At 41.7% G+C, this 72,089-nt stretch overlaps 2 protein-coding genes across 3 annotated transcripts; one reads left to right on the top strand and one right to left on the bottom strand.

Moving 5' to 3' along the window:
* Positions 1-35,329: 35,329 nt before the first annotated feature.
* Positions 35,330-39,587, bottom strand: SPRING1 (SREBF pathway regulator in golgi 1). The gene is made up of 5 exons (XM_082491667.1): positions 39,432-39,587; positions 38,677-38,833; positions 37,217-37,368; positions 36,589-36,702; positions 35,330-35,555 (listed from the first exon to the last, which is right to left on the bottom strand). Exons 1-5 carry the CDS (start codon positions 39,540-39,542, stop codon positions 35,472-35,474), a joined length of 618 nt encoding a protein of 205 aa, XP_082347793.1. The 5' UTR covers positions 39,543-39,587; the 3' UTR covers positions 35,330-35,471.
* Positions 39,588-43,195: 3,608 nt separating this feature from the next.
* On the top strand, positions 43,196-69,174 carry RNFT2 (ring finger protein, transmembrane 2; the record flags this gene model as incomplete). Of its 2 annotated transcripts, none has more annotated exons than XM_082491560.1 (9): positions 43,196-43,278; positions 45,841-46,319; positions 47,463-47,539; positions 49,082-49,182; positions 51,824-51,977; positions 61,344-61,493; positions 66,036-66,101; positions 67,140-67,241; positions 69,011-69,174. In XM_082491560.1, 9 exons carry the CDS (start codon positions 43,196-43,198, stop codon positions 69,167-69,169), a joined length of 1,371 nt encoding a protein of 456 aa, XP_082347686.1. In that variant the 3' UTR covers positions 69,170-69,174. The 2 variants fall into 2 exon arrangements, with proteins under 2 accessions (XP_082347686.1, XP_082347687.1); XM_082491561.1 differs by having other exon boundaries at positions 68,970-69,174.
* Positions 69,175-72,089: the final 2,915 nt, after the last annotated feature.

Genomic DNA, 72,089 nt, shown 5'->3' with positions numbered 1-72,089 from the left:
CTGTTAGCAAGTCTACTTTCAAGGGGGGTAAAACATAAAAGATGTAAAATAAGTAGGTAGTGGACTACTTCATTACATTTGTTAAACGGTTGCTGCTTCACAATGCATCCTAGTTGGGGGCAGCTAAATAGCAGGCTTTAGACCCAAGAAACTAAAGCATTCATAGAGGAAATTCATATTTCAGTTGAGTTATTGTAATAAATAATGAATGGGAACCTAAGAAGCTGACTGTACTATGGAAGCCCAAGTCAGAGATAAGACAGAAACTACTATGAGTGGATAAAGGTGAAAAAACTCCTTTGTATGTTGATTTAAACTCTACCAACAGCAGGTATATTGACTTTGAAGCTTAAAAACAGAAGTCTGATTGAACTCTATTATGAAGATGCATTTAACTATTTTTTTCCTCTTCTTTGTTACCTGTGATGCCTATTCAATTCAATACCTCTGCTGCTACTTCATAAATTTAATGAAGTGGCAAAAGAACCCCAGCTATCAGCCTAAAAAGATTTGGGTAACCAACAGTATCTTCTGTTAATATAAATAAGGCCTGGATTTGCATAAAATCATGGCCATCAAACATTTTCTCTGGTAAAAGATAAAAATTAAGATAGTCACACTTCCCTCAGGCCCATTTTAATTAAGCAAGAATCGTCAAGGATAAATGAACAAACTTAGCTCAGTTTGGAGTAGCTTTTTAACTACACAGTGAACTTTGTGGATAGGTGGGAAACCTCCTTATATCTAGTGAGACACTTGCAGAGGGGTTCTTGGTGGGATCACAACATTGGTCAGAAGAGGTTCTTGAGATCTTGCAAGAGATTCATAGAGACCTGAAGTATGTCTTCAAGTCAAAACCCGTACTAAAGCATCACAAGATTCACCTGTCAGCACAAACTGTATTCTTAGATGCACTCTTCCTCGCATTTTCTTTTAGTATAGCTTAGAGAAGAGTCCCAAAGATCTGAATGTACAGCTGCATGGCAACTACAGCTTCCTGTTTATACTGAACATAGACAAACTGCGACCTAACATCATCTGTATAAAGCGGTATGTACTTCAGGGAGACTATTAAAATAAACATAAATGCACACAACAATGACATCCTTAATTCCATGGCATTCAAAACTCAACTTCACTTGCACCCCTGTGCTAGTAACTGAGAACTTGCAGATACATTAACCATGAAAAATGTGCCTGATGCCTTTCTTCATGCATTTTGTTGGCACTGTCTTCAAGATAACTGAATGCATTTGGCCTTATTTTCACCCACAGCTGCACTGATTTAAGTAAAGAGTGACTTCAAACTCATTTAGTCAAATGCTGGCAAAAGTCTGTAAGATATGTTTATTTTGGTTTAGCTAACATGGACTGGGAATACACAGTAAACCAAAGCTGAACATGAGTAAGACCCTCTTAAATTGAAATAAAGTTGTCTGCATTGTGAATGCTTAAGTAAAGCTAGTTTAAAATTCTACTCCAATTGCATCAGCTTCACTTTCCCATCTAGATGAGGCCCCTGTTTCAAAGGCAATCTTTTTGCCTGTCAAGTGCAAAGTAGTTTTGTGGCTTGGTAAAAATTCTGTTGAGCAGTTCTGATACAAATGCAGGCCACTAAATACTTTGGGGAAAAGATTTGTTAAGTGACCCAAAAAAGAAACTAACTTTTGTGTTCTCTTTAAAAGAAAAACGGTTTATAAACTGTAGATGAACCTCTTATCTGGTAAATCTCAAAATCCATGAATTGGCTTGGAAAACAGCAGTGCAGGGGAGGAAGGCGTTATAAATCATCCAGAAGAAGAAATATAGACCAGAATCCATCTCATTCTCACTGGGCAGTGCACATACAAGTTTTTCTGGCTATTGAGAAATTACTTTTTTTTTTAACTTTTATATAGGCAATCACTGCTGTATGTACTATATCAATCTAGTATCACCGGAGTGGAGTTGGAAGGGGGGAGGAGGAGGGAGGAAGAAAGAAGCTGCCAGCATTGGGCTGCAGCTCAGCCAATGCTTGATTGCAGGTATAAACATTACACGCTGTATCAGCAAAGCTGTAGAGAGTGAGCCATAAACCTCCCAGGAGGGGCTTTACAGGGAAGGCTGACAATGCAAGTTCAGTCAATGTGTTATTTGGAGACATCCTGAGCAGCTAAAAATACATAGCAGCCTTTAAGAAAGCAAAAGGGAAATATATTCCTCTTTCCAGTACAAAGGTTGGGGGGGGGGAGGGGGGGGGGGCGGAAGGAAGGAAAGAAAGCATTGTCAAAAAACACATGGAATATCTAGCTTGGGGAAATCCTACATGTGGGTATGTAAGCAGGTAAGCCACCTGTGCTGCCAGTTGTAGCAGTAGGATCCTGAGGCTTGAAATTACTTTAAATGTGGGAAAGACTGTAGCCAGGGGCTTGCTCTAATCATCATTGTACTATCACCTTTTATAACGTGTCTCTGCTTGAGCAGATCCAGCACTCACATAGCAGCTATTAAAACTAAATTGCTTTCATTAATAGAATTTCCCACATTCTGTCTGTGTACGTATCCCAATGTCCTCTAAAAACAAACACCAAATTTTACCATAAGAACTGTCAGCAGAAAAATACCCCCATTTTATAAGGTGTGACAGATGCAAGAGACTCGCACTGTTAGGGCTAGAACATGTAATCAGGAGTGCTAGCTCACATTTCATCATACGATGTTCCTCCCGTAAGACGCCAGTATTTTGACGAGACCCACAGTCTGAATATGTAACTGGGCAGAAAAGAGCAAAGCAGTTACGAAGGCAAGAACTTCAAAATAGCTCCTAAAACTGTGGCCACATTTCTAAACAATTCTCCTTTTGGTAAGACCAACTCAGAAAAACTGTTGGCAATGAGCAGTTCTGCATGCAGCCTGTGCAACTTCAAAAACCTGCTCTAAGAGATGGGGTCTATGCCTAATTTGACACAGGACTAGAAATAGTCTATAATAGAAGGAATGACTGGCAGAGTGCTTATTGTTGCTAGTGATGAAGGAGCCAGAGGGAACCCCACTTTGACTTTCAGATTCCATTTTGAATTTGCAAGACTTCACCTAGGGATTTTTTTTTAACCTGTAAATGAAGTGATGCTGATCTACCACACTAAAACAAACCTGGAATCTATAACGCTAACTATCTATCTAGCAAGATATAGCTAATGAAATGCAAAATGCTAATTTTCAAAAGAGAAGCATCCATTAGGACAAATGTTCAATCGTTCACTAAAACAAGAGAAGTAGAAGTGGCATCAGCTGGTATTAGTTATAAAGGGTTAAATTGCCTGTAGTGTCAGATGCCCTTTAGAAAAGCATTTCTAGTTCCATCTGATGCTATGTTTTCTAATATTCTTGCTTTAATGCCGATACAGTATGAAGCTGCCCCAAGGAATCTCTTCTTCTAGAACTGCCCAGTGTAAGACCCCAATCACTCTGGGAACTTGGGTCAGGACTTAGAAACTTTTTTTTTTTCCCCTGTTACCTGAATGAGAGTTACACTGATCAGTAAAGTTGGGGGGAGATGTCACAGGTGCCATTTCATATTCAATGTGTGTGAATATCTCAGAATGATATTGTGAGAATAGACCTTGATTATACCTAACGATCAAGTGAGATTATGTAAATTCAGACTAAATTATCTGCATTACTTTAAAAGGCCCCACGATGTAGGATGAAGGTACTGAATAACTAGGTTACAAACATAAACAAGTAAATGGAGTTAGTAATTCCACTCAGTAGCGATTCTGCAATGCCATAACTACTACAGAGAGACAAACTACAATCTTGATATAAAAGGTAATTTAGAATGTGGCTCATATTGTAACATTGTCCTGGAAATAAGTTTAGAGCAGTTCCTAGTGCCAGGAAGAGCTGCTGTCTCTGCCATAGATGTTATGTGACCCTGAATAAAATACTCAGACTTCCAGTTTATCAGCCTATACCATAAGGATGACATGCATCTCAAAGGTGTTTAAAGAATTAACTCCTTAATGCTTGTAAAATGATTTGAGATCCCTCTCTAGACGGTGCTGTAGAAGGGCAGACTTATTACTGCAGTCGTTATGGCTTTCAATAGATTTTAACTATGATAAGGAAAGCTCCTGCAGGAATACACTGCTAGGAAACTTAATGCCGCTATTAATCCTGGAAGGCTCTGATTTGCAGAACTAAGTCCAGAATGTGCGAAGAGTTGGGCTGTGAATAAAAATGATCTTTTACACACATTCTCAAGCTTTTTACTACTGTAAAACTATGGACTGTCATGAATACTATGGAGTATTTGTGCTCCCAGATGGCCAGAAGGCCACTTCACCAATTTGCCAGGCTTAGAAACCAGGCAATAGCAAAAAGAAGGCTAACTGGCAAGCAGGGCTAAGGAAAGACCCAGAATTTGGAGTAGAGAGGTCTTTGCAGAACAAGACTGGGATAACTTAGCAGAGGAAACGTAATAGCTATCAAAAGGTGAGAGGCCTCAATTTTCAGAAGGAATAAATTTAACGAAGATCCAAACTGACAATGTGAATATGCATCTATCTTCACCTTTTCTCCTTCCTGCCTGTATCATTTCCTTGGGGAAGATTTCAGTTCTTGTTCACCTCTGTTGTGATTCCCTTGAAGTCTCAGTTGTTCCAGGGAAAGTAAATAGGGTTTAAAATTAATTATCAATTAAAATGAGGTTAATCAGCACCAGGCTTGTCATCTATTATCCTTGTAAGTCAATCCTGTCCTGCAAAACCCCTGCAAGGAACAAGGCCAATAAGACTCAGCAACAAAGCCTGTTCCCTTGTGACCTTTGCTATGTTTAGGAAGAACAGCTAAAATAAGCTGTAATCCTCAGCCAGGCCAAACACTGTTGATAACAACTATATTTAACCCCTTTGATGCACTGTGTATGCAAAGTGTCTGGACAGCAGAAGATATTTATTATCCTATACTGCTTGTTGCTATGTTAGTTATAATTTATGCACTGGATATGGCCTTCCACCATCCTAGCATGGAAGCAGTTAAGTTCTACAAAGCCCTTAGCCACTACATTAGAACATGTCATACTCTGGATTTTTTGGTTCTAATGGGATATGCTGGCTTATACAATCATTTACACAAGGCCTTTGTTTCAAACGCCTTCCATATTTACTGCAATCTCCCCATTCACATGAGCAGGACTATGCAGGCAACTTGCTAGAAAGCCAGAGAGTCTGAATAGACTTACATGCAATTTTAAATTGTTAGAGAAGCAAGAAATCTCACCACTGACATATGCAATCTATGAAATATAATGCTTTCCCAGACATATAGCAGATATATAACATGCCTGAGCTCTGGCCTTTGTAAATGACTTATCTGCCTTTATATCCAAGAAATCTTTTAAGGAACCACTGAATTTTTACCTATCAGTTTCCATATCCATAAAGTGAGAAAATATTTAGCAAGGTAAAAAAAAAAAAAAATTAAAGAGAAAATATCTACAAATGCAGGATATACCTACATCTCAGAATCCAGATTTACACATATTTCTATTTACCAGGGGATAGGCACAGACATGTGACAGGATGCCTTGTGTGGTGCCAGTGATGCTTCAGAAGCACCCTTGTCTAATAATCCCAAATCTTTTATTAGAATTGGATTGCTTGCTGCAAACATGGAGAAGGAGACTTTCAGAGATATGAGCTAGAGTTGAAAGAACTCGAATCCTACTGAGTTGAAAAGACAAAATGAGCACTCCGCTCCCCTTTGCAAGTTTAAAATCTCCCAGAATCAGTTCTGGACCTCAGACCTTTAACACTGGATTAGAAAAGAACACTGATCTTTCTGAATCTGGGCATCGCCTGCTCTTCTTTGCATTCAAAACCATCAAACAGAACAGAAAGATATGCATCCCTTCTTTAGTGTCTCTTTGACCTCTATTTTCATCTGTTTTTTTCTGTTCCTATTCTAAAATAATTCAGTAGTTAGTGTGTGTGTGTGCATGCACTAAACTTTACTCTCAAAATACGTATTTTTAAAAAAACAAACAAACCACAAGAACAATTTGTTCCAATCTGCTTCTGCAAGTTGTTAAGGGGGAAGCTCAGCTGTCGCTGCCCTAATAGGCTTTATGCAAAGAGCTTCCTGCCAAGAACTGCCACAGAACTCCAGCCTTTGCATTTACTAAGGCTTGCTGTGGGTCTTGAAATAAATGGGGTTGATCTATATGATCTGGAGAACAGCACACCAGAGGATGCAAAAGCAATAGATTCCAAGACCTGAAAACCTTGATGCTCAGCTATGCAAAGGTGGACCTGGCCCCTATTTGTGACCAGGAGATGCTACAAAGCCCCGAGGAACAGAGTACGAACAGAGCGGGTACACAATGGATAGGGAGTCAATTAAGAGGATGGAAAAGTAGTAAGTTCTCTAGATTCCTTCAGTACAGTCCCTGTACATCATATTCTGATGTAAAAATGACAAAGACAGAAAAGAAAGAAAGCAAATATGGTTGTGGTGAGGTTTCATGTGAGAACCAAACCTGTGTGAAGCCCCACATGAAAACATGTTTGCCTGCTGCAATTTTTTTCTCTAATGGAGACCTTCGATGTGACATAGATACCCATATATGACTACAGGAAAGTGGCCTTGCTGTTTGGCTAAAGTTTGTTAAAACAAAACTTTTAAGTAAAAGAAGCCTTGGCATGATAACATAGGGTTACATGGTAGGAAAGCAAAGAATTAGACTTTGTAGGGATTTACAGCAAAGAAATTCTGGAGAGCCCAGGATATCAGCGTCAATTGTTTCCCACAGGCAGGTTACTCAACTAACAGACTTCAGTCTAACTCATGGATAAGTTTTGCCTGTGCTTCAGTGGGACACATCAAGTGTGGTGTTTCATGACTTTCTGCTGAAGATCCTCTATTCTTACAATTCTTTCACTGAGCAGCCACAGCCAGTGGGCCCCACCTGGCTGCCTCACTGGTGTACACTGCTCCTTTGTAGAGCAGGCCTTAGTAAAACTGCATAATAAAAGTTAATTTAGCATCTCTCTTCTAGGAGAACAGTGAAATATGGAAACAGGTCCACATTGGAGGTTAGTCTGCTCAATATCACCGAACAGACATTATATTTACCATCTTTTGGGCACCCAAAAGTGGACCTCAAAATCTGCCTTCAGAGGCAGACACATATAACCACCTTCTAAAGATCTCAGCAAAGCCCCAATGCTCTGGGAAACACAAGGGCTGGGAGGCAGATGTGCACTCTTGGAACCCCACTGTGACTTGGATTTCTGTATCCAGTTACTGTCTCAACAAAGACATTCGCAAAATGAAGCTGTCTTCACCCTCCCCCTTCTCTCTTGCTGCATTACTGGTATCTATTTTTGGTTTGGTTTTTTTTTTTTAAGTGTTCCACTTAGAACATTTCGCTATGTTCTTTGCCACAGTGCTTGAGACCTCAGGACATCCTGCACTCAGGATGCAGGCAGCATGTACCTAACTTCTTTCACAGAAAGCTGGAATCAGAAAGAGGTTCTCTTTGACTTACAAATTCCAGTCTTTTAAATCTTAGTAAACTGAATAAAAGCAGGGAGAAAACCCCTGCTGATCTGGATGCTTTTATTTTGTGTAGTCCTTTGTACATATGAAATATTATATTGCTTTATTTATTCTAGTCTATTTAAAATGGTAACATTCCCACCTATGCATGTGTACAAGTACACAGATCTATTTCCACCGGTGTAATACCAAAGATTTATACTAACAACTGTTCCTGAACAGATACAGTCTGTAATACTTTGGTACCGGTACAATAGCCTTTACAGTACAGACTGGATGCATGTATTACTAGTTTATAAGGAAAATCACACCCTTAGTCAATCAGTTGTACATACAGAAAACCTCCATGCAGACAGAGCCCAGGGAGCAGAATGGAGTTGAGGGACCCTGCTTGCCTGCCCCTTTGCCACCTTGCTGCTGGCTGGGGCCGTGATGAGGTGTGGGATGCCCTCTAGTGATGCAATGTTCCTATCTTTGGAAACACATTTTTGCTTCCCGTGTGGCTTTTGAGGTGTCTGGACAAAACAGCAGCTTGTGGCCTAAGCAAGGCAAAACAGTTGAAAGCATTAGCAATAACACCACCACATCCTCAGTCTTGGACAAAAAGAGGCACCGTGCACATGTCATTTGGGTGTTGCGAGTCCTGCTTTTCTGACAGGACTGTGTGGACCAGGGTTGACAGGCTGCAGAAGGAGCCTCACACAGAGCACCTCTGTCAGAAGGAATATTTCGGTGACAGCTACTTAGAGCAGGAAGAAGGGAGACTGAGTCCTCTTAACCTCTGGTTAATGACTGTCTCTGGTAAAAAGCCTGGTCTGGGAAGGTGGATTTTAAAGATGGGCATCTAACGGGCAAGAACATAAGAACAGAAGAATTAGGTGCCGGTAAGAAGGTTGTAGACAGTATTACAAGAGAGAGGAAGCAGTGGCCCAGTGCTTGAGTGTTCAGTGGGGCACAGCCTCTAACTTCAAATCAGTCTTTGGGGACTATATGTACACAAGGCTGGAATTTCTATTTGTTTATCATGCCTCTAACTTCCATTAGACAGGTGATATTTACATGCACTGAGACAACTGCCAATTTAAGGACCTGGCTCATGTTGAAACCCATTTTCCTACTTCTCATGAACCCCATGATCAAACCGTCCCCACCTGAGCTTGGCAAAGCAGCAGCAGTTAAGACAAGCCTCTCATCATTCCGCAGGAACAGAATGCAAGTGACGTTGATATATAACGGAAAGCAAGTATGAAGCATACTCCAGAGACTTTTTGCAGCATACTGACATCTGTGAGGATGCTATAATTTCCCAGCAACTAAGCAGGTATTCTTCAGCAAACTCCCCTAAGGACGCTAAGGCATTCCCAAACTGAGCTGTTGCTGTCAGTACCAACTTCAGTAAATCCTAATTTCTTCTAATTGTTAAAGATCACAGGGTACTTGCCACACTAGAAGTGTGGTAAACCTGGCCAAGTTGTGTACGTATCTTCATTTACAGCTGAATATTTTCTTTTCAAGAGGTTTTAGAACAGCGTAGAAGAGCCAGGACCAAGGGGAAGAGGAGTGTGCCCCTGTATGACTGGATCAGCTCCATCGCAATTATTCGATTCCACAAGAGGTCACTAACAATCTGTGCCCTGTGCCTCTGCCAGGACGCAGCAGAGAGCGGCCGCTGCCTCCTCTTTGGCACCAGAAGAAGCATCATGGTGCCAGACACAAAACAGAAGATCACTTCCTGAAAGGCGAGCTATAGCCAAGCGTCCAGCTGCACTGTCTTCAAAATGTATGAAAAACATGTAGCATTAGAAAAGCACTGTGGAAGATAGCAATTAGAGCTCCTCTACACATGAACTAGGATTAAGTCCGTTTTAAGATATTACAGCCAAAGGAGATATGTACGCGCAGACTTGCATTGAAATAATTATCAGAATAAATCAAAACAGATTTTTGTTAATTTAGTTCAAGGTGTAAGTAGACAAGCCCTTGCTTTTGGAACCACAGTAGACGAAACAAATTAAACTTGCCTCAGAGTAAGATAAGTGGTAAATATTTTTATGTGCTCAGGATCCCACTAAACTAAGAGATCTGAAATTCATCAAGCAAACTCTCTTACATCATAAAAATAATGGCAAAAACTTGGTGACATTCATCATTTTCTTTTAAAATGTCAAACAAGAGTACAAGACTGATAGCCCGGCAGTGCTGCTGCTGCTGCTGTCAGCAACTCATTTAATCAATGGAGATGTTAATTCTAATAATGTCCTGGACTCCATTTAATTTTGATTACATCATTGTTTTTTTCTCAAATTGTGCGCTTCTCAGGTTTACAAATAAGTGCTTTGTATTTGATATTGTCTTTCTCCATCTTGAATCTTCTCTGCCACTTACACTTTTGCTTAGTTTATATATTATTTGGCTGAGATCTGAAAAGCTAAAGCCTCGTCTGCTCTGATACTGAAGATCTAACAGTACATTTAATTTTGAGTAGCCAATTGTCCCAGATTCTTAGTTAAGATTCTGCCCATGGATAATATTCACGGCATGCTAGTTCCATTGTCCCCTTCTTTCCCCTAGGCATTGGTACACTTCAGTGACACTATCAAATATGAAATACTGCTATTCTTGACACATCTTCTATTCTTGTTCTTTCAGGTCTTTTGATCCCCTACCATTTACATAGCTTCCTTACTTTAACACTAATAATCCAAGCTGAACTACAGTACAAGCCAATAGGGAAAACAGCTCCAGACCTTGTATAATAAGAAAAAGTAAATTATTTGGTATCCTAGCTGTTGAGCAGCTTATATGAAAGGAAATAAAACAAGGTTCATCGTTATTTGAAGCACAGCAGGCAATTCCTTTCAGGAGACAAGCTGCGAGTTATTGCTAGTAGAATGATAACTCTTCTTTAAGGATCAGCAGCTCTTTTAGGGCCCTTCCCACCCCTCTCCACTCTCCATGAAATGGATTTTAAAACAGAAGATATAAAAATCCCATAATTTTTCTTCCTTGTATGTGTAAAATTATCCTCCAAAATAAACACACAGATACACTAAACACAAGTTGAATGGGGCCAGAAAGGATGAAAACCAAAGAATTAAAATAGAAGCAAAGGGGAAAATGGGAAACTAACAAATATAACTTTTAAAATAGGTCCTGTGGTGACTGCAAGGCTTGAAACCCCCTTGAATACAGCCAGAATGTTTATCACCTCTGAAGAAGCAATCTTATGAAACCCAGGTCTGGTAGTTTTTTGTAATAGCAGATTCCCGAGTTTTTTAAACACCAGTTCAGTAATTAAAAGTCCAGCTGCTTTATATAGGAGCAGATTAAGAGCATTTCCATACTTGCTGCTTTGGTTCCAAAGCCAGAACAATGATAACACTGTCAAAAACAGGTGCTATTTCAACAATCTTCCTAGATTTCACTTGGACTTTAAAATTTATATCTGTTTATATTAATATTATGTTAATAATTTCCCAGTTTTGCTAAAGACACATAAAATTTATACATTATTTCCCTATACACATGAATGTGTGGAAGTGGTCCCAAGGCTGAAATTCCGTATAATTGCCTTTGCAGCAGAGTTCATCCTTCTTACTCAGGTACTATCACTAATTTATTACATGTGCATTATGTCTGAGCTTGTCAGCACTTAATTATATCCTAGAGAACCGGCTTGTCTGTCCTGCCAAACTACTGTTCTCCATGTTGCTCCATGTTCTTATTAGGACATGGAACACTTGTAGCTTAACATTATACAACCAGTAATGCAACAGCAAATAGCTCAGGATAGACTTCAGCCTCCTGCGAGCCAGAGCTGTGCCATCTAAATGGAGCATGAGGTTTGGTCTCTGCAGCCACCTTCAGTGTTCCCAAGTAGCAGTAGCAGCTGGGACCCAAACCTTCAGGTTAGGCAACCATTCAACGAGCCAGGCAAACTCGCTCACCAACAGTCAGGCTGGAAACTGTATTCACACAGGTACTTATATACATAGGCTCTCATGTTTAAAACATTCAGTCTCACCAAAACTCAAGTAGTTTAAGGACTTTAAATAGCTATATCTGATCTTTTAAAATAAGAGTTATGTTTCAGCCACTTACCTTATATATTTGATCCCGGTAACTTGTGTTTGGCTAAAGCACGTCTTTTCAGAAAGACTTGTAATTTAGATTCACAAAATCCCAAAGTGCCAGCTTTGGGACCCTGAGAATCAGTACAAGGCAACTTCATCTGAACATTACATTTTCAGTGGTTGCAACAATACAGTTTAAAATGTATGTGCCACTTTGCAGAGTTATCCTCATTTGTTTTGTTTAAGCTTTTCAACAGTAACTATTTTACTTCACTTCCAGCAGCAGGATTTTGTATTATATGCAAGGATAGGGTCAGTCCGTCCATTACAAAGCCCTCAGAGTCCAGGGCATTTTCTCTGACCTACCCTTTTTTTAAAAAAAAAAAAAAACAAAACAACAAAACATTTAGTGATTCAGTTTTTAACAATATCATGCCACTGCCACCAATGGACACCCCACTTTTCCATTTTCATCAGAAACAGACCCACCCTTTGCTTGAAGAGCTGCTCCCTGTAATGCCACATTTACTGTACTCCCCTCTTCCAAGGAAGCACTGAGGTTGTAGAGAGGATTTATATGTTTGGGTTTGGATGCTGTGACTTACTGGGATAAAAGGAAGTGGACGTTCCTCCTTTGTGTAAAAAGCCCCAGACAGGCCACATACATGCAGGAACAGACACAAGAATATGCTTTGTCACACAAACTTCTATACACACAGCAGCACTGAAACTTTGAATAGTTCACACAGCCTGAAAGTGGCTTAAAGAAAGCATTTCTGGATAGTTCAATGTCTATGCCAATAAATCCATTGGTTGAGCTGGTCTTTTTAATGCTTTGTGTGCCTTGGAACACACTTCTACTACATGCAGTCGTGCATCTTTGAAGGCAGTAAAGCTTTTGGATTGGCACAGTTATAGCGCTGGGTGAATTGTAACATCCTGGAAAATCCCTTTTAAATGCCAGACTAGGACTTGGAACATATCCAAGCATTTGCAGCAGGCACAGCAAAACAGCTTTTGGAATTTAGCCTCCGTACTATGCAAACACTTAAAATGGTATAGACACGTTCAGTAAAGCTAAGAGCTCTTGAAGTCAAGCAGCATAAAATAACCCAGGACACTGGATTAACCGGTGTAAGATTCTGTATGGGGAAATTATGCACTTGCCTGCTGGGTGAACAGGGGAGGGGGAGATTGCTTAGGAAGCTAAGCCTCAAATTCATAATAAACACACCTACAGCAATACCAATTTTTCTGCAGTGGCTGGATAGGGATTTCTGGAGGGATACTTTTTAACTAGAAGTTCCAGCTGTTTGCAAGGACTAATGGTCTGAGTATCCCAAGTGCTAATTGATAACAAGAGCAGATCTCATCCCACAATGTGCTACTTCTCATGCTAGCGAGAGCCCTCCTTTCTGGCTGCAGTCAGCTGGCTGCTCAACAGAAGAACTGTTTCAGCTGCAGGCTGCCAGCTGGGAGGAAACTTTCGGATGATACCCTGCCATCAGCCATGGCCCGAGCAGGAACCCTTACAGCTATGAACTCGTTTGGGATCTTCCCGAAAATCAATAAGCCTGTAGCTAAACCCAGAGCTACAGACCTCCAAATCCCTAAACCAGATCTGGCTGGCTATAAGTAGCTCATTTTCTTTTAGGTGAAGAGCAGCTATAAAACTTCAAGCCAAGGCCCTCAATTACCCTTTACAGAAATTAAAACTAATCATATTTTATATTCTATTTCTGAGTCCTGCAAAAGAATAGCCAAGCTGTGGGCATTGCAAAGCAAGCTCAGTTTTTGTTAAGAATACCTTTAAATCTCTAGGAATACCTCACCCTTGCTGTTATACACTGTGTTATCCCATCATTAGCTAGCTCAGTGCTTTGAAGGCATATTGTCTTGTACACTTGGGCAACACTGGCAGATTTTACCAGTGTCTTGCATGATAGTTTTTATAAGTATTTCTGAATCTCACTGTTCGAAGAATTGTCTTTGTAAGTACTAAGCTATGGGTTTATAACAAATAGTCTGAATTTATAGCACTACTACTGCCATGCTTATTGCAATGTGAGTTTAGCAATAAGAATGGGTGCTCTGGTTTTAGACTCTTCCCTGATCTTCTGATGCCTCCTTTATTTGATGTTATCTTCGCAAGATGAGCCAATATTAAAACATATCCATATCCTTTACTTTTCTTTCCACCATCCACTCCTCAATGGGTATAGCAATAACGTTGGGCACATGCCAATCACTTCTCATGAGTTCCTTTTTGTGACTTAAGGTAGTCATTACAGATCATTTTCCAAGTGACCATAGAAAAACTTGCATTTTTTCTCTTCTTTGATTAGACTAAGAAATCTAGAGAGGCCTGGAAATATTTCAGAGAGTTTGATTCTCTAGACAGCATAGATCAGAGCCGTTTGGCGATTTGAGCCCTTCCCATGCTTACAACTTTAGTGTAGCTCAGTGCCTATTACCCTTGGGCACCGTTATCACTGCTCATCCGAGATACTACCAAAAAAGACAGACTGCTTTGAGACAGGGTGGCACAAACTAACGGAAACAAGGAAGCCACAGACTCTTTTGCAGAGTTTTGAGAGCTTTGCTTAATTGACACAAAGTCCACCATTAGTTATGAAGCCTTAGTGGTTTGTGATATTGGTACACAAATACATTTTTTTTGAAACATATATTTCATCATCCATGACAAAGTAACCTAAGAATAACACCACAGAAAAAAGGAAGTTATTATATAAACAATAGGACACTTCTGTGCTCACTAGAAGTTTTATACAAACTGTCTACGGAACATCTAGTATGATGCAAGCTTGTATTTAATGCAGTGTTAACTGATTTAGGGTTGCATCTTGTGCAAGTCTCATGTCCCTAAAAGGCTAAAATGCCAGGGTCTCAGCAGCATATAAGGGAAAAAGAAAAGCAAGCGTGGATGTCACAGTCTGGATGAGCAACTGATGACAAATGGAGCAATGTAAACCAGCTTTTTACTGTGTTCTAAAAAATCAAAAGTTCAGTCTCATCATCCCACCAGGAACAAATCTGTTTTTCCCCAGCTCCAGGGAAAGCTTGGTTTCCTATATAATTCCATAAGAGTTGTATGCCACTGGGACAGTGACATTCTGTGATCCAATAAAGGTGATGCTCAGTGGCTGAAGCATAACATAAGCCATGCTGAATATGAGAAAGAGACTTTGGTAGTGAACCCGGGAAACCAACATAGCGGGGCAGTGAGATGCTGTATCTGTAGATAAATGGCTGCTTTTTATACACAAGGCAGGAACTGAAGGTCACAAATGCACATGTCAAACCTCCATTTGTTGTGATACATCTTTTTGCAATTTAAATTTTTGTGGCATTTATAGCTACTCAGGTGCCAAAAGCATTTGGGATATAAAAGAAGCGACAGTAGGCAGAGCAATAATATTCTAATACACAGGTTGAGTAGGACAGAGACAAATCCCAGACTTGCGGGAAACTATAGGTCACAGATGATGAAAATGAAAACTTGATGTGGTAATACAGTATCTACTTGTTCTCTTTCCCCCTGTCCCATGTACAATGCTCCTAAGCGTCATAACAGTTTTGCTACAATTTCTGCTCATTGGGTAGACAACTTTTTGAATTGAATATGTACACAGACTGCTCATTATTTCCTTAGAGGATACAGGAAGCTTGAAGTCCGTCAGCATACTACATAGAAAATGCCTAGATTATTTTTGCCTGCATGAAGTACTTGAGGCGTAGCCAAATGAAATTTCATCTACTGTAATAATGATTGTCCCAGTGATTTACTTTGCATGGACATTACAAGCTCCATAGCTTTTATCCACAAATTTTGAAAGCTTACGGTCCATTTTTTTTCCAGATCATTGATAAATTTAAGATGTCAATCTCAACAGCAAACCCTGGAATGCTCAATCATTATTTTTGTTTCACTGCATTCCCAACTATTCTCCATAATACTGCATTTTGTGTTGAAACCACACATGTAGCCTCTTGTTCTAAATGCTATCATATAGGTGTTATCTTTGTGTCAAAACAGTGAAGATTCTAGACAATGTGTTAAATCATATTACAGAGTTGTCCTCAGTATTTGTTGGGGTTCTGGTTACACGAGGTCATCTGAAGATGCATTCACAAAAAAAAAAAATACTGTTGGTCAAAACTGGAAACCATTAAGAAAGCAAGCCCTGATTTATGGGGGGTTTTATCTAGCAAGGGAGGGTTTAGCAGTAAATTTTCTATGGAAAATAATATATTGAGTGGTCGGGTGCAGCATTCTTACATCAGAGTGTTTTCATTGGCCGTGGTTAGAAATTGGATGTTTGCAATTTTTTATGTGACATGAAAACTCTAAATGACTCTCAGTGGCTGCTTAGCATTCCCTCCAAAACTTGTAAGGAAGCTCTGAACAGAATGTCTGCTGGGGTCAGCCCGTGCTTGCAAAGTCAGAATTATGGACCTAGTTGGCCGTGGAAGAGACAACCTTCCAGACTGGCAGTCTCTCTTGGTTTTATGCCACTATGCAGCCAGTTGACAAAGTTACTTTATGGGGGTTTGGGCTTTAAATGGAAGCATTTACTTTTGAAGTAACATAAAAGAAAGCCTCCAGAGTTTTTCCCCTTTCCTTCCAAAAGGATTTTTAGGTCTTGACTAGCATATACAAACAAAAGATGATTGATGAGATTATTCATCCTCTGCTGCTTGTTTCATTTACTAAGCACTTGGGAAGCAGAGAAAAAATGTAAACCAAACCCAATTCCTAATATTTCATGTGTGAGAGAGGAAAATTTTTCTGTAGAATGCTGTGATAGTCCTATAAAAGTGTTATATCTGGAAAATAACAGCAACTCTTTGGGAAAGGTATTTGTTGTAGAGATGACTGACTTCCCAAATCCTTCCTCAGAGTTCATGATTCATATCTGTGAGCCCTCAGTCAGAAACTGAAGATGTTCAGGCAACTCATTACGTTACTAGCACACCACTAGCAGCATATTACCAAGGTGTTTCATGGAGCACTCTTGCTCTGTTGATAGCAGAGGTTAGCACATGCTGACAGACAGTACTTCACTTTTCTTTCTTCATATCACTAAGAGATTCCCACTGGGAAACTCTTGATACCTGATGCCATGAAGACACAAGTAAACGGGCAATTTTTATAGCCAAAAAATCAATTTATTTCTCTTATACTCAATCATCCTAAGCTGCCAATGCTGCCCCATGCACAGGTACTCTACAACCCCCCACTCACACAGAAGAGCAGCATCTAAGATACAGTTTTTGCTGATGGACAGAGTTAACTGTCCAATGGGATGAAATTAAAACTTATTTAAGCCAAATACTATGTCATTCTGAAAGATGCAATCCTGTTTACTCTTACTGCACCGGCAGCCAAGCTCCAACTGCCCCAGATGGAGTAGATTAATTCTGATGCATTCCTCCTCTCTGAATGTCATTCACTGATAGTGACTCTGCAGTCTGAAAATTTCACTCGTAACTCTATCAAGTGTCAGAAATTACCGTATTTATTAAATCTCATTCTACATTTAAGATTGGTGATAGCTTAGAGTAGGGCTATATATGTTACAAGGTCAAAGAGAGTCATAAAACAATACAATAAACGTGGCTGGCTGTGCTCAACTTGAATCATGTGTCACTGGGGAAAAAAGTGTCCCCCAGAAGCGAAGAGCAAACCAAGTGTACGGAAGGCAGAATTGGAAAGACCACTGCTAAACAAGCATATTCCATTTTCCCTTTAGAGGCCTCCCATCTGGAACAGTACGGGGAAGAGGAACAGTTCATATTGTTTGTGGCCCATTGCTAGCAGTAGCCTGCCATCTGCTGATCTATGCAGCTGTGTTTATAGCCTTCAAGGTAAAGCAGTCATCCATCTTTTCTCACAGCCTGCTCTTATTTCAGTGCACGCTGGTACATGAGAATATGAAATGCAGTGTCTATTCATCTATGCTACAATCAACCAGAAGCCAAAGCCAAAACCACAGGATATCAAAGTGCAGCTGACCATTACATTAAGATGCTTGGATCTCTGTCAAAAAGCCGTTCCCAAGACTTACAGCTTTGAACAATGACGGGGGGGGGAAGACAGTTTACCCTAAAGTAGAAGTAGCTTCCTGCAACCAACAAACAAAGACAGTTTACCCTAAAGTAGCTTCCTGCAACCAACAGAAAGTGGTTCTTGACACAGGCCAGCAAATGGCTGTCTTTCCGAGTACTGCTCAAGCTGCCGAGGAGTTCCATAATCTAGCACAGTTAACCCCTTCTTCCTGTGCAGGCAGTCCCTACATTTGTGATGTGCAGTTGTTTACTTCCCTCTGCGGAGAGCTAGCATTCTTCCAGCAATTCTTCCTGTGCACAAGTACTGACAGAGCATGTGGTAACTCCATTCCCTGCATGTGGCCAGCTGTACAATTCCATTATGCAAATGACAATGCTGATAATTAAAAGTGTTTATCAAGTAACCACAGAGGAACAGGGCTCTCCTCCATGACCAAGCCACACTCTTCTTCATTGTGGGACTATATAATGTGCCTATCTGTTATCTTTGCTACAATTGCCTGAGTAGTTATCCAAGATGCTGGCTTACAGTCAGTATTTTTCTAGTATATGACTGACTTTCATAGGGGGTTGACAAAATAAACGGTCTGGCATTTGTGATTTGGCATTTAACATCTGGAAATTAGCTTTGAAAATCCAGCCTATTTCTCCCTCCTTTTCTGAAGAAATTAACTTTTGAAAGATGAGAGCTTCAGCTATAAAAATGGAAGTGCATGCCTGTCCAGGTCAGATGCAGAAAATAAGTTTCTATGATGAGACCTATTGTAATATCGGTGCTTTCGCAGAACTCTTTCAAGAAAAAAAGAAAGACAAAACCCCACAGAAAATCATAAATCAAGATGACTTTTGAGTATCCACCAGAAATGTAAAGTTTAAAAGGAAGGACAAATAGAATGAAGTACTAAATAAACTCTGATACAGTTTGACTTTCACTCAGGAATATGGTACCACATATTTTTCACTCACCACCACTTCCTATAAATGGAATTCAAGGGCAAAATTATGCGGAATTCACCTGAAAGGCAAAATTGGATAGAAAACAAAAATGGGAGTGAGTTCAGAAATTTTAGAGCAAAGAAACCAAAGCAGGTCAACAAGCAGAGAAGGCCTGAGAGAGAGGGACCAGCTGGGGAGACTGGAAAACTTGTGTCCCGTTTGTCTATATCGCTTGTGCAGCCTGAGCAGGAACACTATTCATTCCACCAGCTGAGTGACTTAATCTTATACTTGAGTAACCAGATACCTTTGGAAGGAGATGATGTTTTACTTTACATATCTATGAAGGACTAATTCCCATTTCTTTGATTAGCCTTAAAGTTCTGGGTGGGATTCAACCAGCTGTTTCCTGGGGAATAAAACTCTAACCTACCAAGTGACTGTCAAGCACACCAAAAATTATCGGAGTGTAAAACCTGTTATTTGTGACTCGGACTGCATTTAAGCTGACACCTCTGAAGTTCATCAAAATTATTTTCTCAAAAATGTCAAAACTAATTAACAATTTGCCAAAACCAAAACAAATTTAGTAATGCTTTTGATGACCCTGATAAGGCTTTTCAAGAAAATGTTATGGTCAACATTTTCCAGATATCCCGTCTCTCAGTTTCTCGCACTTTAAAAATGACAAAGACTTAGAATTGATTTTTATTGTAATGAAGTTATTTTACTTCTTTCTTGCTACAAATATTATATGCTATTGCCTATATACGTTTTGATTTTTTTTAGGGGGTAAGAACAGTGACAACATCAGCATAACAATAAGTGGGAAGCAGCCAGGAATAGATTTAGAGAGAAATTAGGAAAAGGTCCCCTAACCATCAGACAGATAAGGTTCTCTAAGAGCTTTCCAGTTCTGCAGTGATGACAAATAGCACAACTGTTTGTGGAAAGAAGTTAGGAAACTTACTGAAGACACTGTATGACCTCGACATCAGGTGCCTGTACTTGATAACATGGGTTCACGTGGCTAGAGCAAAAAACACCTGATGATTCTTCTTTATAGCCACACTGGGGGTCTGACATTTGATCCTGGGCGACTCAACTGTTTTATGATTCTCTGTTTCATAGGGATCTTGGAGAGCCTCGTTGGATAGTACTATGAGTAGGCTAGGACTCCTCAAGTATAAGTATAAGTAAGGTGGGAGAAAAGCAGATTTACTTACATTTATAAAGATGCTTGACTAGTGCTGATACTTGTTAATCGCCACTTCTGTTATTTTTTCCCTCCCATTAGTAAGCATGGTCCTCAACAGAATTTAGACAGAATTTACTGAATAATATTTTGAGGGGGGAGAGAGAGAAAAGGTGACAGAAAATGTTGCAGTCACTTGCAACTGTTAAAATATATCTTGCTGGCAGCTTCATTTGGAGGAAAAATATAATCTCCAGTAAAAGTGATTTATCACAATGACACATCTCTACGCAGAGCTCAGCAAGAGCCTCTTAATACACACACAAAAATGAGAATGAGAGGCAGAACACAGAAGAGAACAAAAAAAACCTGCATTTCTGATACCTTCGGAAATTACAGTCCTCGTCGCCTTGGTTCCCCCCAAAAAAGGTAGCTTTCTCACCAGGCTCCCAGTCCAATCCTGTCAATTACACATTATCCATTCATCTGAATTTTATTTTCATTGAAAAGGATGTATTCTTTTATGTTTGATTTTTATTCAGATTAAGTTAAAAAAATGTATCATGTAAAAATTTTAAGAAAAAAAACACCAAATATTCAAAAGGTTGAGGCTTCTAATTAAACTGAAATGGAAACATCTGGTTACCATTTTTTCCCCCAGAAATTAATATTCTTTAACCAAAACTGACTTTTCCTTTTAGCATTTTCATTTCATCAAAAAGCAATTTTCTTTGAAAAAAAGGATAGAAAGCTTTTGATGAGACATCATTATGCATAACAAATGAATTATTAAGTCTTTATGAACTTCCTGGTTAACACTGTATTTGTCATGATAGCAATAACAGAATTTTGGTCTGTCTGTTCTAAAAACACAAGCTTTGCTCTTGCATGTAACAGCCAATTTTCACAAGGTGTTAGCAGAGGAGGACCAGACACAGCTGAAGAGATCTGACAGCATGCAGAAGGCTGAGGCATGCATACCCACAGCTCTGCACTCCTTCGCACACCATCTTCTGGTCACACAAGCTTAGTGACGCTGTTCCTGTCTAAAGGCAGTGAGGGTAACGGTGTACAAGAATTACTAACTTTTCCTCTTCTCAGCACCTAGCACTTAGACAGAAAGTACAATCTTTCCTTACGACATTGTCCAGGCTCACAAAAGATGACATTCCTAGCTTAGAGGGTGGCACAGTTAATACAGTATATATATCCTGATTCTGTGATCTGCTCAGTGCACAGACAGGACTGTTAAGAGTGCTAAAATGAACTAGAAGTGTGAGACGAAAACATTCTCACAGCTCCTTTCCCCTCTGAGAAGGAGTTCATTAAAATATTCTTCAATGCAAGATGAAAACTGGCCAGGTGACAATTCAGATTTAAGTCATAGGATACTGTCAAGGCTTCTTAAGAGGAAAAAAACCACAGGTGTAGCCCTTACAAACCCAGCATCTTGCCAGCAACGAGGTTTACTAGTATCCAACTATCTGCTAAAGAATGGCTCCATTCTCTCACCTGCAGCACAATCTTTACAACAAGGACAGCTATTCAGTCTTGTGCCCTAAGCCAAATCCTACAAAGGAAGGCAGTTTTATTTGGCATCGGTTGCTATGGGTATCAGTGCATCTTGCTTTTAAATTAGCTCAGGTGTGGTTTAAACAGTAGAAACATGGGATGTTGTGGAATTTTAGAAAGCCTGAGGACACAGTCCCCTTCAGAGATCAAATTTACAGATGTTATATTCAACAGCATTTCCTAAAAAAGAATTCCTCAATAGGCACAAACTCTGGTACTAGTTGTGTTGGATAAAATTACAGTAATTCCACTACCTTAACAGTCCTCCTCCATTTAAGTCACCAAAAAAAATAAATAGAGATTTACGCAGTTTGGTTCCAGATTTTCAGTTTTGTCAAAAAAAGCTGGGGAAAAATAAAAATAGCAGCAAAGCTATGCAGTGAACACTGTCTTTGTCTACTACTCTACAGGGTACCCTAGAATAAAACAACAGAACCAGCAATAAGCAATCACAGAGCAGCAGAGTTTGTAGGAATTGAGTAAAACAAAACACACGGATTAAACAAGGAAATCAGTGAAGCATCAGAAAAAGCTGCTATTTGAATACTGCATAGTAAAGGCTTTTAATATAGTAATATACACTTATTTCTTCAAATAAATCATAAGTGACCAATAGCAAAATAAAGATCAATGAAGACCTTAATGGTAAGCAACTGAAAATGACTGCAGTTGTATCTTTTGCTGCCTTGTATACAAAATACCAAAAGAATTGCCCAACAGATGCAAAAAAATAAACCAACTAACAAATGATTAAACAGCTCCCTGGCTGGGCTTTGTCTGCCAAATCTCTGTCTGGAGAGGACTTTTATGTCCATGTAATGAACCCTCAAAATTATGGACTTACAAAGGAAACAGCTGCTTAACCATAATGGTAATTGCCCTGGTCAGATTGCAGAGCACCCAACCTTGAGGCTGTGGCTCAGGGCACCCGTCTCGTGCAACACGCGATGACACAGAGATGGAACTGAATTAGTGTCATTGCACAGAGCTTGTAGCTGACTCATCTGTACTGTTTGTCACAAGACAGGTTGAGGAATAGGACCAAGCAGTGTGTTTGGCTGACTGTATGGCAGGCCCTCCCAGGAAGGATTAAAGGCTGAGATGCAGGCTTGATACAGGCCACGTAGAACCATCATAAGGTGGTGTGGAATATTGGAAGTGACCTGTCATGGCCCAGCTCACACATTTTACAGCTTGTGGCAGTTTTTAGCCCACTCAGAGTTAGCGGGGGCCAGGTTCTTCTCCCACTGCCCTCTGAAGCTCACCCAAAAGCTACATTGAGACACCATCTTAGGCTCCAAAAGCAGAGGTATTCCCTAAAACGTACAATATTAAGCTTGAAATTATCATCATTGCACTTCTGTCATCCCAACAGCCTATGGACCTTAAAGCAACTCTGGGTGCACTGCTGTTCATCTTAGTGACGAGTCTCATTGACCTCCACAGAAGGCGGTGCAGGCCCATCTGCTTCAGTAGTGCTGGTTATTTGAAGAGAGAGCAGAGAGTGTCCTATCATAAGAACAATATGTCCTTCTCTAGCAAACATTATAGTTGGGGCAAACCTAGATAAAAACTAGTTGAGTGCGTTCCTCATGGTCATCTGGCAACTCGGGGAGAGGTCAAGCCCAGAAAGCAGAAATCCTGACCCAGTTTTCTATTCTAGCTGCCAGAAAAAAAACACTGCTTCCCACAAGTACTATTTTCCATATTTATCTTGATTACCTATATACATATGAAAAGTCACACGTAGAACACTCCCTAAATTCTTCTTGTGATCATGTTGTTATCTAATAGATGGAAGCTGAGACTCCCATCACCGTGCATCCTGCCCTAGGTGGTGGAAGCCACCAAACTGAAATGAACAAGCACTCTGGCTTGCACAGAAACTATAATTTTGACACATAGGTACCTGAGATAAAATCATCAACTATTTATTCACCAGCTGACAAAGGGTACCACTTGCTAACAACACCTGCCTTGTAATTCCATACTGTCATAACCATTTTTGGTTTGGTGACCTGCAGCGTTAACTGCACAGCACCACCTATGAAGTGCATCCACGGTGCACAAACATTTATGTACAAACTGCTCGTTCCAGCTAAATCAGTACTCAAGGCTGTAAAAGTTGCTAAAATACTCATATTCACAATAGGGTGCTTTTAAACGTGTCATCTGCCAAATACATTTTCTGACAGAAAGTGATTGCTGATATGATACTAGATATTTTCTGTCTGAATGGAGTTAAGCATGGCTTGTAAGAGACCAGGACAGAAGTATTTCAAGAAGCAGACAACAGATTAGAGACAAGTGACAAGGCTGATCTCTGCAGCTGCAATTAACTGTCTTTCCTTCATTCTCTCCTGCATAGCTCTAAGAAAGGCTACATTTTCCTCCTGCTGATGAAGGTTGATTAGCAGTCAGGTGGGGAGAGGCTCTGGGGATGGCATGACGCATTAATTAAATCACTTCTACCAGCTAAGTGATGACACTTTGATTTATAGCAGAGCTCATTCAACTAGACGCTGGCATTTCCTGGGCACCAAGATGAGGAAAAGCCAAGCTGGGAAGCAGGTGGGAAAAGAAGGGATGTGCACATAGAGGTAAAAGAACAAACTGTGAAGTAAATACCTACAGCTGATAGAGACTATTTTCAAAACAGAGTGCTTGCAGGAGCAGCAGGAATGACCATGAAACATGAACTGAAAATTACTTAATTCGTGCTGCTTATACAGAGAGTATTTAATTTTGTCTGCCTCTATAAGAAAAGCTGCTTTAGGATAGAGTCTTGTAAAAATCTCTCAAATTAAACATAATATGAATTATTTCATAAGGCACATTTGAACCTGACATACTGTTTGCAACTACAGACATGAGTCAGTGCTATCTTTAGGCCCAACAGTAGCAATCTCAGAAAGAGGAGGTAGAAATCTCCAGAAGGCAGAGTAGGACAGCGATCCAGGGGCCAGTTTTAGATGCTATGCCTCAGCCTCCTCCAGCTGCATCATCTGACAAGACTGATGTCTCCTAAACACTGTGTTTCAATTTCTCCCTCTGCCAAAGGGCAATAATGTTATTTCACCAACCTTTGTAAAGGGTTACCTTTATCCAACTTTATCTATTTTGTTTAGGATTTTGACATTTGAAAAGGCTAACTTAAACAGTCTGCCTATTAGAAAGCTTCTCTTTTGGTGACAAGTTTACATATTCTTCCTTGTGAACTCTGTGGTCAAAATCACAAACCTGCATAAGGGAGAAAATACTTCTACACCCCAAAATCTGAAATAGGCCAAAGCATGATTATCATTACTGTAATTTTTCACTCTCTCTTCTGAGTCAACCATGCTTTGGTAATTGTTGGATTACTTTTTTCTTTGAAAACCTAAAGCAAGTTTTTTAGAACACTCGGGGTCTAAAACATTCCACTATACAGGTCACTGGGATTTTTTAGTAAGACATATCTTTATATTTTTTTTTAAAACAAAGGAGGTTTGATTGCTCACAACAGCGTCTGGGGTGAACACCATATTTATTTTATTAAAATATCTTTAAAATACATGCAAATTTTTAGCAAGAACCATTCTGGACCTCTTAAATTACACCAGGCCTTGTCTAGTTTCATATATGAAGAGGGAACATTTAAGGAAAACATCAAACACTAAGGTTGATTCAGAGGACGTATTCATTTTAGTCAATATTCCTACCTTTCCAGTTAACCTGTGTTGCTACAGCAGACAGTGGCCTGAGACAGGACTGAACCATGTCATGGTAGCCGTTTGTAAGAAGATTTAATAAAAAGAGAATTCTTATTCTCTAACCTTTCACTAATAAACAAGCAAACAAAAACACAGACAAACCACCTCTACTGATATGGCTTCCCTAGCAGTGACCAGCAGCAAAATGACTGCTCTTATTGTAAATCCAAATTCTGATCAGTAAGAGATCTCATGAGCCTCTTTGCTTGGCACATGCAACATGTACATTTGTCTTATCGCATTAACTTTTGCTTATCTAAATTATATTTCTTCTTTCAGCTCAAAGCCTTGCTGTGTCTTCTATAAACAATTTCTACCTCTCTCTCAATGCTTCATCTCATTTATAGGTGCGATTAGTGTCACACTTGATAATATCTTGAACTTTCCTAGCACACCCCCTAGGACCTCCAAGTGCTTCATGGCTAATTTATTGTGGGAGTCGGATAGGAAAAAACCTCTCCATGAAGCAGCAGCAACACAGAAATTTGGGTCATAAAGGAACTCTGTAACAGACCAGTACATAGATCAGCGTTTAACCAATATCATTTGTCCTTGTTAATGTCATATATTGTATTTGGATTCTTTTGCATCATCAGCTCTTAATAACAAAAGACTTTATTTAACACTGAATTTGGTAGGTAGCTAGGTGGGGTCAGAAAAAAAAGCTAGCTTGCTTTTAAATAGATCCACATGCATCTCCTTTTCATCACTAGAATAAATTTCCAGAGAGGTGAGCAGAGGTTTAGCTGCATGACTCTCATTAATGTTATCTTTATTTCAGTAATGAGGTGAAAGTACAATCACTGGAGCTAATATAATCAGAGTGATGAGACAAAAGTCTGCTGCTGTAAATACTGCTGAAGAAGATGACATTGACAATACTGATAGGTAAGGAAAAATAGGTGTCAGTAGCAAAACGATGCAGTGAGGGTAAAGACCTTGCCTTTAGGTATAGCAGTAAAACTTAAAACCAACAGGAAATGCTGCACTGATGTGGACACACTGACACTGGTGAGAGGACTGCCTGGCAAGACACCGAGCACGCCGATACTCAGCTTTGCTAGTTCCCAGCAAAAACAGAGGAAGCACTGGGTGAACAGTCCGGTGCCCTTAAAAGTCATTTAGGAAAGATAAGGAGGATTAACGCAGTAGCAAAAAGGGAATATTGAGAAAAATGAAAACAGCAGGTGTAGAAAATCAAAAGCTATTGGTGACAGCCCGAGAAGACAATCCCAAGAATATATTGCACCAGAAAGACCTTATATAATGAAAAGTGTGAAAGCCATCATGCCATTGCACTCCATTACTTTAGCTAATAGAATGATCTGATCAGAACAAGGCTGGGAAGAATTTTATAGTAATTAGCAAACCTGTTAGTGCCCATTTTTCTTCTGCACAACACACGAACAAAAGAAAAGCAGACACAGCTATTAAGGGAAACTGACAGGAAGGGAAAATAGGAAGACAGACAATGACTTGGGTACATCTGCAGAAACAAAAAATGATTACCTTTTTTTATTACAAAACTGGTAAATGAGGATTTTTAGCTTTACACTAAAAAATATACACTGCAATATAAACACTACTAAATATATAGCACATAATCATCCACATCCAAGTACTGTTGGTAGAGAATGAGCAAAGGAAACATAATGTATACCTCCTCTCCATGTAATTCTTGCAACATTCAGTACCACTGTAAGCAGCTCAACACAACTTTATCCAGAAACCATAAACACAGGTTTTTTTAAATCATGTGGAACTGATCCATTGCAAGCGGTTTGTACTGAATCCATGATTTTAACCTTATAGCTACAAATGAAGTGTATTTATAATGACATGAACAAGATATGCCCTTTTCACTTGATTTCAGTATCTTACTGAACCTCTGAAGACTGGAGCAGAATTGCTTTGAAATTGCTGATGCCCAGCAGCGAAGCTAGGTGATAAGCCCTCTCACTTTTTGGATTAAGACAAAGCATATTTGAGTTTGCCATCCTGGTTTGCTGCATTGTCCTAGTCATTGTTATTGCAGATATCCAACCATAGCAAGAAGAGCCATGATCAATATGTCTTTGTTGTGTAGACCTGAATTAACTACATCTCACTTTCCTTTGACAGCAACACAGATCACATGCAGCTGCTGCTGCTTCCACTATGAGAAACACGAATTCTGGAAAGCATATTCATTATCTGGTTGTTAAAAGCAACGGAGCATGCAAGCCTCACCCTGCCTGGGTTACCTGAGAAATCAACATCTCCGTTTGATTAAGTGACTGCCAGCTAGTCACCTTCTCACTCTAACCTTGATGTGGCAGGACTGTGACAAGTGCATATAGTGTAACATCACAAAATATTTCACCAATGCTCACAAACAGATAGCTTAATTTGTTTTAATAGCCTGGTCCCTTGCAGCATTTCCACTGCAAACTCTGATTTTGAGGACTGAATACATCAGCTCTTTATATGGAACCTACCTGAAAGCCAGCTGGCAGGAAGCCAGGGAGAATCCTGATGAGGTCCAAAGCTCTCAGTCTTTACCCAACTAATAGCACCTAATAAATTCCAAAGGAATTCCACCTCTGCCCCCCATATTTTTTTTTTTTTAAGTTGTAGGACTCAGGATCAGAAAAAATGACTTTATAAAAATTACAGCTCCTTAATACATCTTCTGTAGCTGAGTATTACTGGTGTACCAAAAAAATCCTGACTGAATTTCCATTTTATATACAGAAGCAACTAAGTCCTTATAGGGCGAAGTTTGATTTTTATTTCACTCATGGTGCAGAAATAACAGGGCTGTGAGTTGCCAACTCCCACAATGTTTTCGTAGGTCTCAATTTTGTTACTTTTTTCCAGTTGCATCTGCTGGAGTAAGGTGGCCATACAGAAACCTCCATTTTCACACAAGAAATAAAAATGAAACCTCTACACTTGTAGAGAAGAACTCAGAACTTTGAAACTTCATTAGCCCATCTTCAGATTACAAACAAGCACTCATCTCGCTTATTTTTAAATTTATTATTCTGTTAGGAGTGGACCCAGCTTGCTGAACACTTAGAGTCAGAACTTTCCACGTTCAACACCACTGTTGGGTTTGTGTATCACCAGTAAATCATCTGACTTCCAACTGCAAAGCTTTTATAAATAGGAGTACGCATGATACAGATAGAACCCACCTTGAGCTTACAAACTAGCAGGACAGGAAAAAAGCATGTTGAACACTGAGAACTAGTCTTCCCAGGTGTCACAAAGAAAAGGAGGAAGTCATGGTTTATATATATACATTTTTTTAGAATTACTTTTCAGCCTAGGGCTGGGCTTCCATACAGCGAGATGAAGGTTGACAAGCACAACTCACCTGGGCTCATTTTGAGATAACAACAAAATTTTAAGTAACTACTCAAAAAAAAAAAGTTTACCTGATGTTGGTGCTATTTTGACATTAGAACAAAATCTAAATATCAACTTTTCACAATGAAAGATTGAGACCAGATAGCATGTACACCTTTCTTTTTCGTAAGTCATATTTCTGCAAGCAAGCCTCATCTGCTGTTGGCAGCAAGCTAGGGCATCGTAATTAGGACAAATGCTTTCTTCAGCAACCTAGAGGTTTTCAGTAACTTTCAAATAGATTTAGAACTCTTGTTGCTGAAAAAGTAAATTTATGCTTATCAAAGCCAAACCTGTACATTTGAGATACATTTGCATAGCAGGATCCAGGTCCAAGATCTGAGTTCTCAGGGACAAACACAACATAAACAGGAAAATTCATACTCTGACAGCAGAGGTGCTGAGAAACGTTATTTTTCCCTCCCAAAACTTTGGATGGGTACGCCTTTTAACACGCACTGCAACTACAACGGTATGAAGTTTTGCATAAATACTCAAAGCGAAAGTGGACTGAGGTACTGGAAAGCTACAGCTACCACCAGATTAAAGTGGGGGCAAAGAGAAATTGAGAAGGGAAGAGGAGCAGTAGAGAGATGCCCTATTACCTCAAAAGCAAGGGAGTGCTACGCTACCTCTCCTTACTGAGAAAAGGGAGGTTTCCTCCAGCAGGGAGAATTACTGCTCTCCTATTTCAACCTTCAGTAACTACAGCTGAGACAGACACAAGGCAAAGGGAGAAAAGATACAGGGGCCTGAGGAGAGGAGAAGGAAGGGGGGGGGGGGGGGGGGGGGGAAGAAGAGAGAAAAACCAGAGCAGTCAGGGAGCTGAGAAAAGAAAAATGAGGAGGTTTGGGGGTGGCGGGAGGTTAAAAAGCAGAAGCACAACGCTCTGCCCCACACCACAAGCGGTGAGTCCCCGAGTGCCAGGGACACAACCGGTTAAGAGGTTAAGACTTAATCACGCGTTAAAATAGGGCCTTGTACACGTTTGTTTCAACCTAAAAAAAAAAAAAAAAAAAAAAAAGAGGAAAACAACCTTTTTCAGTCAGAGGGGTAGCCTCCGTGCGAGTGTAAAGAAAACTACCGCTGAAACAAAGCGGCACCTCGGCGGCGGCTCCGCGCCTCGCCGTGAGGCCTCCGCGGCCTTACCTCGCCTTCCCCTCTCAGAGCCGCCACCGGGCGGTCAGCAGACGCTCCTCCAGCCGACGGCCGCGGTCCGGATACGGTTATGGAGCTCCGGGAACGGCAGGAGTATCGGTATGAGAGCCCCGTCCCGGGGCACGGTGCGTTACCACAGCGGCCGCCTCAGCCCGGGGCTCCCCTCGCCCCTAATGGAGGGGCGGGGGGGAGTAGCGTGAGGGGAAAAGGCGGGAAACGGTGTCGAGGGGAGGCGGCGGGGACGAGGGGTGCTCGTCCCCCGCCGGCCCTCCTCAGCGAGCCCCGGCCCCGGAAAGGCCCCAGCCTCGACGGCAGCGCCCTCCCTTCACACCTCCGGAGCCCGACCCGCAGGGAGGAGCCTGATTGACCGCGTTGTCGCGGCGCAGCCGCCCCGTGGCGTGAGGGGAGCCGCCATGACAGAGCGGCACGCAGCAGCGCCTGGGCGAATCTCTCCCACTGTCTCCCCCTACTGTGAGGGTCGGGCGGCTTTATTAGCATTATTATTTTAATACAGCAGTTGCCAACCAGGTTGCCCCGGTACCGTGGCTGTTTCCCCACGGAGCCCCCTGACCGCCCCACAGGTTGAAAACCCGGGCGGCCCTCTGAGGTAAGTCTGTTACGTGGGTTTGGGCGGCCAGGCCAAAGACGCAGGAGTCATCCCAGACAGAATTACTAGGCGTCTTCCTCGAGCAACGCACTGACTTGTGCTCCCTGCTCGTAGACTCGCCTGCCGTTGGCCAAGTGAGATTCAGCCGTGAGGGCCATCTGCTCCTCGGGGAGGAGGCGGCCAGCTTGTATGCAAGTGCTGTGGTAGCCTCTGCTGGCCGGTCCTCGCTGCTGCACCGGCTGGGACACGCCGCGCTTGGGGGCTGACACCGGGGCCCAGCAGGCAGAACGACAGCTGAAGAGGTAGATTACATTTGCTTACTCATACTTTTGTATGCTTTTGCTAATACAGAAGATTGGGGTTTGTTTTTTTGGTTTCACGTATATTTTGAAGGCATCAGCGATTTAGATAAATTGGGACCCTGTTTATCCACGTACGAACACGTTTACGGCCTCAAATAGCACAACTTTTATTACTAAGCAGGTCTGTAACTGTAGTTTGCAAATAATCCACATTTTTCAGTTTGAAGACGTGATACAGCATACCCAGTGTCGTCATACACAGTTGATGGATACATTTTTATGCATATGGCAATGTCAGTAGTTTAGGATGCTACATTTTTATGGTGTTAAACATGTCACACCTGTAACATAGCCAAACTTATCCCACTTCTTCAAATGGTGATATTTCATACCTGTATGAGACAGGTATTACTTATATCAATAAGTACATTAAAGGCTTCAGGTGAGGCCATGGTCAGAAGTCATAGGAACTACAAAAGTAGAGTTGTCTTTTTGCTCTGAGGAGTTTAAACAGATTTTGTGCAGGACAGGAGCAGAATGCAGACAATTGACATATGATTCCCGTTCACCTTGATTCCTATTAGTGTGCCTTACTCTATAGGTGCACGCAGAGAGACAGAAAACATACAGGATAAATGAGAGCTGGATTTTATTGGAAGCTTCCATTAAATTGGCAAGAAATCAGGTGCTAGCCCTCATTTCAACCATTAACAGCAGAAACAGATTAATTGCAATCTCATCTATGGGAAACCTAACACTTGCTTCCCATTCCATTTGCAACTATAGCTTGTGGTCTCCTATCCCCTTAATTGAAATACATACTAGAAAAGCTTCTACAAGACAAGCTTTTCAGCCAGAATTAATTTTCTCTACTCTGCAACTTTGTGTTATTTTACCATAGGCAAAAGAGTAGACCACAGCAAATGTGCTTCAATCTGAAGGCATCCTGAGAATTCTTGCTTAAGACCTATACTTCTAATCTGCTAAGAACCACAATTTCTAAGGAAAAAAAAAAAATCTGTGGCCATACGACTGCCTCCAAAATAGAAAACACTGTGTAGGCAATACGCATGTTGCTACAAGTCAGACCTTATTTGACCAAAAACGATAGATAGAACTGCCTGTTTAATTAGACACAGATCAAAATGAAGAACTAAGTACTTTCCCATCATTCCCGTCAGGTTTTGAAGTTGGCATTTTTCCCTCCTCTGCATATAGTTAGTTGTTTGCCTCGGGTTGTAAAGCAATGCAGAGGGCTCTTATTAAAGCACCAATAATTTGCTGAAATCCATCTTTTGTGGAACGTGCTGAGTTAGAAAATTCCTTTTCACCTCCTCCCCCACCTCTCCTTGACTAGAATAACCAAAGAACAAATATCACGTTATGGTGCTAGGTTAAAGGATGTATTGTGTTTGCAGTTTAAGTGACTAGCACAAGACAGAACAAATCCTAAAGTTCAAGCCTGTCCAGCTAAATGACAAGAGAAGTCACAAAAGCATTTGCTTTTTAAAAGTATATCAGAACACTCATGTTTAGGATTTGCAGTGCTTAGTGCTTTATATTCTGAAATTGATGACTAACATAGTTTGTTAGTTCTCCAAGCAATTCGAGCTTGCACACATGCAGGAGATAGAGTGAAGAATTGCCACTACAATGAGTGAGATTCTGAGAATGCAGAAGCCATGATCCCAACTCATCTGCTGTTTACTGTTGGCCTCAAACCAGAACTCTGCTTTTGCCTTTTCAGAACTCCAGCCCATCACAATAAGAATTTTTATCCAATTCTCCATGTACCGTCCCAGCGGGGCAGTACAACAAGTTGTTTCAAGGCCAGTGGCTCAAGTTTAAATTCAGCTAAGACGGCAGTTACCGCTTGGGCTTTCTGCTATGGATTGCTCTTTCCAAATTGGCATAGCCAAATACTATACCTGTTCCTCATTAGATGTCAGCTGCTGCCATTTTTCACTAGCATTAATATTCTTGTAAACTACAGAAATCAAGGAGCACACAACCCTTCAATTATCCCCAGCATTGACCTCAGCGCAGATAAGCAGAGCTAGTCACTCCATCAAGTGCTCTCATTAAATCTGCTGCCAAACACGAGTCAACAACCTGAGTCTCTTAGCTGACAAATAGAAAGGAGACATCAGACAGCCACTGACAACCACAGAATCACGAGGCTTTTTAGCAAGAGGGACGGACATCACTTAAACCACACAAAAGTATTACCAGGAAGCACAAATTTGACATTCTCACCATATCTTCACAATATGAAGCAATCATATACCTTCCTTTCCCTGCTCCATCCACTTTTGCAAAGGGCCAGATCTTTCTGTGCACCACTGAGAGCAGCATGCTCTTTTCTTAGATTGGAATGAAATAGATTTCCTGTTTGCCTCTACTTACTTGCCTTTATTACACATATTCAAGTTAGTGTCCCTCTCCGCCCCACTGCATTCTTCAAACTTACATTTTGGTACAGTTGCCTTGTAGTTCAAGGAAAGACATGAGAACAGGCAGTATTTTGGAACACAGATAATTTTTTAATGATTTAACATACAGTATAGACACTAGTTGAACAGCTCAACAACCAGGAAGGGAGGATGCAGTTTCTGTCCCATTGAATGGACAGTGGTCACAATGCACTTCTGATCACATCCTGTTTTTCTAGGAGAGAAAGGGGCCGGGAATTCCCACTAATGTTGTCCAAATTAGGTTGGTTCTTATGATTTCTTACAATTACTGCTTCAAGCAGTGGTATCACCTGCTAAGGAATTAACACCAAGTTGAAAAAGAAAGCAAGAGCAAGCCATCAGTATCTTGATCTCAGCAGTTGTGCAAAAACATGAAGTGCTGGAATACATCTCAGCAGGAATGATTGATATAATAGACCAACCTGATGTCCCTCCCTAAGGAAAACAGTTACAAAGTGCTGGAACAGGGGTGAAGAATCTGTTAAACACCGAGAAGAGAAGTAACCTCTGCTACCCTCTGAAGACAGCATTTCACACTGCATCTTCACACCATATCATGTCTGCTGCAGCAAGTTGCCATAGGATGGCAGCAAAGGGGAGACAGATTTTCAGCTGGATAAACTGCTAACGCTAAAGCTTTTAAGCTTTTGGAAAAAAAAAAAAAAAAAACAAACAAGGTTTCCAAGAGAATCTGCTGAGGGAACCATTATCTCACTCAATGACTTCTGGGAAAGGACAATGAAAACAATGCAAGTGGATCTTATCAGACGGCTGGTAACACTACTTTTTTTATATCCTGTATAATTGCAATAGCATTCTACAGATCTTTTGTACCAGGAGCTTCCACCACTGTGCTTGTTTGTTTGTTAGTTCGTTTTTTTTTAAAGCCTCTGTAGATTGATTTATTTCAGTCAGGGAATAGGAAGTATGAGTTTAAACAAGCATACACAAAGTCAAAATCATGGAGGAGATGGATGGGGTAAAAACAAGAGAAATGAGGCTCTGTATAGAGAAAATAACAGCCTAATTTTGTCTAGCTCTTGGACTTTGCCCAGTGACTTGCAGGGGGAGCACAAACTTAGTCAGCATCCTACACGTTCTCTACCCATCTTTTCTGTGTTGAGTGGCTGTAAGAGGGAGACAGTTTAAATTGCAACTTTAGAGAGCTAGGAGAAATTGTGGGAGAACCATCCCTGTTCTAGTGCCATTCTGATCGGACCGAAATTCCAGAGTAGCAAGCACGTCAAACAGCAATTCAAAACCAACATCACTGTTTAACTGAACTCATGCAACACAGTTGTCCTCAGAGGAGGGCTTGCACCATGTTCTGACATTCTAATTACTTCATGCACAAGGACATCATTAAACTGAAATCCTAGAGCAACTCCACCCTTTTGTCTCCTGCACAACCAGGAGTGAAGTACATTTGAATTACCAAGGCCTGAACAAGTTCAAGCAAACAAATCTTCAGTGCTCCCTGTCAGAAAGTGGACTAGCAGAGAGCTGTTTACAAGACTAAGACTCCTCTTCGAGGAAACTGTTGCAGAGTAACAAGGAAAGTGTTTACAGACAATAAACATCCCATCCTAGGCAGATCCCTGCTCTTTTCTCGTGCTATGGGACTTTGACAGAATAACAACTCCATTGGAGTTCTGAATGCTTTAAACTCACTAAGAGGAACATAAGCACTATAGTGATGAATACCAATACAATTCCTTTAGACTAAGGAGGAAAACAACCAACCAATTTTAGTCAGGATCTAAAATATCCTTTGTACCTGACACAACAAAACAGGGACTGAAAGGCATCAACAACTAGCTATGCAAAGCATCAATACTTTCAGCTAGTAATCCATATAAAATGAATAAATAATTCATAATTACATATGTAGCGTACACCATGCATGTCAAGAAGCGCTCCAGAGAGAGAAGCACACACACCAGGCATGCTTTACTCTCTAAAAGCAAAAATTCTCCAATTATTACTGTCACTCTGGAAAGTCTCTGGACTGCAGAGACACGATTGAACCTCCACATAGAGCTGCAAAGCTCCATTAGATATTTTTCCTATGATGTTTGATAACCTAGATTGACTCTGTGCATCCTAAAATTTACAGGAAATATTCAAAGAATGTACTAGTACTCTAGTACAGTACTAGCACTCTAGTACTCCAAAGCAGGTACATAACAAACTGAAGAAAACAAGATTCAATCCTGGAGATCTTAAGTCCCTCGCTTGCACTGTACATCTCTGGGTTTGTCCCCAGAAACAACGTAAGCCATTTACGCTGAGGCTCTCGTAAAGCAACAGCTGTTGTCTTGCTCGTTTGGATTCTAGTCTCCAGTTGCTTCCCTTTGTTGTGTAGATCATGCAGCTTTCAAACAGGCAGAAGCTCTGGGGGATATTCACCATAGCAGTATTTTGCAATTGGATCTCTATAGGTGTTTTCATGCTGCACGCTCTGTCAGAAAGAGGAGGAGAAGCTTTAACAATACACACATATTGAAACAATACATCCCTTCACTGCAGGCCGAAACCCAGAGTGTTTATACATATGCAAAAAAATATTCCAAATTCTTCTGCACATTAGAATATCATCTAGAGTCAAGCAACGGTGCACTCCCAACATATAAAAGACAGTTGCACTTTAATGTTGAACCACACCCAGAACCTCCTTTTCAGGAGACTACCCGAGTTGGTGGGAAGAGATTCAATATTAAAAAAAAAAAAAAAAAAAAAAAAAAATGCTTATACAGTATCATCAAGCGTCCTAAGCAAGCAAGGCATAATAAAGCTGCTACTTGAGATGTGTGCATTTTTCTTGATAAAGCTAGAGTTCAGATACTATGGGTAAAAAAAAAAACAAAAACAAACCAACACTTTGGAGACATTTGGAACTGTCTTTTGTTTGCAATCCATCCCTGTTGCTATATTAAATACTCGAGCTGCATGACATCTCCAACAGCACTTTCTTAAAAGGGCCAATGCTTGCTTAGACCAAAACTTCTAATAAAGTCACACAGGTAACAGAAGTTCACCTCTGTTCTTCAAAAGCAAAAGAATTACAACCTACTGTTTGAGTTACTATGCAGAAGATTGTTAGCATATGGTAAGTTTAAAAACGTACCATAAAGTAAATAGCATTCTGAAGCTACTGGGAGAAACTCACTGTTCTCATGAGATCTTCCCAGAGCTCATCCAAGGTCTTCACCAGTCATTGAACTTAGTGGTCTCTTTTCAGTTAATGATGTCTTTTCTAAAGAGAGTGTAAAGCTCATCCTGCCCTTTATTTACTGCTGCTGTTACTATTTTGCCTTACAAACCAGAGGATTTCCTTCAGGTTAGCTCTCAGCCATAGCTTCAGCATTTATGAAAATGCCCGTGTGTGTGCAAGCACAACAGACCAGCCATTCATAGGACCAAGCCCCATTTGCCAAGGGCACTTTTGGGGTATTTTTCCCTTTTTGAGCCCTGGACATACACTTGCGTCTTACCTGTGATGAAGTCCTACATTTTGCCAAACACAACTCAAAGCGATCTTCCACTGCCATGAAGAGGTTTTGGAAAGCAATAGCTGCCCGGTTCAAGAAACGTTCCAAAAGATGTTGCTGAAGTGGTTAGCAAGAAAGACAACAAAACAAAACCACAAAAACCATAATTCAACAAGGAGTAATCAAAGCCCACCTTAACCTACACAGCTTAAGTATCAGAGGAATAGTAAGCAACTCCACTTAGGATTTCCAGCAAGCACTGAGACATTAACACATCACGGAACCCCAGCAGTAGGAAGAGAATCTAGAGAAGCTAACAGAATACGGAGAAGTGCTAACTACAAAACTGATACTGGCTGGAATAGCTTTTCTGCAACCATTTCCCTTCAGCAAATGCGATTCCCCTGAAGCTGAAACATTTTGCAAGGCTCCTGGTATTTCCTCTCAAAGGTAGGAAGGATCAATGTTTTTTAAAGCTGTATTTATAGCTTGCCGGATGGTCCTTGCAGGCTTTCCTTGTCCTTCCAAGAAAAGGAACTATCCCCTCTAAGGGAAAAGCTCCTCACAAACAAGCACAATTAGCCACAGAGGAACTGGAGAACACCTGGAAAGCAGGAGAAAGTCTATGCACCTTGCTGGGCTGCAGGCAACAGGAAACACAGTACTCGTACACGCTGCAGCAGCCGTTGGGAAGGCAACTGTCACAGCTGTACAGCTTTGCGCTGGGCACGTTGACATTACAACAGCCATTTACCAGTAGGTCCTTCCTCTCACAGATGTAGCCTGAAAAACAAAAACCAATAGCAACAACTAGTGAAACATACTCCTTTGTTATGTTCTACAGAACTCTACAGTAAGAATGCCATTACTTAAGACCAGGTTTATTTATCATTTAGTAGATTATGATCCCCCTCAATTTGACTAAAGTGCTAACTAGCAATTCTGTGAAATAACACTCGGACATAGAGCCGAGTTTTCCAACAGGCTGGTGTTACCTGCACAACTATTACGTGCCTACTCTAATATGCTGTATATACAGTATCAGTATTTAAATGCAGAATATTTACGTTCTGATTTTTTTTTGTGAATTTATTGTTGTGATTGGAAGGGGAAAGATGATTGGTGATGACTGTACTGGAAAAAACTGTGACATGCATTCTTTCAACTGGTCTATGTCTGGATGACTCTCTTTACAGTTCAATATGAGGAGACTTAGATTTGTCCATGCAGGATAGCTGTAAGCAGAATCCTTAATAGTATAGAACCTTCTGTTGAGCAGAATCCTTAATAGTATAGAACCACAGTGGATGTCCTTACAGAAACCATCCTACCACAGTGTTAGACTGGGAAAGATATTTGTGATTTTAGAGACCTTAGTGAATCAGCAGTAAGCATAATTCACGCAGTGCTAAATTTAACATTGATGGAAATCACAGATGATGTGGTGGCTTTTCTACAGCCTTGATTTCTGGTCAAGAAAGGTCCAGTGCCTGAGCAACAAGCACACTGGGGAAAGGTGCGTGCAGGGGAGGAAAAGCTCCATACACTTAAAAAAAGTGGTTAATTTAAGAACCTGCAAGAAATATCCTTGGGTTTACAAGGATCAGATGAGCTTGTTAACTGTGACTGAGCAGTAATTACAGCAGTCCTGAGCTGCCTCCATGCGAGGCCAATCCGGTTTCCCCGATTACTCTCCCTAACATACCTGACAGTAGGAACACACTGCAGGGAGATACAAATAACTCTGCAAGCAACCACACAAAATTGAGCAGGACTCAATATTTGAGCCCTGTGCAGGAGTTCTTTCAAACTAAGGTGGTCCTGGAAACAGTGCAGCCGCACTCGGAAGGTACCGTGCCTGAGCTGAGCCCAGCTGGACCCAAACCCGCTGTGCACAGCACCCGATCAGCAGCGTCTGCAGCCACAGCAAAGTGAATCCAGTTTGGGGACAGAATGCCAACAGCTGAGGTTGTGCAGTAAGAACACCTTGATAAGGAGCAGTTGTTACTTGGAAGTGCCATCAACAATCAGACAGGCAAAGCAGCATCCAACACTGCAACGCGCAGAATAAATTCTTAGTATCAAGTATACCCAGTTCATCTGTAATGAGGAGCTTCCCCTGCACAGAATTCCTGCACTGGTTACTCAGCTGACTGCTGTTTCCCGAACTGAACTTCACCTTCCACATGATCGGCTGCTCGTGCTCTTGCACTTGGAGGAGATTCCGATCTCTCACCGTCCTCTCTTCCTGCAAGGAAAGACAGCATTGCAACCAGACATACAAATTCCTTCTGCCATGCCAATCCACTTGCTTTTCCCACAATTAAAAAAACCTGGTAGTTGTAAACTCCAGGGCCCAGGAAACACAAGTGTCATCGGAGTAAGCAGCACACCACTTACAATGGCTTACTTCTTGCTACAGACAGCACGAAAGCCACATAATCCAGTAAAATGGATGTGCGTGTTCACCACAAGATCAGCTAACACAGCCCAACTCAGTTACTACAGCCACAGAAATAGCATATATTCCATTAAATAACCATAGGTATACATATTTCTCTTTTTAAAAGTGGAATTACAGCTCACAAGAGATATTACATTACAACAGAATAATCAAGTCCCTTCAAGATTTATTTTTTTTTCCCAGTTGTGGTTCAAAACACTATTGCTGTCAAACACAGTATCAGACATGGCTTTTTTTTTTTTTTTTTAACTCTTAGCTTTATTTAATAATTATGATGCAATTCTATCCCAGGAGCTCAGCGCCAGCACTTGGAGAACACGAGCTACCCCTGGGCTCAGGGATGTTTTAACCGGGGGCTCGGGGGGGGAGGGAGGGCACTGACCTGCTTGAAGGTGCTGGTGAGGAAGTAGACGAGGGAGAGCCCGAAGACGACGCCGAGGACCCACCGCTTCCTCAGCAGCCGCCGCCACAGCACCGCTCCCCAGGGCACCATGGCGGCGCGGCGGGCGGCCCGGCCCCGGGGCCGCGGGCAGGACCCTCAGCCCCCCGCCGCCGCCGCGCTCGCCCGCCGCAGGGAGGGAGCGGAACGGCGGGGGCAGCGCTGATCCGTGACCGGCATCACCGGCTCCGGCGGAAGGGTGGACCGAGCGCGGGCTGCGCCCGGCGGAGAACCTCAGCGCGGCTGCCCACCGGGCCCGGCCTCCCGCCCGGGCAGCGCGACCCACCCGCTTCCGCCGGCGGCGGGGCGGAGGAGGCGGCGGCCGCGGATGTGCGTGCGCTGAGGGGGCGCGGCTGCGGCGGGCGAGGGCGGCGCCCGGCACCGCGGCCCGCACGGGTAGGTACGGGGGGCAGCGGCCGCCGGGGCCGGGCCGGGCTTGCCGCTCCCCAGATCCGGCTTGCTGCCGCCCCCACAGGGGCAGTTAGCCGCGTACTCCAGCGGGAACCTCCCTCCCTGCCTCGTTGGGGGAAAAAAAGGCCTCACTTCTGTCTCTGTGTGTGTGTACATATGTATGTGTGTATGTATATAATTATTTATAGATATCTATCTGTATACATATGCGTGTATATATAAATGCGTCTATGTATATATTTATTTATCTCTCACACGCACACACACGTGTGTGTGTGTGAAGGCAAAGTACAGCCCAGCAAGTGCCAAGGGGAGTGCCTGTGCACTGAGCAGGGCTGCAGGTGCCAATCCCAGGGGAAAACGGCCTTGCTGGGTCACGCACGCATGCGGGGGTTGAAGCACTAAGGGTTCCTGCTCCTCTCTGTCCTTCCCAAGGAGACGGAGAAGTGAAAGTCACTCTGCTATGGTGAAAATTACTCTATACATGTGCTTCTTACAGATGCACCAGTTTGAGCGCTGTGATCCAGGTGCTTTACAATCATCCAGCTTGAAAGACCTGTGATGAGATTGAAATTTGGACCATCGTGGACTGTCTGAAGGACTCCATGTATGAGATGTCTGCACCCTCTTGAGCTTCCCTCTCTCCCACCATGGCATCTTGCACCTCTGGTTAAACCTGTTGTTCAGGTACTGTTAAAAAATGTCCAAGTGTTGCAAGATGAAAACCCTTAATCTGTAAAGGGCAGGACCAATCAGTATTGAAGCTTTGTGCCTTTTGGAACAAAGTCCATTTAAATTCTATCTGATCTTAAATCTGTAGGACTCTGGGCAGAACAGATGAGTACGTCCCCTGAAGTCCTGCACCTCCAGTACTTAGCATTCATGTCACTGTCCCCTTCATGGATGATGCCAAAAGGAAAAGTGACTCCCCATAGAGCTGCATGTCATTTTGGAATGTGATTTCACCCCACGTTACAATTTAGTAGACTTCTAATGGTCTACAAGAGAGTGAAGGATTTTCCAAGCTTCACAGTTGTCTCCACACTGACTCTAGCTCTCAGCTTCTAGCATGGGAAGATGGACAGATTTCTTTATAAGCAGTGACCCCAAAGTTGTTCAAAGGTAGGACAGCTCTGCCTGCATGGATCAGCCTGTCTTGGCCTTCTCATCATATTTTAATTACTGTTTTGGTTAAAAGGAGGATAATATTATATATTAAGATGACAGAGATACAGTCAGGTTAGGATTAAATAACATTTACTACAGGAAAAGCATAAAAGATTCCTGGAGTACTAAATGTTGCTACAAATGCAGCTTTAAAAAATCTGGAGAAAAAAAAATCTTTAATATGTATTTTCTACTGTATAAAACTTACAGATCCTTATAAAACAAATTTTGGCCCTGAAAACACAACACTTAATGAAACATGTATCTAGATATTAAAAAACTGCTGGAAGTTACAAGATCAACATTTGTAGTTAAGAGAGTCTTGGTAACTTAGGGTGTCAGAAAACTTTGGTTAGAATTAGATTTCTGGTACTCATGACGACTTCCTGCATCCTCTCCATAAAGTGTGTTAAAAGCTGTGTTTTCCCTGCCGTATGTGATTCTGCCATTTTTTTTCTAAATAGATAGGTGTGTATTTATATTAACTGTCATGGGGATGTCCAAAGTTGGCATCTAATTTTAAAACCTCCATGTTCTCTGTCAGTGATGACTCAAATCCAGTGTTGGCACAGTTCAGCCCACTTGATGGGGTTCTTCAAGACTGGATGTTACAAACCAAGAGACTTTCTCTTTTTTGTAAATGTTAATCCTTTTTTCTTTATCCTTTTAGAAATCCAATACAGTTACCTGTGTGATTTAACTGAAATACGCTTTCTTCTTTCACTGTTTTGTAACTTATCTTCAGGACTGAGCAAACTACATGTACTTTTACCGCAGGTGCACATGGTAAACACAACTGTTTATGCATTGTGAACTGTACGATTTGAGCTTTATTAAGGGATAAAATTTGTATTTAATGCAATTTTGCATGGGTTAGTGGGTCACTGTAAGTAAAAAATATGCATGAAAAGGTGAAAACACAGGGGAAGAAAATATTCTGGATTTGGTACTTCTCAGCTTCCATACCTCTGCTTACAGATAGCTGGGAAATGTTCTCAGAACCATTGTGTCTTTACAGAATACAGATATAGGGCTACACATTTATGTATTCATACCATTTGAAATGTTATAAATAATGCTATAACTTTTGATATTCAAGAGTATTTACAGCCTTTTACATTTTATCTTAGCTATCGTAGTCTAGGGCTGAGTAGGATCAGACTCATACATAAAGAGTGTTTCTCTAAATCTTCTGTGAAATACATGTGGGAACCTGGACAAATCACTTGCAAAAATAGCCCCATTCCTCAGGCTTTATATAACAAATATATCATTAACCAGTGTACGACTATATGCCAGATGCTCTGTGTTGTGCCTTGATGATGATGATTCTGTGTTCTTCTTTGCTCTTGAATTAACTTTATTTTTTAAAGGTGTGATGTGTTTGAGGTCATTCCCTTGCAATTAGACACTTGAGAGCAGAGATTTAAATAACTAAATAACTCTCCTTGTTCTGGAAAGTGTTCCTGAAGTTAATACAATTTCAATGCCTTTTCATTTCCCATTCCAGACCTTCCTTTATTTATGCTGACAATTCCGGAATGAGTGGAGCAGGAACATGTGATCTTTTGCATATGTGCATATTATTTATGACCATTGTGCAAAGTCTGCAAATGGCTTTTTTGTGGTTTAAAAGGAATGGGTTGCTTATTAAAAGAATATTGTCATGACCTGATTGTATTCTTTCCTAAAAAATGCTTATACATTTTCTTTTTTTCTTCCCTCTCAGTTTTGCTTTACAAAGCAAGTTTCTTCAGAAGAGGAAGAAGGGATTTCATTTCCAGAGATCATATGTCAATTCACTTGTCACATCGAGAGCTACTTTGTTAGTTGTCCTCAAGATCTTTATCACAACACGTCATCACATGGCCGTACACTCCTTGTGACTGCCACATACTGCAAAAGGGGCTCTGACTAGTTCCTGCTCTGCTTGGAGACCAGTGTGCTTCCATTTGCCAGTTGAAAGCTGTTTCTTTACAAGTGTACTAAGAAACAAATGCAATCTTGAGGTGCTCTGTCGGAGAAGCAAATGATTATGCTAGCCATGTCACTAGCTGGATGGGTTTCCCAGCCCTCTGACTCTGTGGGCCTTTGTTAGTAGTGACACTGGGAATTATTGACCTACGTTAATGTTGAGCGTGTTGTGTTTTAAGGTTTTGAGGAAAATGCAGAGACGGCACAGCAGCAACACTGACAACATTCCTCCTGAAAGGTAAATCTTTTTCCTTCTTTTTTCCTCTTTTTGTTTTAGAGCTCTAGAAGAGCGATCCATGGCACAGTCGTGTGGGGATCCTGTGCACTGTCAATCTGAAAGGATTGATCTGTATGAACAGAGGTTATTTATATTTCTGTTATGAAGGTGTTTAAAAAGTCTGCTGATCTGAAGCTCCCAACTACTATGACTTAGTATTTTATAAAGATTTTGGTTGATCTTCTACATCATCCCAGAATCTGTATCTAGCTTCATGTATGTGAATATTTAGAAGCAGAATACCTCTAATTCATTTCTGTAATTATAACATCAGCAAGGGAGGCTTGCCACAGTTGTTGTTCTGGTTCTAAATGTTCCCTTGTGCTTTCCCAGGGTTACAGCTTGACTTTTTTTTTTTTTCTCTAAAGAAGAAACTAATCTAATTACTCTAAGACAAAGATGGACCTAACGAATTTCATTGCTCTGGCTGAGCTGAGATTGTAAGTGAAAGATCATGATCACAAGCAGTCACTAAGTATTTCTTAGTGGTTTTGCAGGTAGAGGTGCAGCTTGATGTCATGACCACTCCTAGCATGGTACCATACTTAGTTTCAGGGGACAAGAAAGCCATCTCAGCTTTTTCTGCATGATGCTACCCAAGCCTCAGTGCGGTCTGTGGGTTTTATATCATTAGGCAAGCCTGGGGCTTGAGAGGCACGTAAGATGTTTTATGGGCCCTCTCATCTTCAGTGTAGAGCGCTCTGACTCTGTACAAAATTATAAGGCGCTTTAGGATCTGTTTGGTTAAAATATATTCAGAATAGGTGTCTATTATTGAGTGCAAAAGGTAAGCAGAGTAATGTCAATTGGCTTTTATAAATGCTTCTGGTTATTAACAGGGTGAATAAATATTGTCAGTAACATAGGCTGAAGGTTTTCTAACTGTAGAATGAAATACTGGTGCCACTGGTCTTCATTTCTGTTAACTTCAGCAGACTCGGAATTTCATTCTTGTTTATTTGTTTTTAAATATGTCCCTGATTAATTCCTTCCTGCTGAAAGCATAGTCATGTATCCTGGTAGTATTGTCCCAAACAATACTTGTGTTTTTATCTGTAACACTGGGTTCCACCCAGTTTGTTTGTTATGTTCCCAGACGTAAGTACTGTCACATTATGTCCCTGTCTTGTGTATACATCCCTGAATCGTAATGTTAGGTGTAAAATCCAAGATCTGGTTGATGAATATTTTGAACCAAAAAGAGATGTGCAATACCTTGTTGACTTGATTCCTTGCTGGAGCCTGTGGAGAGACATTGGGAATGGGGTGTAGCTATAAAAAGTCTTATTAGGAGTTTACTTAGTGGGAAGGTATGCCCAGAGGGGTTTGAAGCTCTCTCCAGAGTGTGATGAAAGGCAGTGCTCTGTGCCCTGTAAGATGCCTGGGGAGGCTTTTGAACCCATGGGAGAGAGAGGGTTAAGGGCCCTGTATGTGCCTGCATGTGCTATCTCAGCTTGTGACCACTATTTCTAAAGTTAGATATCTCCAAGGATTAAAATCAAGAGAGAACGAAGCTCTGCAACGTGCCTTATTTGTAGGCTTTGCCTCTTGCTGAGCTTTATTTATTCTTTACCCTTCTTTTGCAAGTTAGAGAGGTATTTGCTCTCTCCCAGGCCTTTACTGCCTAATGATTGTTCTACTTATTACCTGTGTTGTTCCCTGTCATCTAAACTTTCCATGTATTCATTTCAGTACCACAGTACTGGGTTCAGGTGAAGAAACTATTTTCTTTTGGTACTAGGATGAAGATATTTAAGACTTTCTTTTTGGAATCTGGCTATAATCCAACAAGTTCAGGAAAGAATCAGTGCCAGATCTAATTCTGTCCAGCACCCAGTAGTTTGTGCACATCCATGCCCAATTTGCCAAGAATTTAAAAATAAAACAATTTCTCTTGACCCATGAGCACATCCTTCATTTATAATATTTGTTATATCAGGGACACACGAGCAGCTCTCAACGCTTCTCTTCCCCGGTTGACTCTGTCTCTTGTTTGTTACTCATCAGTAGGCAAGTAGTGATCATCCCTAAATAAAGACAGAAGATTTTAGGGGTAGGTAATTTCTTTGAGTTAGGTTGATTAATTTGTTTGTATATAATGTGACCTGTCTTGGTTGTGCTGTGTAAAGTTACATGAGGTTTTGTATGTTTTTCTTTAAATACTAAAATCATTAAAGAAGGTGTTGAATTTGGTATCGGATGTGTTATTTCTTTGGTTCCTCCCAAAGTAAAGGGAGTGTTTGGGAACTCTCTTCCTTAGATGAAGGAACTGGTGCATTTTGATCCGTTCTTTAGAAGTACTCTGATCTTATATTAGGAGTCTCGTTACTGCAACTAGTTCTGCAACTGTGACTTTCCAACAGCAAATAGAGGGAAAAGCGTCTGTCATCTGGAGACCTACGTGTTCTGATAGTGTGTGAGGAACTCTTAAATGACTACAGACAGGATTGGGCTAAAAGTCTGAGTAGTTCTGTTGCTGTCATTTTTGTTTAATCACTTTTCTCTAATCTCCATCCACTGCAGAAACCGGAGCCAAACAGTCAGTTCTGAAACCAGCGTGGATGAAAGTGGAGTTTTTGAAAGTCTTAAGGCTGAAGCTTCCTCACCGCAACAGCTGTTCTCAGGCCTGGCAGGTATCCCGTCAGGCACTATCACAGCCACGCCATTCCAGTCAGGTTTGGTTCTGGGCTCTTCAGCAGGAGGTGGGGAAGTATTCATTCAGATGCCAGCCCCAAGGGAGGAAGGGACCAGTCGTGCAGAAGGAGCCCCATTTCACCACCGCCAGTCGTCCCATCATTTCCACCATGGCCATCACCGGGGTTCATCTCTACTGCACATGGCAGGAGGGGACCGCCATGGGCACGCGGAGGAAGGCAGTGACGAACAAGCTGGAACTCCAGCCCCAGCTCTTTCAGAGTTAAAAGCTGTGATCGGTTGGCTGCAGAAGGGACTTCCCTTCATCTTGATCCTCCTGGCTAAAGTTTGTTTCCAGCATAAGCTTGGTAAGCGTCTATCCTTTTTGGATTATAGGTGTATTAGAGGGTGGTTAGGAAGCTTTAGCATGCTGTGGTGTCTGATACATTTATCCCCATCAGAGTGTCTAGAGGTAGTCTAGCATGAAGGGGACATATTCAAATGCATGGGATAACACATTTGAGAAATTAATCCTACTCTCAGTCCAAGCTGTTTTCATCTGTGTCAGCCCGTCTGTTTCCTGTCCTGACCAGTGGGATATCAGTTCTGTACTTTTTCCTAATCTTTCCTCGACATTTCTGTAGGGGCTGAGGATGTTACCAAGGGTCTTCCTTCAGACCTCTCTCTAGGAGAGATGGGGAGAGTTTACATTAGTGATTAGCGAAGGCCTCTGTGTAGCATAGAAGGGCTCAGAGGGATGAGACACTTGTGTAGCTAAAAGCATGGTAGTTGTGAAGTCAAGCCAAAGAGCATCAGCAGTTACACATTGCAGTCCCGATCTTCAGAGTGGCCTAAAAATATGTCTATCCAGGTTTCTTTAATGGTACCTGAGATTTTCAGACCCTCAGTGGTCATGTAAAATCTATTAATCTAATCCTCCTCTTACTACAAAATTTTATGTGTGGCATGTCTGAGGATCCTTACTCATTCTGGGAGTAGTATGCTGAGATTATTATCCCAGGGAAGCCAATAATGCATGAGTTTAGCCCACTTACAGCTCTGCCAGTATTCCCCAAACCAGGTATTGATTCATGTCTGCAACATCTTGCTCTTTGGACCTGGTATCCTGTACAGTTTTGATAGCAGGCCCTGTCCTCCATGAGCTGCTGAACTACTATTGTAATACTGTCATGTAGCTTTCTGTTTGCACAACGCAGGCACAACTTGCAGCACTTCTTCTTCAGCACAGAACCTGACATTAGGACAGAGTGTTTGAATTGGGCTGGTGGCAAATGCTCACTGCAGTAGCTTCATTTTCATTTAGCTTGAATTTGAACTTTGTATGATCCCAGACTGCCCTGTTTTAGTTGCCTATATATTTTAATTTCCAGTGCATGCAACTTATCACCCAGTAATTTTTTTTCTAAGCTTGAGATGCTGACATCAAATGGCTTAGGACTGAATATCCTCCTGCTCAGCTGTATATACTTTGACAGTGCCTTTCCCTGCAGGGATTGCTGTGTGTATTGGTATGGCCAGCACATTCGCATATGCCAACTCAACACTCCGAGAACAGGTTGCGCTGAAGGTGAGTACAACATCTTGCTCCCAAGCAACATTGGTCTTTGTATACAAAACCATGTTTATGTTGAACCTTCTTTTGCAATGTGGGGATGAATGCCATTATATGGATACAGATCTGTCAGAATAAGAGTACCATGCTCTAATCCTCACTTCCTCTTCCTACTTCTCCTCATTGATGCTCTCCCACAGTTTCCATCCTGCTCTTTTTTGAAAGTGTGGCATAGTAAAATGAGAGGGAAAGTCAGGGAGATTGTAATCTGCTTCTGGTTCTGCCGCTGACTGGCAGTGCATCTTCAGGCACTTCTCTGTGCCTTAGTTTTCCATTATGTACAGCAGAGGTGCTGAAGCGTATTTCACTAGTTAAAGATGAGATTTAATTAGTTAGCATTTAGATTATGTTTTGAGATGTTCAGCTAAAGGATTTTGTAGATGTATTGCTTGTTAGTATCTTTATAATGCTCTATGGATAATATGCTTAGAATATAAAGAAACCGGCAGATCTTTTCAGGCCTTATGATTGTCAGTGTCAGCAGAATACTTCAACAGCACTGAAAGTACAAGACTAGAATTGCTTTTTTGTAAAAATTACATGGGTGGCACAAGTGTGTACTTATATCTACCAGCAGCAGTGGAATAAATGTGGTACAATGCTGAAGGAACAGATAAATTGCACAATCATGTAATAGATTGCTGTTGCCTTGCACTTTGCACCTCTGTCTTTCCAGCAACGTGCCCCTTAATCTGCGTGCTTTAAATCTCAACCTAGCATCTCTGGCTGTTGAAGAGCTGGTTTATTAACGAATCAGCTCACAAGAAAAATGCTGGGTTTTTTTTTTTGCCTCCCAGGAGTAAAATCTACTTTCCAAAATTACACTGGGCCAAGACCCAGGACAAGGTCTTCTGCCATCCAGCTTCTGCCTATAATGTTCTTTGTCTTTTGAAATGCAAAATTTCTACTTCTTTTGACCTTTAATTATTTCTTCAGTCAAAAATGCATGTTCTAGAACCTCCATGCATTCAGATAACATTCACATCTGCTGCATGTAGTGATGGCTTATGTTATATTTGATTTAGCTAAGCCTTCTTGTAAGTGACTTTCGATCTATTTATAAAACACCTTTTTCAGGAAAGGTCATTCCAGAGAGGTGGCAACTCAGAATTCTAGTACAATATATATAACTGACGGTTTTTAATCAGCTTGTCAAACTGCATTTTAAATACCAGGAAAATTTAGATATCCCGAGAAAGATCTCAACTTTGAAAACTGTGTTCTGCAAGTAAGGCTGTCAGTTTCACCAGTGTATTTTGATTAATTTCTCTAAAGTTACTTTATTTGTCAAGGTGAGGCAAGTAATTTCTGCTTGTGTTTATATGTCTTTACCTAGCAGCCTATTTCTGAGTCTCAGTCCATTGTAAATAAACTAATTACTGAACACTTAGTTGCATATTTGTGTCCCCTGGGTTAGTCTTGTATTTTTTCAGCAGTTGAAAGTTCAGTACAACCCTTGAGACTTTGAATTTATCTTTGCTTCTTTCTCTTGCTCAGGAGAAGAGATCAGTGTTGGTTGTCTTCTGGATCCTGGCCTTTCTCACTGGAAACACCTTGTACTTGCTTTATACATTCAGCTCTCAGCAGCTGTACAACAGGTGGGCAAAATTTACATTGTACATGCTGTAAGCAGGTGATAATTGCCAGAGAGGAGAAAAGGGAAGCCCACTTTTCCCCATGCTTTGGGAGGAAGTGTGCATACTTAAGGTATCTGCCGTCTTTGTTATGCCTCTTTAATGCCTTTCGATGGAGGAAAAGAATGTGTGCATTGCTTCCACCAGTGGACTATGCTCCTATCAATAGATGACATAACCAGGGTCTAAATGGGCCAGGGTGTGATGATAGACTACAGCGTTACTGCTTGAAACACGTACACTTGCCATTTTCTTATGTATCAAAGCAGGGTGGGTACTTTTTATAGTGGGACTTTTCTTTTGAATTTCCATTTTGACCGGTGTGGCTGAACATAAAGAGCAAGTGTTGGAAGCAGATAAGAAATTGACCCACTGATTTTCCTCTTCCTGTAATGTTTTCTTTTCTCTTCGGTCTATCAAACTTTGAGTCTATTACAGGAGATAAACTGGAGGTGAAATAGTAGTGTTTTACTTCAGTGTCCTCAGTGCTTGGAGACATTTGGATCTGAGGTAATTAAGGTAGCCTCCACTTTCAAATTCTGACTAAAGCGGTTCTCAAATACAGAAATTTGGTTCAGTACTATCCCTGCTTATGAGAAAGCAGAAATTAAATGACAGATATGCAGCAAAGATACGGAACTTAAGCAAGGGGATGTTAGTAGAAAATAGGAAGAAAAGCAATATCAAACACGGTTACTTGAGAAAGCAATTTTGATATTAGTAGCTAAAAACATATGAATTATCTTCCCAATGAAAATTTTGTTTGTCCCATTGAAGGGGACTTAGAACTTCAGACTGAAAATATGCGTGTAACATGCATCAGTTACGGCTAGGTAGCTTTTAGGTATGTTTTTTTCTGTCATTTATTTCATTGCTTCCCTGCTTCTTCCCACCAATACTGTCTATGCAGTGCAGGAGTCGAGGTCTGCCCACAACACCCATATCCTTTGGAATTGCCCCTAATGTATTTGGATCATTGGAACACTGTATGTAAATGCTTCTAGAATAGGGGAGAGATGAGAAGGCTTGTATGTGTGGGTCTGAATGAGAGATGGCAAGCCATGGGGTACTCTGTGTAGGGCCCACAAGGCCCTCCCACAAGGAGGGAACGGAAGAAAAGAAAAAGGTATGGCATAAACGTGTGAAAGCATTAAGATAAAATTTGTTTGCACCACAGGGAAACAGTGTGTCCCTAAGAAGAAGGTTGAGGTTAAAAGCATGAATGGGACTAGTTTAAAATAAACAGTAGATCATATAAAATAAAAGGGTTTCAACAAATTGAGGCCATCCTACACACTGTTCAGGGTGTGGTTTATTACTGGTGAACAAACTGGGCAATGGCTTCACTGAAAAGCCGTTCCTGCAAGTGTTGTAGTGGTGCCTGCTGTGTCATGCTTGGTATCTCTTGCTAGTGTATCTCTTGATTGCTGTGTGTGGACCCATGACTATTCATGAGGCAGGCCTGTGAAATTAGAAATAGCTGGTTCAGTTTTGTTTCTTTCTGGCTTATTTTTCATTTCCTGATTTATTTACTTTTTGCTTGTTTCTAGTGCATGAACAGTAGTAAAGTCTCTGATTCTGTTTCTGTTTTTAGGGTGTATTTTTACCTGTTGTGCTGTGCCAGTGTTGTGAGTATTTTAAATTCATGTTCAGGCTTTTCATTCTGGGTTGGTTATTTTACTTTTGCCTTTTTTTTTTTTTTTTGTTAAGTTCTTGCTTTCTACCATGAGGCTTTAGTAGGTAAATATCCTGAAGAGCAATCCTGTTTTTTCAGGCTGAGTAGGGTCCAGTCCTCATTGCTGCTCAGGTCAGGAACTCCTGCCCATTGCTACATGAAGTTATGCTGTCCTGGACTCCCCTTCTTTAAAGGGCCAATGTTCAGCACAGTCAATAACATTATGCAAGGGGCTCTACCTTTTTGGATCTTTGGTTCAGGTTAAGAGTTGCTAATTAACACAGCCCAGCTCTTGGTCTGCTTCAGACACTGGCAAGCCACTCTCAGAGCATGACATACCTGAGGTTCTGACCTTTCTGCCATGTTTAATACAGTACTTCCTTTATCACCTGTTTGTTTCACATGCATAAGTAGCTTTAGAGACTGCTGCCCTGCAGTAGTTCTACCTGTGGCAAACCAGCCACAGAGGAGCAAGATGTAGTGGTCTTGACTTGGCCATGACTTCCCCAAGGAATCATAACTACTGATGTCTTGGACTTCAAAGGATAAGCCTTTACAATCAGATCTGATTGAGCCAGCCTATGGACTAAAGGGCCTATCATGAGACCAAAGGCTCTTTTACAGTGTGGATTGCAGGTTATGGAGATTGCAGTCTTCCAAAATGGATTCTGTACATGTCTGGGTCCTCTTTTCTGGTAGTGGGCAAACCTGCTGACCTCAGTAGAAATGGGCAAGAACAAACAAAGTCAAGAGGCCCAGAGGAACCATGGGACTCATTTGCATGTCTCATTCCTGTTGCCCTTGAGAACTTCACTGAAGTTCAGTGGAATTTCCAGGCTTTCTCTGGCCAGCAGTGGATACAACTCGTAGCAAGAAGCTAAAGTGAGGTTCTCCTCATTGGTATTTGAGCCTTGTTGTCATGCCTTTCAGCCTTATATTTCTGAAACCTAACCTTGAGAGGCTGGACTTCTTTGACCTGATGTGGATTGTGGGGATCGCAGACTTTGTACTGAAGTACCTCACCATTGCATTGAAATGCCTAATTGTTGCTCTGCCTAAGATCATCCTAGCTGTCAAGTCAAAGGTAACAGTCGCTTTTCTTCTTGATATACGGATGTTTGTCTTTGATAATCTAATACCTTTATGAAGTGTTTGCAGCATGAAATGTGGTTGGAACTAAAAAAAAAAAAACTCTGATAAAAATTTGTCAGAAAGTCATCTGGATAGTGAGTTTTGGTTTTTGAGCAATCGCAGGCATGAGCAAGGGTTTGGTAATGCCAGCAAGTAGTCCAGAGAGAGAGGTAAGCATTGCTCAAGAAGGGATAGGTATTAACAGTGAGGTAACAGCTTTTCCAGCTGACTTTGTTCTAAGTCTTGTTTTCTGAGTAACCTCTGTAAATAGGTATTTCTGAAGCACAAATCTCATAATTTAATGGAAAGAAATTGCAAGTAGTCATCTCTTTGGATTTCCGCTTGGGTCACAGAAGTAATAGTATTAAATTGAAGCTACTGATGCCACAAAATACAGCACCTGTTCTAACCATGGATGAAAAAAATATTTTAACTAAATGGTTAACATACTTCAAACGTTTATAAAATCATATGTAGACTAGGCCTAACTACTGAAGCTTTCTCACTAGATTCTCTAAATACTTTTTCATGTTTTTTTACTCTTACGAATCTGTCATGCTGCTCCTTCCTCCACTTAGTGGTGTCTACATTTCAGTGGCAAATGCAGCAATGCGTATTATTGGCTTTTGGTAAAGAAACTTTCTGGCAGCTAACGGGATGAAAGGCACTATATAGATGCAAGATATTATCATTCACCGCTGAAAGTCTCAGGCAGGGCACTTAAGGGGATATCTAAACTGGGAATAGTTTTGCTTACAAATGACATGGGTGGCAGGGGAGTTGAGCAGTTTGTTCCTGCACAGCAGGGCTATTCGAGATGTTATTAATTTATTTCTGGCAATTGTCCAGCTCTTTTTTTTTTTTTTCCTTCTTCTATTATTATTATTTTATTTTGGGAGATTAATGTGCTAGGTCAGAGCATAATCCAGCCTGGGGAGGGAAGGAAAAGTGATGTGAATAGTCTTCCCAAGATAAATTGCAGTGTTGGAAAAGGTTCACAGCCTTTGCTTGCTTGTCTGAGAGCTATCCCAAGTACTCATTAATCCTTGTCGGGAGAGAAGAAAGAGAAGGGGTCTTTATTTGCAGCTACAGTGGGAGGCTGGTAAGATCACATCTGTCAAGGGCCTATAATGACTCAGAGCACAGATGCTTCATTTTTAATACCTTTTTCTGGATAGCAATATTTCTCACTTTTTTTAAGTCCCTTTTTGTCTTAGGATGTTGTTGATGGTCTCACTGTCCCTTGACATCTGAGACTGCTGTTACCTACCACTATGGATCTGGATTTATTTTTATCCCCCTCTCTACACTGCATCCATTAAGCCAACCAAGGATGAGATCTGGTGTTACAAATTAAGCAAGATCAAACCGAGATGGGAGAGCTCCAAGAGAAGCCCAGGATGCCATAGAAATTGTAATTGGTAACCACATAGCTGAGCTCTTTCTCTGAGCCTGATGACCTAGCTTACTTCTACAGGCCAGCTCAATGCTACACGTCTTATTTTTCAGATGAGTTGGTTTTTTTTTTTAAATGTAAGCTTTTTCTGATAGGCACATTAGCCAAATTCTTATCAAGTTACTTGCTGTCTTAATACTTGCCAGAAACAAGGTTATTCTCTTCCTCCCCATATGCTTGTAGTAGGGTTTCTGCTTGAAGCCTAGCTTGTAGTTTATGAACTTCTAGATGACTGTCGCTTAATGGCAGAGAGTAGCAAGATGCTGCAGAAATACAAATGAAACTCACAGAGTAGAGCTAGAAGATTTATTCAAGATATATGTACTGAGAATTATTCTGCCAAGATAACTAATCAGAACAGCAGCCTCTACTCCCCATAATACAGGGCCTGAAGTGGAGATTGCTACGCTGTCAGCAATAGAGTTCAGCACAGCTGTGAATGGGATATAGGTATTTAATCTTGAGCTTCCTTGCAGTACCTTCTTGCTAGCAGTCAGTAATAGATGATAAAACTTGCCCATGGATGGCATATCAGGGACTTTGATCAGTCCACATTCAACCTCTGAGCAGGCTCTTCAGATTTTCCTCATTTTGGGAGTTCAAAGGCACTTCCAAAGCTAGCCTGGCTTTTCATGCTGCTCCTTGAGATTCTAGTCTTCTCTGAATACGATGTGTTTTTCACTGATGCTTGCATAGCCTTTCTAGTAAGAGGCATCTCCTCTGAATGTCCTTCTTTTAAGTTTCTTACCTCTCCATATCCATTGTGATTGGAGCAAAAGCAGATTCTTTTCTTTTACACATCAAAGTCTTCATATCTCCCCTCAGTCTTCACTGTAGACTGAACACCACCAGTTTTCTGAGTCTTTTCTCAGAGATCGTTCATTCCAAATCTTATTGTCTTCTGGACTGTCTTCAGTCCCCCGTTTCCCAGACAATTTCTCACCTGTCAAGATGTCTTTGGATTATAATCCTTTCCAGTGCATTTACAGTCTTTCCCAGTTTAGTATCAACTGGGCATTTGATAAGACTACTCTGTCCCAACAAGATCATTAATGAAAATAGAGATTAGTACTAAACTCTGCTTATCTCAGATGCATCTTTTCATTTTGACAGTGAATACATTAAAAATTTGGGCTAGAGCACTCTGTTCTCCCAGTCTAAAGTACCTGGGTCTTGTATTCCTAGTATGGCCCCATCACAGGAAGGGGAACATTTGGTTTAATGTGACATCAAGGACCATCTTGGATTTATGGCATCAGTTTATGCTTTAACTGAGAAAAAGCAAACTAAAATTAAAAGGCAGAATGAGAGGTTTGTTTTTGCAATCAGAATACAGAGAGCAGTAAACATGATAACGAGTGCTTGAAGTGTGAAGCATGAAAACTGCTATATTTTCAGGATACAACTAGCCAGAGTTCTCAAAGCTTGAATACCTCAGAAATGGAGCATCTCTGCAATCAACCCCTCCAAAGAATGAGGGAAGATTGAAAACTTGATTTGAAAATTCTCCCAGACTTTCCTAGGTTCCAAACCAGCCTGGAAAACAGAGGTACCAAGAGAGGCTGTGAGACTACAATCAGGCTGGAAAGAAGGAAAAGAAGAGCTTGCAAATAGGGAAGAAAAGCGAAAAATGGAAGGAGACCTCAACATTGGAGTCCAGTCTTACACTTTTGCAGTCAGTGAGAGAAGGAGCATACCTGTGGCTAAAGATGACTCTTCCTCCCCCATGAGCTGCGATCAGCACATCAAGCTGAGTACAAGTTTTAATAGCAGCTGGGCTCATCATTTCTTTGCAAGGGGGGCTTGGCTCCCACCCTGCATGCTGAAGGCTCTCCATTAAAAGAGGCAAATCAGATCATTTGGTTCCATATAAAATGAATTAAAGTAAATTAAACTGCAGGAGCCATGTGGCCTGCAGAAGCCTCCATTGTTGTGCACACATAAATGGCAGCTTTTCATTTTCACTGCTAAGGAATGACAGCTTGAGAGGGGTGGAATTAAAAATAAGGAAATAAATAATAAAAAGACACAGTTGCCAAAGATTTCTTCTAGGAAATCCCAGGTGCCTGCAAGTCTCCCATCCCCTCCTCATGCTGTTGTCAGCAATCTAAGCTGATATACTCGAGAATGGAGTGAAGCATAAGGGGAGGAGAGGGAAAGAAAACCAAATCAAAAGGACTGTAAGAAACTGGTATCCCAGGTTCTTTATATGTATATCTCCCTATCTGTATAGGGGAGCAGGATACCAAGGACACTTTTTCCAACGGTCTTAAGGGCTGGTATATAAGCAAGGCCCTAAGCAAGAATTTTCTTTACATGCTCAGTACATATGTGCAGCCAAGTTGCAAGGGGCTGCATTTCCAGAAGATTGAAAATTCAAAAGGAAAACACTAACTTTTGTTTGTTGAAAACATAGTATGAAATTACCATTGAATAAATACTTGTCAGTTTTGTTTGGAAGCTTGGTCTAGACATTGCAAGTGTTCTTTTTTTGTGGCAAGTCTGGCATTACTCATGTGAAGTTTTTTCTTCATGCTCTTCCAGTGGTGTCAGGGCAAGTGTACAAATACTGGTCCAAAGTAGCACCACAGACTCCTTGCTGCCTCTTTGAAAATATTTGGACCCTTCCTCCATTACATGACTAGTTGCGCAAATGACTGGCATATACACAAGTTTTATGCTCCTTGAGCAACAAGTTCTTCTTGTGCTAGGCATTCATGTAGAACAACCCATGACACAGAACAAGGTCCATCCTGCGTCAGGGGAAAGAGCGCAAGCTGAAGCAGTTTACTGTTGGCAAAGCAAAGCACTTTCTCTAGGCTACAGCCTCTTCCAGAAGGCTAACATTAGGAGACATGTCGGAAGTTGTGTTAATTGTGAAAAATTGTACAAAAGAAAGACTAACTAAAGTATAGGACTGGGTACTGAGGAACTGGACTTTTTTTTCAGTCCCTCTCCCTAACACACTTTGAAAGTCAATGCTACTAAATTTAAAGGAATCATTGCTCTTAGGTGCCTTCCAGGTTTACCTTCCCAGTTTAAGATAGCTGAGTTGTGACTTTCAGAAGTGCTGTGCACTAGCTAAAAATCTCGTTTTCCTCTCTAGTCTTATCTTGGAATTACTCCTCGTTAGTCTTGCATGGATTTTCACCAGCATCCCGTGTGCCACAATCCTGTTTACTGCTCCTACCCAATACTTTCTTATATTGGCAATATGACCTGAAATCTCAGCAGAGCCTGCTCTCCTCTGATCCAAATTGCCAGCAGGTCTCAAAAGTTTTTTCTAGCATCTTCCTGTTTCAGAATATGTCCTAATGCTGCTGGCAGCAGAACAAGTGAGACTTGGAACTTCCCTTGAGTGCTAATCACAACTTACAGTTGCCTCATTGCAACTTCTCTCACATCCCATTTTAATTCTGCTGTGTAAAACCTTAGCGTGCCTTTGTTTCCTTCTGTGGAGGCACACATGCACACTTATCCAAAGCCTTATGTCAAAAGACACTACAAAGTCAATGCTCGGTTAGGCTACATGGGAATTAGCATTGTGTCTGCAATTGTAATTCGCCCCCTTTGGTGTGTATATATTGTGATTCAATTTTTAATTGTGTGATTCCATGTTATTTTTCTGTAAGACCTCTACCATCCATCACCAGAGTATACTGCGCCCCACAGATGAAATCAGGTGAGATATCAAGAGAGGTTGTTGTAGAAACTGGAAGGAGTATAGAGAACAAAGAGACCATTGGAAGAAGAATGTTCTACAAGTTAAAGTTGAATGCTACACCAGAGAATTAAATTCCATCCTTTTCTTTGCCAAATAATTCCTATGTGATTCTAGAAAAGCCATGTACAGCTACAAACTGAAGTCAGTGGTTTAATTTTATAGATCATGTTACCATTAAAAGTTAAGTGCTTTATAAAAATTCTAATCTCAGACATCTCAGCTTGGACACCAAAACAACTTACCTTAACCTTAGTCTCTCTGGGTCTCAAGTTTTCATTTGGAAACTACAGAGAATAGCTGTCCCTTATGGCAGCCAGCAATGTGAAAATAAGCTGTGGGGGTTTTGGTTTTTGTGTTGCCTTTTTTTTTTTTTTTAATCTTTTGCTGTAGTGATGATGTCATAAAAAGGCTGAAGAAGTTTTAGTAATTTTCTACTCTGAGCAGAGCTCCAATAGCATGAAGTGATAGGATGCAGATCTGCCATCACGTAGTAAAAGTATAACAAGATACTAAAGTTACATGCTTAATGAGTACCACTCACCTTCTGTGGAAAAATAGTATGTGTTCACATCATTACAGAGTCTGTAATACTGCAGGTACAGAAGGAAGACTGTAATTGAATGAGAATCCTGAATTCTGCTCTTCCAAAAGTGCTTGATTTAAAGTATTAAAAATGATCTTTCTATGTGGTGAGGCAGGTAGAGGAAAAATGGAGGGTTATACATGAGTCATTGACTTCACTTTTAACAAAGCATTCTGGAAAAAAAAAAAAAAAAAAAAGAAAAACAAATCAGAATTTCCCCATGTGGTATCACAAGGCTCATGAGCAGAGTTGCTATAATTAGATCCACAGCACAGTCCTTTGCCACTTGTGTTAATGAAGTGTTTGATAACAGGAGTAGTAGGCTGCCAGCTTTTACAGTAACTGACCCTACAGAGGAAGCAGGGTAGGCAGTGTGCTCCTTTCCTTTTAGTCAGACTTAACTCAAACCTGTTGCAAGGGCTTAAAGAGAGCACAGACTCTTTTCTGGTATCTGACTCTACCCTACCCAGGAGCTATAATTTCAGGTGTTATCCAATTTAATCTAATCTCTGCAGTCCAGAAAGGTGATATACTTGCTCTGGAGGGCTGGCTCCTGCACAGTCCAGTCATGCATTGGGGCTGGCTCACAGGTTCACAAAAAATAGCTTTCACTGATCTTAGAGAGCTGTTCAATCTCTATGGAGTGCATTCAAGAGAAGATTCCCAGATTTACATGGATTTTTTTTTTTTATGAAATAGCAAAAGCCACCTAACAGAGGCAGGCCTTGCCTTATTTCAAGCTGTTGTTCCAAGTCAGATGCACAGGAGAAATAATTGTATTTGTGCTCAATATAAGATACAGTTCTTCCTAATCTTGATGAGAAATAGCTGAAGTTTTCAGACAAAATACAGCTTGAGACAAAGATTTGGTTTTGACAACTTCAACCTAGATAGCCAAGATATAACAAAGCTGAAAAGCAGAGGACAAAGGTATATTGAGTGCACTAACAAATGATGGGTGCCACCTGCAAGAAGTTACTGCTATCAGAAGGCTAAATTTTGCTGCTGAAATTATAGGAAACACCCCTTGTTTTCTAAGCTTCTGGCTCAGAAGGAAGACTCCACTTCCGCTGCAGCCCTTTGTAGAATTAAGTCTGATTTTTCTAGGCACTTTTCCTAGTTTAAAAAAAGGGCTGGTGTGTTGCACTGAGGTACTTGACAAACCTTACATTTCTGTAAGCATTTACTGTAACACTAGTTCTCTTATAAATGATGCTTAGGTGTCCTTGTATTGCTTCCCTCCTCCTAGCTGTAATCACTCTTAAGTTTATCAACAGGCCTCTCTTAAATGGTCAAGTGGGTGGTGTTAATGGGCAGAATGGAGAGATGCATCCATTTAAAACAACTTCAGTCTTGTGAAGATGTTAACAAGTATCTAGCTGCTAAGAAATCCTGATACCCTGCAGTTACCATTGAAAACTGAAGATTTGCATTAAAGGCATTATAAAAGCTCTGTAAAGGGTAGAGATTTCTTGGTTAGAAAATTGAAATTTGTCACTTGCTGCATGTTCATTTTAGAGCCACAGTCTGCCACTCCCAATTCCACAGCCTCTCTGGACCTCTAGGGCTGCCTGTAACCATCTTTCCTTATGTCTTGCTGTGGGCTCTAGTGTTTTTAGCACCTCAAAAACTTCTGTTGTAGAAGAATGTCAGCTTTGATGCCCCAAATGCTGAATCCAGAAGTTCCATCTGATGCAATGAGAAAGTAAGCAGTGACCTGTCCCAGCCTGCCAGGGAAGCAAGGCTAAATAAAAAGAAGACTGTGAGCTGGGTGGGAGGAACAAGTCAGAGAGAGCAAACAGTTTGCTGCCTTTAGCTTGCTGGTAGCTTTCATCAGAGCTGGCTGAGGAGGGGGAGGCGGAGAACTGCCTGTGTGAAGGGAAGGAAGTGACAGCGTAGTCATTAGCAGACTGGGACCCTCTGTCACAGGGGCTCCTGAAATAAACGATGATTGTATTGAAGCATGAGGCTGGATAGAGACCTCTGTGCTAATTTAATAAATTGCTTGCATTTAGGACCCCAGATTGTTGCTGTTACATTTTTGCTATGTGATGCCACCTGGGATCAACAAGGAGGAGGGGATGGGGGAGAGGAAGAAAGCAGCCCAGGTCTGTTAGCAACTGCTGGTGTGACCTCACTCTTTGTCCCAGGGGGGATATGAGATCATGAGAATGCCAGAGCTCTCTGAAGGATTCGATTTGTTCGCTACAGCAGGATGGCCTGCCGAGTGATCTCATCTCTGAGACCCTGGGGAAGGGCACTAGCTGCTGCTAGTCTCATGGACTGCAGAGGACTTAATCCTCACTCCAAATCTCACCAATTAACGATTGACCTGTGATGACATCACCAATGACAAAGCTAACTGGGACAGCACAGCAAAATTCCAGGGGAATTTCCCCTTCTCCATGATCTTATCCAATAAAAGAATTTTGACATGTCAAAAACAAATCTTTCAGTCCAGATAATGTCATTGCAGATTAAGCATCTTTCTGGGCTCACAGCTTGCCCTGACCTACTGCCCTGTCACCAGTTGTCCCTTTTAAACAGTGTGGGACAGAACATAAACAAGTCCTCATTAAGACTGGGGAGGGGGGGGGAACGGACAACTAAATTAGATAGCATTACTTAGCCATGTTCTCAGCTCTAGTCTTAGATGCTTTAAAATAGAAATCACATGGTAAGAAAAATCCATTTCAGTTGTTGCACATCACAGTTGTAGTAAGCCAGGAGGGAGTTTGTGTTACCTTGCAGGTGTCCTTCAAGGAAGGAAAGCTCCCTTAATTGGAGTAAACACCAGAATGGCAAAGACGGCTTTGGTGAGGGTTTACAAAGGATGTTGCCCATTCTTTGAGTGTCTTTTGAGAGAGAAGTATTTCAACCAGCATGCTTATCCTCTCCTCCCCTTTTCTTCCTTGAGGTCCTCTGGAAGATTTAGTATCTGAATTTAAAATGCCTTGAGGGGCATTTTTTCTAGAGCCAGTCTTTTTATCTGTGTACTGTGCAAGATCCAACACACCTGAGTGGAAGGATGCTGGCAAATAGGTAATTAGTTTGATTCTTTAGGATAATCTAGGAAGTTGTCAGGAAGACTGATGTCACCCTACGTTTAAATCCTTGTACCGTCAGAAGGGGGTATAGGGTCAGAGAGACTTTCATTCCTTTTCTCATTATTAATAGTATCTACAATTTAAGTCATAGTCATCCCTGTAACTTTTAACCTCTGCTGCTAGCGTTCTGTAGCATTGCACAGATGTGCAATAAGGTGTATATCCATAACCTGCTCTAAAAGTTTAAGATTCAAAAGCATAGAGTAGCTGGATAAATGACAGAGTAAGAGGAACACTAAGAAACAATGAAGTGATATTTATCCTTTCTAGGCACTGAGTTGAATGGCTGCAAAGCAAGCTCCAACCCACAAATACTGGTCTTTGCCCATTTAACAGAGTGCATACACAGGCAGCAAACACAAGTCCTATAAGCTTCAAGCCCTGTAACTGTTAAGTGCTCTTCTTTTGACTTCCTGATAGTAATCACGTATCACTTGTTTATGTTACAGGGAAAGTTTTATCTTGTTATTGAGGAGCTGAGCCAACTGTTCCGATCCCTTGTCCCCATCCAGCTATGGTATAAATACATCATGGGAGATGATCCATCCAGCAGCTACTTCCTAGGTGGGATCCTCATCATCCTGTATAGCCTCTGCAAGGTGAGTACCACCTCATTAATAATCTCTATAGCAGCTCTAGCAAGAGCAGAGAAAGAAGCACAGCTGAGGGGAACAAGTATACCTTCTGATTGTTGCTATCACTTCCCAGGAAGGAAAGCTGCAGCAGATGGGGACACCATGTGCTTTAGTTGCCAAAAGCATTTTGCTTCACCAGTATGTGGGCATTGGTGAGCTAGAAGAAGATCTGTGACTGCTCGTGTAGTGTTGCATCAGGCTGATGAAGTCATTGCTGCTTTTAATACCTTTCTGAAAAGGCTAGAGGAGAACAGGAGTGGAGTCTTGGGGAACCAATACTGGAAGAAAGGTTAGCTGTCTCCAGACTTTTAAATGCAACAATGAAAGGAAGGTTGCAGACAGTTACACATTTCTCTAAGCCTTCCTGTGTCTTTCAAGGCAGGGTAGGTATTCTGTCACTCACAGTACTGAATGCAGCAGGGAGAGAGAGGGTCATCCCAGTCCTGCCCAGATAAAGCAGGCACACTGTGAATATGTGTGACTTATTTAGAAGAGTCCCAAGTTTGCCTAGGGACAGAGCAGTAGCTGAAGCAAACAACCATACACCTGTGTTATCTATTCTCTGAGAAAGGCCAAGTGAGTCAAGCTTGCTGCAGCCCCGATGCTTGACTCTACCTGGGAGAAAGGGGGTATGGTTTTATAGGAGCAGACTGAAAAACAGAGAAGAGAGGCTATATCTGAGCTGAAAACAACTCAAAGGGGCTAATGGATTTTTGACCAATATAAAATCATACTGTAGCTCTTTTGCAAGATATGGCTGCAGTTGCAGCTACATGTTGTATAGAAATGAGGCAGTGCAACCCCTGCTGCCCAGGAATTTACAATTTTTGTAGGCAAGATAGGCAGAGAAGGTCATGGGAAGTGAAGTGACTTGGTCACAGCAGGTCTGCAATCAAGCCAGAAACAGAGCAAACAGTGCCAGAATAGTAGGCACATGAGACCAGTGTAGTTCCCTGCACACCCATCCATTCTCTCAGCTGTGTGTTTCTTGCTCTTTCCTCTCCCACAGCACAAAGTATTCTTGTCCCTTCCAAAGATGTCATTGTCTGGATCCCCTCTAGACAACAGTAGCCAACCTCCCCATGCTGTTCTAGCTTGTGACAGATCACAACATCTGTCCTTGTAATTAAGTGATCTTTCTGGTACCCCTTTTTTGCAAAAGTTACTCAACACTGGAGAAGGGATGCTTACCTGCAGTTCTGCATGCTCTTTCTTATATCTGGAGAAGTCATCATAGCATGAAGAAGCAGTGGGGGCCATCTGCTCCTTGGAGAAAGGGGTGCCAAGCACAAAAACACAGCTGGTGTGGCAAGGGCCTCCCCAGCCAGGGCCCAGCCCCACAGCCCCCAAACAAGGCAAGCAGGGCAGGCTTGGAGGTGATACCCAGGTTCAAAGAGTCAGGATCTTCAGGTGGTGAGGCAGGTCCAAGATAAAGCCAGAATATCAATCCACAGGTCAGGATCAGGTCTGGTGAAGGCAGCTAGGGTCAGACACAGTCCAACACTTGCAGGACATAGCCATAGTGATGAGGCAGGCTCAAGGTCAGGGTAGGAAGTCACTCCATGTGCTGAGGTGTCCAGATCCATGGGAATCTATAGCTAGGCACTAGCATGACTATGGCTGAGCTAGAAACCAGCACTCACACAGCACAGCTCAAAGATGAACTGATGCCTCCAGGGCTGAGCTTAAATAGAGCTCCTGGGCCTATGGGCAGGGATTGTGAGTGGAGACTCCAGGTGAGGCTCGTCAGGGCCATGAAGGCCTATTAATGCACTCAGGGCACTGACACATAGGTGCAAGCAGTTCTTTATGGGCTAGCTTGATCTTTCTCTACTATGAAGCCTTTATAGGTGGTGTTGTGATAATCTAGATTGGAAAAGCAACCTCATTTTGAAGATTGTTGCTGATCTGTTATTTAGAAGCTCCATGAGGAGAGAAGGACAGCTATTTACTGGCGTTGACTATAACAGAGGACCACAACTGTGGAGCACACTTGTGTGAAAGTGCCTTGGCTACAGCCTATGCCGTTAGCATGCATGTTTCTTCCTTTAATTCATCTGGTTTATCAGAGGTGTAAATGGATGGACAGGCCAGCGGAAGGGTGGTGGGTCCAGGAACATGTCCCAGGTCATTGTGTGGCAACTACTTAGTACCACAGATGTGCCCGCATTAGGATTAGATCTCTGCACACTAGAGACTTTGCTTGGAAGTGAAAGAAAAGTGGAAGCTCACTCTTCCAATACAGATCATGAAATACTAGGTGCGTGCATCCCATTTGCAATCACAAGAGTTGCAGGTCTAATTCCTTGCCTAAGACACTGAAAATATACCCAAAGGAGTCCACATTAGCAAAGCCACAAACCACATTAGAAAAACCACAGAAGCCAATTTGGCACTCAGACCTTCTGTGCTCCTGGCAAATATCCAGGGCTCAGCTAGGGCTGCATCCCCTTTCCCTACACAAAGGGTAGGTTCGACTTTCCGAAGGTTGCGTATAGTGCAGCTGATGGGAGCTGTCTTGGTGTCTCTGTCTGGACTGTGTAAACATGAACCTCTTATTTTGGCAAGAAATCCCACATGTTCATTAGTAAGGGCATCCAGGTCTTTTTTTTTCCTTGTCTTGAACAGAAGCACTCACTGGCTGAGAACCCAATTGTTGCAATCCTATTGCTAGAAAGCTGACTGATGCAACATAGACTTCAGTGCGTGGTGTGATAAATGGATGTTAAATGGACTAGTGAAATACGCATCTTTTGGGGGTATAGGAAACTCCAGAGGAAAAAAAAACCTGAAGGGGGGAAATTAACTGGGAGGAGACATCAGAGCCAGAGCAAAGGTGTTAAAAGTCACACTATAAGCAAAGCAACTAGAAAAAGATGTGAATTGGACTGTGGGAAAGAGCTGATCCCTGTCCTTATTAGAAGATAAAAAGTCTGTAGTAGTCGGCAGCCTCAAGTGCTAGTTGCTGACTGGAAGCATTACTGGAAGGACCCTGGGAGCCTTTTTACGTGCTGACTGGAAGCATTATTGGTGCCTTCATTTGATTCCACGTCTATTGCATGATGATCTCATTGGCATTCCCTGCAGTGAGCCCACTCAATCATGCTAACCAAAACAAAAACAAAACAAAACAAAAAAAAGCCAGCTCCAGGCATTCTGGTGCCTTTGTACTGCTAGTCCACTGCAGCTCTGCATACTCTGCATCACATCTTCCCCTGCCCTCCTAGCCGCTTCTCACTCACACAGGTTAGAAACGGAGAGGTCCCGTTATGTCACCTGGCCCTTCTTCCAGCTAATGCAGGGATGTTCTTTGCACAATCATTTCTTCATATCTTGTCTAGTTCATAGTGGTGTTTTCCCTGTGTTCTGCCAGCAGATAGGGAAGATGAAGCTGGTATACCAGATTAGGTTTTCAAGCTCTTTTCCCTTATATTTGTAGTACTGCGTCTTCACTTTAAGAGTGTCTCCTCTCTTGCTCAGCCCCTTGAAATTTGTAGGCAGTTTATCATCTTTTCCCCCCACTTTTGTACTGCTCAGCCAAACTGTAAATATTTATGTCTTTTAGTCTCTTTTCAGAAATCATTTTCTGCAGGCTCATTTTCTGCCCTTCTCTGAACTGCTTTTAGTCTTTAACGAGAAGCCCAGAATGAGCGCTGCTCTCCAGATGCAGTTACATCATGTTTGCTGGGCAATGGAGGGAGGGGGGAAGAAAAGGACCTGGTGTTGCCCCTGCTGTTGGCCTTCTTTGGGAGTCTGCAAAGTACCAAGGTGCTGGAAACTCACTCCTTTCTTGGCATTTTACGTTTCTCACTCTTTAGGTGGATGGGAGCAACTCAGCCTCAGTCCTTCTTATTCCTCAGGCCATTCTCTTCTTGGTAGCATTTGATCACTGCACTCCGCTAAATCCCTCTCTGCAGCAGGACAGGAAATTCCCACTCCTTCTTTCTTAGTATCATCTAGGCCTTGAAGTGTCAAGCTGTGTGGCAGAGCCACGAAGCCCTGGGAATCCCCCTTTTCCCCACAGGCTGAGGAAAGCAGTTTTCTGCCTCTTCCATGTGAAAAGACTGCCCTTCCTTCCTCATGCTCAAACTAGCTGCAGTGTTCTCTAACCTCACTTCTGGGCTTTTCAGGTACTCAGTTCTCAGAGTGGGAGTTTTAGCCTTTTCCTACCTAGTGGGGCTGGGCAATTTACCCTACCACAATCTCCTAATGTCTGCTTCTCTTTCTGTCCTGTAAAGTCCCTCTGATTTGCAGTCTACTGTTACCAGAGCTTTTTGGGCTACCCTTCTGCACCATCAATTCACATTTATTACACATTTCATGATCACTATGACATCTTTTTTGGCACCATTGTTACTTAGGATTTTTGTTCCTTCCAAGTATCCATTTGGAGACACTGTACCACATGTTTCCTCGGTTTCTGGACTGTACACACATGCGCATACACACACACATACACACACACATTTTGTGAAACATATCTGAAATGGAATGTCTTTATTGCAGTCTTTTGACATCTGTGGTCGTGTGGGAAGCGTCCGGAAGGCACTGAAGGTCCTGTGCACCCCACAGGTAAGTAGTCATACACATTAGACCGGGTTTGTAGGTTACTTGTTACTCTTGAATGATGGAGTTGAAATTTGCTCAGTGTCTCAGGTTCATAGAATAAAACAATTTGTTGTCCCATGGCTGGATAAGCTGGTATCTCTTGTAAGGGATGTTAGGAACCTTTTCTCCTATCTGCCGTGTCCCAGCTATGGTAAGAGATTGGTGCTGGTCTGGCCTTGTTTTGTCTGATTGAAAGCCCTGTGTAATACGGATTAATCCATTGAGGCCAAAACTGCAAGAAGCTGACAAAACACTGTAGTGCAGAGTATGAGAAAGACTTTAAATAGAGGTATGTTGTGCCTGCTGTGCAGTGGCATTAAAAGAGATCCTGCAGTACACAGAAATTATCCCAGGCATAGCATTATACAGTACTGGTATTTAGATCTGTTGCAGTAAAATACTGTGACTTATATTTTAAAATGGTAAAATCAAAGACTGTAGAGGAAAGGAACATAACATCATAGAAGTTTGTTAGAGCTTGCCTTGCTTATTCTGTGGGCTTGGGCTGGTCATTTTTCCTCAGCGTGTTTCCTTTTCCACTATGACTGTTACAACAGGAGAAGCAACATTTACCTTCCACATATTTAAAAAGAAAAGTGGAAAGCCTGTGGGTGCTGCTGCTGTTATTCTTTCTTCTATTGTCTAACTTGCTAATAATAATACCTCCCACTAACTAAACACCTCTGCAAATGATGCTGAATTAATCCTTTCAGCTCCCTGTTGAGCTCATTAAATTTCATTATCATTGCTCCACAAGTGGAGGCACTAAAAGATGGAGTCAGCTCGAGGGGAAAACAAAACAGAACACAGAGCTCCAGACTCCCTGTGTACTGTGTGCCCAAATCTCCCATCCCCATACACAGTGACATAACACCAATGTCTTTCCCAGGACATGCAGGGAGTCTGGGTGTGAAAAACAGTGTCTGTGTGTATGCTTAGCCCCAAACCAGATTATCGTCAAACCATTTGACACTGAGATTTTTTTCCACCTCTCCCTAACAGACCTATGGAGTTCGTGCTACCAGCCAGCAGTGCAGTGAGGCAGGTGACATCTGTGCCATTTGCCAAGCAGAATTCAGGGAACCTTTGATCCTTATGTGCCAGGTAAGACCCCAAGCTTCCCACGTCAGGTTCCCCTCTTGCCATTCATTTGGTTAACTTCTGCAGCTGGAGAGAGACACAGTTAGCCTAGGTACTTCTAAATTAATTTGTTGGGTCCTAGTGGATATTTATTGCCCTCTTCCAGATAGCCAGTGATTCATGATAGCTGAGCCACTCTTTAGGGGCTGATCATGGCTATTGAGATGGAAAAGACCAGCCTTGTAGTCCAGGGACTGCCAGTTGGCACTCCAGACCTTGGATCTAGAATGCAAGACATTTTTATCTGACCCTTGGGGAGACTGGCTAGTCAATAGGCCAACTGAATTACGAGCAAGTGCTATGAGAGGGGCAGAGATCCAGAATGAGCCTGATAGGGTACATGAAGACTGGTGCAGCACCATGTAATCATGGCCTGGCCTCTGAACACCAGGCTGGGAATAAAAGTAGTTCTGCATATAGAAGTTGGTCACTGCTGCCAGTAACTGGGAATTGTTTTGTTTCTCATTTTGTAAACACTGGTAAAACCTAGAGCTTAAGAATGGCATGCTCCGAGTAATGCAGTAGTCCTAATCTAGTGCTAGTAAACCCCTTCAAACACACCACACTGCCGTAGATTCTGTTAACGCAGCAGAGGTCAGCCGAAGGCGTTGCCTTGTGGCAAGACAGGTGATGCTTTCCCAAGATTTTCTCTTCAGTTGCTTGTAACTCAGTCAAGCTTTGTCTGTTGGGGTTGAAATTCTACATCCTGGAGGCCGTCTCTGGCTGATGTGTGACTGCATGCAGGAAAACCTTAGGGAGAATGATTCAGCCATTTCTGGGAATGGAATCGGTGGGATATATGCTCTCTTGTGATATCAAAATAAAGCTCAAGAGCCTTTTTCTGAAGATCTTTAACATTGTCATGCTTTGTAACAGGGTTATCAAATTAAAGCAAGTAGGTCACCTGTGCATCAAAAACGTCTCTTACTATTCCCGTGAACATCTGTGCAGATGTTATCAAGCTGTAAGCCCCGGAGAACCTATCTTTGTATGTGCTTATCAGAGTTAAGATTTTGATGAGTAATATTTCTGCTGACTCCACATGTGTTGAGGAGGTCTCAGCTCCTTATGGCTTGTCATACTCCCTTCTTGCCCTATTCCTGCTCTTCCAGTCTGGGGCTAGATGGGGTTGTGTGCTGGACAGCCGTCCCTCCTGATCTCCGTTTGTACCCAAGGCGGGCTGAAGGAACAGTCCTGTTGTGGCTCAGTGTAGAAATGAGAGGAGAAGATAAGGGGTGAAAACTGACATTTATAGAGAAGGGGAAACTGTGAAGCTACTGACCAGGACTGGATGATGTGAGCAGAAAAAAGCAAGTGCAGTAAGGAGTAGGGGGAAGAAAGGAGGTTGTCTGAGCTACATAAAGACTTGTTAAATAACCCAGGGAATTGTGGATGGAAACAGGGTAGAGAAAACCCTCTCGACTACTTTGTTAGCCCAAGTGTCATAGGCCTTTTTAAGGTTTCTTTCTATTGCTATATTAAGAAAAAGAGTAATATATCATTAGCTTTGGCAAACGGAGGTACTAGTAATGCTGGGATTTTTCATACCATGTGAGCACTGCTGATAAGCTGCACTGTCCACCTGAACTTGAATCGTTACTTGCTCCCATGGCTTTACCATTGAGTGTGCACATATAGCGACTAGGCTGGACCTCCTGCCCTCATCATGATGACGCCCTTTTGTCTCCACAGCATGTGTTTTGTGAAGAATGCCTCTGCCTCTGGTTTGACAGGGAGAAGACCTGTCCTCTTTGTCGTTCTGTCACAGTAGAAACCCTGCGTTGCTGGAAAGATGGCACCACCTCTGCTCATTTCCAGGTGTATTAAAACCAAAACATACTGACAAACAGAATAACATGTGCGGAGAGAAGAAAAAGTGGAAAATCTGCTGATCCCATGCCCCTATTTAGTTGCCTGTGGATTTGTTGTCTTAGCCTTTCTTCCAGCTCTGTTTCTCCAGGAGCCGACAGAGCAGCAATTGTTACTAGCCAGAATCTTTATCCTCAGAGGCAAGAAAGATGTGTTTTATGTTATGGCAAACTCCATGGCTAAGCTATGGCCAAGATGTTTTCGTGAACATACATGGTTATGAACTGCCTGGGATGTTTCCTTTTTTCCTGTCCTTTTAGTGTAGATAAATATTGTGTGTGTGCAGAAAGCGTACTGTGAATTGCATGTGTATAACCTGGTGTACTGGAAAAAAGCTGTCCCCCTCTGGCTCAGACCACTGGTGAAATTTTTCACATTAAATGTGAATCCTAGCTTCCCAAAACCTGTAATTTCATAGAATTACGCTGTTGCTGTTGTATTACCTTTGAGAACTCTTGCAAAACAGTGCTTCAGAACCATGTGCCAAAGTTCACTTGGGACTGGAGAAACATCATTTCCCAGCAGCCATGGTTTTGCAATTGATTCCACAGGTTGTTTCCACGTGTTGTCTTCTTAATAAAATCTCAAGGAACTTGGGAAAGACCATGCTAGTGAAGCTGGAAATGACACTTGCTTTTCTTGGGAATGTTTTTCCTCTTTAATTTTCATGATCAGACTTTCTGATTTCCTAGCATACGGGCAGCACAGTGGGAAGCAGAGACAGTTTAGAGTCAGGTTTGATTTGACTAGGTGAAAAGTTAAGGTCCTAACCAGGACAAATTCGGGTATCTCTGCAATACACTGCTCAGCACAGCCACTTGAGGCAAGGCTTACTAGCTTTAAAACCCAGCACCACTCAGCACCCAGAACCTGCCTGCGTCCAAAACCAGAAAAAAACGTGCTCACCCGTACAGCGCTGTTGATACCAGAAATGCTCGGGCATCAGGATACCGGCCCCCCTGGGGAGACTGGGCTTAGTGAGACTTACTAGCTTGAGGGCAGAATTACAGAGAAGCAGCTGCATTGCTTCAGGAGCCAGCCTGGTTTATACGCAAGCTGGATAATCCACCTGCGATGGTGGAGACTTGATTGTAACACCTCCGCTTCAGCAAAAGCTCTTCGAGGACATACCTTGTATTGTTAACAGGCAAATTAACATACTTTATATTGCTGCAATTTCCATTTCTGCTGAGGATGCTGCGGCGGCACTCGCATGCAAATGGAGTTGCTGTTTGTTCGCTGGAGCTTCCTCTTTCACTAAACAACCTCTGCTTTTTGCTGCACGCCCAGAGAAAGTGCCTCATTAGGCAACTGTGGCATCTTCCATGCTCATTACTATGGAAATGGCCGTAAGGTTACAATCCCACTTGAGTGGATAATCAGGAAGAACTGTACCTGGGGGAAATGAGCCTGTGTGTATGTACTGAATGCCGCCTTCCCCTCCTGCTGTGAAACTCCACAGGGAGAATTAAAGCAAACGGCAGCTAATGGTAACGGGATTAAGGCTCAACATTTCTTTGGAAATAATAGTTCAGTATGGCTAGAGGAAAAATGGGGAGAGGCAGAGCCTGAGCGGGGAAGATAGTCCAAATCTGGCTTGAGAGATACAGGGACGTAGAGGAGGAAGAGCTTTACTTTCCAAAACAGTGATTTGATTCTTATCGAATGGATCCCGTGAAAGGTGAGAACTAAGCCACGGAATCCAGTGGCCATCTCCAATGGGAATAGCCTTTTGGGGGTGGGGAAGGAGAGTTCAGTTAGGAAGGAAGCAAGGTTTTCAGTGGGCATAAAAATGTTGTTATGTACCACAGTTAGGTGTATTCACCAGGAAAAGGAAAAATTACTCATTCTGTGGGCAGGCAATTTACGAAAGGTTTCAGCGTCAATTTTCAGTGCAATGCCAATTAATTAAAGGGTTCGTGGTATCTGCTTTCAAAATGTTTGAAAAGCCACTTCTAATTCAGATTTTTTTTCTAAATGCTCCTGGAAAATGTATTTGGAGAGGTGTATGAAAAGGTCATTGTGAGCCTAACACTACAGATAGCACTCAATATGCTTTTTCAAAATTACTATTTTTTATTCGGTGATAAGGAAGGAACGCAATCAAAGGGAAAGTACAGGGAATATCTTTTGCCATTCTTATTGTCCTTCTTTTTCTTTACTTTTTTTTTCTTTATTGAATGATCTTTCCCACTTGTCAGCATAAGAAAGAGGGGACTGTCATCATCATCATACACTTGAACCATTGTGCTACAGCCCAAGGACTCAAAAGGATCACGCAGTAGGGCTTCATACCAGCACCCAGTGGAAGAATTGCCCGTACCTCGGATGGTTTTGGTACCCATGTAAGAACCCCTGCCCCAGCACCATCATTTTCTAAAGAACTTCTAACGATTAATTTTTCTTTTGCTTCATCTCAAGTGATCCCTTCTTGATGTTCGCTTTCCCTCACTGTGAGGGAGCATTCTGGTCCCTGCGCAGAAGTCTGGCTCCTCTGGCAATGTGCATCCGTGGCATCTGACACCTGCACACTGGTAACCCACTGCACTTCTCTTTGGTCACGGCGCAAACCCAGGACAGTTTTTTGGGTAACCTTTGGGACAGAAGGCTTCTGTTGCTATTCAGATACCTCAGTGACAAAAGGCAGCACTGTGACCTGGGTGTCAGGGCTTCGTTGTGGGCAGAGCCTGTGTCTGAGAGGGCACGGGGGCCTGTGACGCGGTGGGCCGTCCAGGGCTCCACTTCGCTGGTAAGATTAATTAGTGCTAAATAGGAGGTGAAATGCGATTCTGTGGATATTTATTCTACTGGAAGCATAACAAAGAGCAGCTTAATTCTTGCAAGATCAAAGAATTTCCCACAAGCCACTATTATATAGCTGCTAAATTAAACAAACATCCTTCAGTGCCTATTCTTCTGGCCTGGATGCTGTGGAAGAAGCAG

The sequence above is a fragment of the Vanellus vanellus genome (assembly GCF_965231255.1).
Source record: "Vanellus vanellus genome assembly, chromosome: 16".
NCBI classification, from domain to species: Eukaryota; Metazoa; Chordata; class Aves; order Charadriiformes; family Charadriidae; genus Vanellus; species Vanellus vanellus.
The sequence above is the reverse complement of the archived record's forward strand: the minus strand, read 5'-3'. Positions and strand labels throughout refer to the sequence as shown.

What these genes read in the sequence shown, in the direction of transcription:
- SPRING1 (XM_082491667.1), bottom strand. Translation starts at nt 39,542, where the DNA reads ATGGTGCCCTGGGGAGCGGTGCTGTGGCGGCGGCTGCTGAGGAAGCGG. An exon ending in GTTGCCTGCAGCCCAGCAAG is followed by an intron (nt 36,703 to 37,216) that starts GTGCATAGACTT and finishes TAACCACTTCAG; the next exon opens with CAACATCTTTTGGAACGTTT. An exon ending in AATGTAGGACTTCATCACAG is followed by an intron (nt 35,556 to 36,588) that starts GTAAGACGCAAG and finishes TCTTTCTGACAG; the next exon opens with AGCGTGCAGCATGAAAACAC.